Source organism: Amblyomma americanum, chromosome 10 (assembly GCF_052857255.1).
Source record: "Amblyomma americanum isolate KBUSLIRL-KWMA chromosome 10, ASM5285725v1, whole genome shotgun sequence".
Lineage (NCBI taxonomy): Eukaryota > Metazoa > Arthropoda > Arachnida > Ixodida > Ixodidae > Amblyomma > Amblyomma americanum.
This window is the reverse complement of record NC_135506.1, coordinates 94,546,312-94,618,400: the sequence shown is the minus strand read 5'-3', so window position 1 is coordinate 94,618,400 and position 72,089 is coordinate 94,546,312. Positions and strand designations below refer to the sequence as shown.

General features: G+C 47.6%; 2 protein-coding genes across 2 annotated transcripts; both read left to right on the top strand.

The window, feature by feature from the left end:
- Positions 1–18,734: 18,734 nt before the first annotated feature.
- LOC144108561 (uncharacterized) lies at positions 18,735–54,079 on the top strand. The gene is made up of 12 exons (XM_077641767.1): positions 18,735–18,876; positions 29,283–29,354; positions 32,928–32,949; positions 33,619–33,716; positions 37,775–38,107; positions 42,514–42,736; positions 45,245–45,401; positions 46,820–46,923; positions 47,358–47,490; positions 48,975–49,169; positions 51,664–51,786; positions 53,834–54,079. The coding sequence occupies exons 1-12, from the start codon at positions 18,735–18,737 to the stop codon at positions 54,077–54,079; spliced, it is 1,848 nt and encodes a 615-aa protein (XP_077497893.1).
- A 2,569-nt stretch (positions 54,080–56,648) lies between these two features.
- On the top strand, positions 56,649–71,195 carry LOC144108559 (uncharacterized). Its single transcript, XM_077641766.1, has 6 exons — positions 56,649–56,660; positions 58,033–58,102; positions 59,098–59,493; positions 63,125–63,509; positions 68,191–68,320; positions 71,034–71,195. Exons 1-6 carry the CDS (start codon positions 56,649–56,651, stop codon positions 71,193–71,195), a joined length of 1,155 nt encoding a protein of 384 aa, XP_077497892.1.
- The last annotated feature ends 894 nt before the right edge of the window (positions 71,196–72,089 follow it).

The window sequence follows — 72,089 nt, the reverse complement described above, 5'->3', positions numbered from 1 at the left end:
GGCCCACACCGAGCAAGTTTCTGCAAAAGGAGTTCGGGTCGTTGGCATGCTGCGAAGGATATATGTGGCGCTACGTATAAGGCATGAGAGGGCACCCACTTTTGCTGATTTCTAACATGCACGTCCACCAAATGTTAGATTTCGGCTGTGTTTTATTTTCTGGGGCACCTGCCTATAAACTTCGCCAACTTGTGCTCTTGGAGCGTGAGGCGTAGCACCTCTGTCCGGGGCATATAGAAATAAGTCACAATTGTTGTTCTGCACCTTGAGACGGGAACTGCATCTTTATCAGCTAGGTTTCGCCTCCTAAGAGTTCGAACATTTTTAAAATTGTGCCACTCAACTCTTCACACCTCGAGTATATTATTTCTTTGTCAACTTGCTGCCAGTTTAGTGCCGTATGGGCCCGTCTTCGTGCATCCTCTCCTTGATCCCTTTAAAGGAGCAGATCATCGATGTCTGGTGCAAGGGGATGGCGACGAGTGGTCAAAAAAGGAGGAAGCCATAACAGACAAAAAGAGGCTCGCGTGAAGCAAAGGACGCGTCTGAGCACACTCCCCTCTCCATTTCGCGGCTACTCTACGCATCTGCTTGACTGAACTAAGCGCTCCCAAATTGGCTGCAGTGATCGAAGAACAGGAGGCCAGAACAGGTGAAAAGATGTTCGTAGAGTGCAATGGATATCAGCATGATGCTACACAAGCAACTGCTGCTGTCGTCAAACGCGTTAACAAGAAATCATAATTGTAGATACTTTCAGCGCGAAAGCAGTATTTAGCAGGGTCATATCGAACCAAGAATCTTCTGTGAAGCCTCGAAGTGACTCGGGTTAGTATAAAGGAGCGCCGCGCAAACTTCAGCCAATGGGAGGAAGCTCGGCTAAGTTTGGAGCAGCGTCACGCCAGCTGTAGCCAATAGGAGATCAGCTTAACCTCTATCAGACCTTAACCTGTGTCTAATATCGTCTCCAGACTTGTCCGACGACCCAGCAAAGCAAAACCATGATTCAATAAGGCTAAACGCATGCTTTTGCACGTCTACTCAGTTAAAACACGTTAAAGCTCTGCCAGTTTTTTTGTGAGTGTGCGGATGGCCTTCACGGGTGCCATAGTTGGCGCCATATTGGTGGACTACTGTGAAAGGCCGCACGCTAATCTGATTTGCTTATCGTCGCTGGCTCCGATATAATGCAAAGTAGAGTATGATCTTCTGCACATGCGGTAATAAACCAGTTACGCAGTCACGCTATCGTGTCATAAGCTTAAGCGTCCCCTACAACTATTTTCAGCAGCGATCGCTTGACAAGCGAGGTACCACCGGTTTTAAGGAGAAGCCGTGCTACGACTTCTCGGTGCTACAGATGCTACTGGGCGCTTTTATCGACTGCGGATGCATCTCCACGTCGCTTTATTTCAGTACTGACAACGAATTTATTGCGCATCCGGCTACTACTGATTGCAAGCGTTGAAAGCACTGAATCATGCAGGAAACATGTTTTATTTATTTCTTAAATGTTGCCCTCAAGGGCGGTTCACAATTTACGCTAGCCAAGATCACCTCTCACCACTCACCAGTGGTACTGTAGAAGAAGCCCGGCCGACATGCCTACTGAAAACTGTCACAGCCTTGGTCACAGGTTCTGCGGTGCCAGCCTTAAACTAATACTGAAGCTGGTTTCGAATCTCCTAACCTGAAGAGTGAAACTTTTATTTCTCAGTTCTTGTCCGAGCGCGCGCGCGCGCGCGCACGCACGCACGCACGCACACACACACGCGCACGCGCACGCACACACACACACACACACACACACACACACACACACACACACACACACACACACACACACACACACACACACACACACACACACACACACACACACACACACACACACACACACACACACACACACACACACACACACACACACACACACACACACACACACACACACACACACACACACACACACACACACACACACACACACACACACACACACACACACACACACACACACACACACACACACACACACACACACACACACACACACACACAAAAAAAAAAAAAGACGAGACACAAAAGGACAGAACAGGACGCGACTTCCAGTCCGCTCAATGCGAACTCGAATCATCACATGCAATCCATATATCCCATTGCACATAAAGCGATTGTCCCATTGCTCAATCTGCGAGTTAACAGGTCCCTATAGATCCGCCGTCCCATCCGTGAGGCAATAACCTAAAGTTATTTCTCCCCCCGCCCCCCAAAAAACGTTTCTGTCTTCTGCAATTCATGGCCTGTGTCTTGGCCACTCCCTCGTAGTGAGTATGTGCCATCTTTAATTTGAAGCCAACAACAACAACGAAACAAAAGCGCATTTTGTCCTGTTGTATTCTTTTGTGTTTTTTGTGCCCGCTGTTTCACGATGAAATAATACTAGCTGGTCCAACGCTCGACGGTATACTGAGCTGCGGAAATGTCCGTCGGCTCTTCAGAATCGACATCTTGTTCGTGTTGGCCACTCTCAGCTCTGATGTTTCCTTCGGCTGCAAGTGTTGAGGGTAGTCAAAAAGCAAGGTACAGCATACTTTCACAGCCGTCGTCTTTCTTTGTTCTTCATAAAATCTTCTTCTTTAGAGTATCAACTTACCACTATATAGTGTACATCGGCAACGGAAAAATATTAATCACCATTCGTGACGCGACGGTTAACGAAAACGTCGATAATGGGCATGCTTGCCCAATCCTCAGCGGAAGGTTGAGCAGTAAGTCACCACTTGCAACGAAGTGTATTTTTTCCGCACTCAGCTGTTCAGCGGTCACTTCAGCCATATGTGAACATGAATCACACACTCACCAGCCCAAAAACAAGCACTTAAATCTACAACGGCTGCAATGATTGGATTGAAAACATTTATTTCGTTAGAAAAGGCAAATGCAGATGATCCGTGCTAGGTGGCTATCAGCCCACGGCTGACAGCGACCTGAGTAGCCCATTCAATGGCCCGGATTTGAACGCCCAGGTCTGTGCGTACCAACACGGCCTCCCGTTGCTCGTGAGCAAGAACTTGTATTAGAGATTCCGGTGGCGGCTCCTCATTACGGCTGCAATGAATGAATGAATGAATGAATGAACTTTATACCCGTCATCATGGGGCCTCACGGTCGGGGCGCAGCATTTAGGATGGGGTGCCTCCCAGCCGGCTCTCAGCGCCGGAGACTGCGGAGAGAGCTAGTCTTGTAGTAAGCTGAGGGTATTGTAGTAAGGTGAGAGATTCATTGCAGCCGTTTCAATTTGGGAGCAGAAGGGCTCCAATGATTTATTGTTTTGATTGTAAAGCATTTATTGCGTCGAGAGCAGGTTGCAAGGGAGACACATACTAAATGGCAGCTAGCCCATGGCTGGCGGCGACCTCATTGGCCCGCTCGATCGCCCGTACTTTAATCTTAGGGTCCGAGCTGACCAGCACGGCCTCCCACCGCTCGAGAGAAGGGAGCTGTATCAACTCTACCGGAGGCGAATCATTTGCGCAGTTCCACAGAATGTCGTCGTATGTGGCCCTTTCACCACATTCATGGCAGTTTGGGTCGTACTGGCCAGGGTACATGAGGGAAAGCACCGCCGGATTCAGAAGGGAGCGTGTTTGCAGTCGGCGCCAGGTAACTTTCTGCGCTTTTGTTAACGATTTGTGGGAAGGGGGATATGCGCGCCTCTCCATCTTAAAGTGATGGGTGATGTCATGAAATGAGATCGACCTGTCCCACGTGAAATTCGGGTCGGAACGCGCGCTCACTGCCCTGCGCGTGAGGCGCCTCGTTCCCTGGATTAGACTAGTGCGCTGGGACCAAGATCAAATAAACTTCTCTAATCGGAAGGAGTGTGTTTTAAAGGATGCGGAGTGTGGTAGATGTAATACGGCCCCTCGCGAAATTGCGAATGTCTGTTTTGGAGTCGCTGAATATGATATCAGCTCGCGTGTTCGCTATAGCTAAGGATATTGCCGATTCCTCCACCGTCTTGGAGGAGGTGGTTTCTGTCGACTCGGCCGTCAACGGGGCGCCGTTCCCGTTCACCGCGACCAGTGAAAACGCTTTTTTCGTTAGTGCCGTGATATGGCTGCAATGAATCTCTCACCAATCGAGAGATTTGAAAAAAAAAAGCGCGCCTTCAAACGCGAATAAAAAAATCTTGACCTCTGGTTTACGTGGCGCCCCCATGCAGCCGCTGAGCGCTGAGACGCGACAGCGCTTTGAAGGCAAATTTCTGGCCACTGGAAAAATATAGGAGGTACTTCTATCTCACAAGTTCCTTGCAGCACTATGGAAGTACAATTATATCAGGTTATATTATTTTTTATGTCTTTAATGTTCAGTTTCGTTTTTAGGGCCACTTGTGCCGGATTGATGTAATTCAACCTAAGCCGTGGGCGCGAACTACGTCTACGGGCTTTCGCGCCCAACTCATGCCGACATCCGAACTCGTCGCTTGATTGTTCATGCTCAATGCGATGATTAGCTTGGCAAGGCAGGTAAATAGTTCCAGTGACCTTAGAGGCAGGTAGCTAGTGCTAACTAACGTTTGTCACTCCAGAACTGCACCGTGTAATCTGTTCCTTTGCGAAACCACGGGAGCCCACCAACATAAAGAGCCTGCTGTGTGTTTGGCCGTGTTTTACAGTTGTAGTTCAGCAGTGCTTCAGTGGTTATGGCGTTGTGTGTGCCTGTCCCACACGCCTGTATACGTTCCACCGCGTTCGAAGCTCAGGCTGTTGGTCGACACAGGCTTGCGGACGCATTCCTGAGCGAGGTGACACTTGTGGATGGAGCTGGTGCCGTTTCGGAAATCGCACGCTGGAAACTGCTTAAATGCCGAAGGACATGTTCGGTTGGCTGACTGCTGACAGGGTGCTATCTGTGCACACCGCCATTTAGAACATAGCCTGGCAACTTGTAACACTACAACTTCATTGAACCAACGCAAGCGAGATAGACTGTCTAGTGAGGAATGAAGTGGTTTCTTGGACAAGGAGGTTCACAGCACATCCATAGTGGCAGCTTTTTACTGCATTGATGATGAGAGCAATGTTTGTAAGCGTGTTGATATGCAAACATGTAGTAAGGCTTTGCATATTAGAAATGAAGTCCACTAAGATGGACATGTAAATCAGTTTGTTTGACATGACTGCAGTCTCTCGGACAACAAGACCCAGTAACTTATCTTGTCCCTAGCCCTAGCATTACGCGCTGAACCATCTAGTTTGTAGTTGTGCTATGGTGAATTTTTTATTGTTGTTGCTTCATCATTATCATCAGCCTGACTATGCCCACTGCAGGGCAAATGCCTCTCCCATGTCTCTCCAATTAACCCTGCAATTAGCCAGCTGTGCCCAACATTTGCCCGCAAACTTCTTAATCTCATCCGCCCATCTAATGTTTTGCCTCCCCCTGCTACGCTTGCCTCCTCTTGGAATCCACTCCGTTACTCTTAAGGACCAGCGGTTATTTTGCCTTCGCATTACATGCCCTCCCCAAGTCCATTTTTTCCTCTTGATTTCGACCATTTTAATTATCCAGACTTGGCAGCCGGGCATTTTTGGAACAAAGTTTCTGTGTTTCCTAACTGTATGGGCATGAGCATGGGGTATTGAAAAGAAGGATTTTTCGGGCAGCATATTGTAGCTTGCTTCAGAACTCATCGTAGTGCTTAGATTGTGGTTGCATGAAAGTGCTGGTATTCTGCAATAGCGGTTTAATGCTTATATTTTGCTTTGGGTTAAAGGTTTAATTTCATTGTGGTATCTAACCAAACCTGAAACTAAATTGAGCTTGCAACATACTGGAACTTCAGCTGAACTGGAGTTAAGAAAAGGGATCGTCCTGAATGGGTTTAGGAAATAACGACTTGTACAGAAACTTTCAGCAACACTGATGATGTCCATCCTCTCTTATTCAGCAAATCATTCTTTTGATTTGTGTGAAGTGTAGGTATGGGATTGTCACTGCTTCATTTGACTGTCTTTTTTAATGCTTTGTGTTTTTTGTTCTTGTTTGTAAGTCTTATTGCAGGCACTCTTATGCCTGATTTGTTTCACTTGATCTTGATTTCGTTCCTGTAGTCTTCCATTTGATGGATATGATTACATATTTCTTCTTATTGGTCAGAAAAGCATGATGGTGGTATTTTTCTATATCCTTCAAAACTTTCTGAATGGAGTGATTCTCATGTTTGAGGTATAATGAGAGTTGTTAACTCACTGTGGCAGTGTACTTGGATAGTTTGATTTGTGTTGTTTAGCAGCAGCATTTTGGATCACCCAACAACTGCTACACTGCTTGGAGTCTGTTTAGCTGAATCTGGAAAATCATTTTTGTCTTATTATTTTAGTATTTATGCACGTTTTAGTATTTATGCAACTGTTGCATTTTTATATCGCAGCTGCCGATGTTAAGCTAACATAATGCATTTCAATTAAATGCATGTTTGTTGGGCTCATTTGTTAGCATTAGTTCTGGAACTTCTGAACTGCCATAAATTTGATGAAATTTTTCTCAGTCTGCGCAAAGTCCTTTGGCTCCTTTAGCAGCGCCCTCTTGTTCTTCAGTTTAACAACATTTAATGAACTGCAGAAATGTAGAATTTTGGGCCGTTTAGTGATGGATTATGAAAATGGCTTAGCAGTGACACACAAGACAGTGGTGTGTTTCCCATCCTGTGTCCTGTGTGTCTGCACTAAGCTGTCTTAGAGATTGAGTGCTTTTGTGGAAAACAGTCACGCACTGATGATCAGATACTTATCTTTAACCCAAAAGGAAATGGCTTTTTAATTTGTCTCTTTATCATTTTTTCTGATGTGCACATGGTAAACATCTGCAGGACCACCACTTCGTTTTGTATGACTTACATATGTGTAGCTCAAAATGAAGTGTCTGGTTCATCCGTAGACTGATAAAGTGCAACCTTTTCTGTTTTTCTTGAGAATAGTTGTAAGATTCGGGACGTTAATGTTTGGGCGATCTCATGTGCCTGGTTGAATCTGATGTAGATATTTCATGTGTGAGACTGGACACGGGCTTTAGGATCTTCAGAGGCTGGCGCTGAACGAAGAAGATGACGAGAAGCGCCGAACACTGCGAAGCTCGAGCGCCGAACACTCCGAAGCTCGAGCGCCGAACGCTCGGTCGCTCGTGCGTGCTCTGGACTGAACGCGGTCTCTTATCTGTGCCTGGACGGCTTCGCGGGTTGTTCGTGACGCTGTGCTTATTACTGTGCTGTGCTATTATTTATGTGGTGCGCTGTGGTGGGCTGTGTGTGCTGTATTAGTAGTGTGCTGTGTTCTTATTACAAGTGGTGGAGGTGCCAACGATCCCTCGCCCTAGAGCTTCGCACCCGCGCATTGACTATCACCTCTGCCATGCCCGAGACCGTCACCCAAATCGCTTCACCGCTTTTGCCGGTTGTCTTCTGTTCCGGCGCCGCGCGGCAGCGTGACCCGACCATCTTCAGCGGCACAGATGACACGGATGTGGAGGATTGGTTGGCCTCCTATGAACGCGTAACCGCATACAAGTGGGACGATAGCGCCAAGCTCACCACGTTATCTTTTATCTGAGCGACGTAGCCAATCTCTGGTTTCGATACCACGAGGTTGACATCTCAAGCTGGGCAGCTCTAAAAACCAGTCTGACAGAAGTCCTTGGCCGTCCCGCAGTGCGAAAGCTTCGCGCCGAGCAACGCTTGCGAAGTCGGGCCCAGCAAACCGGTGAAAACTTCACCAGTTATATAGAAAATGTCGTCGACCTCTGCAAGCGTGTCAACCCTTCTATGAGCGAGGCTGACAATATCAGACACATTATGAAAGGCATTGAGGATGATGCCTTCCAGATGCTCGTCGCCAAAGATCCCCAGACTGTCTCCGGTGTCATCGGCTACTGCCAAAGCTCCGATGAGCTGCGCAAACAGCGCCTTTCTACCCGGTGTGCAGGCTTTCAGGAGGCCGCACTTTGCAGCTTAGCTCTCCCAGGGGACGGTGCTCTGGACCAACAGTCGCTCCTCCAGAGCATCCAGCAGTTTGTACGTGAGGAAGTCGCACGCCAGGTTTGTCTACCTGCCCGCCTACGCCTGCGCCGTCGCTCACTCCCAACCTACAGCGTGTTATCGAGGAGCAGGTCGCTGAAGTCCTGCCACCTCCTTCTCAGCCACCCCTGATCGCTGCTCCTCTGACGTACGCCGATGCCGTGGTGCGGTCGCGGCCCTCACCTGCTGCCCCTGTCTACAGGCCGCCTACCCGGCAGTTAGAACCCCAGCGACCTGCAACCCCACCTTACCGTCCGGTTGTTCGCCCCCGATCACAGCCGCAGCCACTCAACCCCTGGCACACACAAGACAACCGCCCTATTTGCTACGCCTGTGGCGTCGCTGGTCACGTGGCTCCTTTGTGTCGCAGTAGGGACCACCGTCCCTACGGTTATAGGCGTGGGCCGACGTACGACCTTCCACCGTCGTCCTCGCCTGCGTCACACTTGCCGCCTCCGGATTCTTCTTCTCCTAGTTACCATCCCCGCTCCCACCGCTCGCCGTCTCCTGGCCGTCGTTCCTGTTCTCCAATGCTCCGTCGCCAACCCGCCGTCCACGCGGAAAACTAACCACCGCAGTTCCGGAGGCAAGAATTGCGTCACCAGCGGCTCACTCAAGACCTGTTTCTGCGCCTTCCAATATTATTACCGTTTTCGTTGAAGGAGTCGCCGTCGAAGCACTTGTTGACACTGGCGCAGCCGTTTCGGTTCTCAGTCACACCCTCTGTCGCAGACTCAAAAAAGTGACGACGCCCCTTCCTCCCGTTTCTTTCCGGACGGCCAGCGCTCAGGACATTCGACCGTTAGCCGCCTATACCGCCCGCCTGCTCATCAGGAACGTTCCCTACACAATCGAGTTCATCGTTCTCGCCCGCTCCTCTCACGACGTTATCATTGGCTGGGACTTCCTCTCCTCACATACGCCGTTATTGACTGCGCCCGTGCTCAGCTTGACTTGTCGCCCTACAGTGTCGTCCTTGGACGTAACCGGTGCTGCTGCCGCTACTGTGGTCGTCTCAGAGGACACAGACGTTCCACCTTTCTCTTCAGTGCTGGTGCCTCTTTCTAGTGCTGTGCTCTCAGATGCAACAGTGACTTATACCCCTTCTTTACGATGCGCTGACCAGAAGTCTGTTTTGCTGCCTCATGCTGTGCTGACAAATGTTCGCGGCTCCAGCGCTATTTATGTGCCCAACCCGTTCTCCTGCCCTACAACTTTACTCCGTGGCCAATCGCTTGGTAGCGTTGCCGTTCTCGATCCCGCCTCCGCATACCCCCTCGTCGATAGCGCGGCCGGCCTTCACGTCAGCGCCATTACGCCTGTTCCCATTACGAATCAGTCGTCTGTAGATATTTTTCACCGTTCCGTCGACGCCGCCCTGACGTCTACCCAACGAGACCAGCTTGTAGCCGTTCTGCAGCGTTTTCAAGCTTCGTTTGACTACCAGCAACCTTCTTTGGGCCGCACCACCACCGTTACCCACTGTATTGACACTGGAACCCGTGCCCCTTTGCGCCAACGTCCGTACCGCGTGTCAGCCGCTGAGCGTAGCATCATTGATGGCCACGTAACCGACATCCTCCAGCGTCACCTGATACAACCGTCGCACAGCCCGTGGGCATGGCCAGTGGTTCTGGTCAAGAAAAAAGACGGTTCCATCCGTTTCTGCGTGGATTACCGTCGTCTGAATAAGATTACACGCAAGGACGTTTACCCTCTCCCCCGTATCGCGATGCCATTGACTGCCTGCAGGGCTCTGAGTTCTTTTCTTCATTGGACTTGCGGTCCGGTTACTGGCAGGTGCCGATGGCGGAGGCTGATCGGCCAAAAACTGTATTCGTCACGCCCGACGGGCTCTATGAATTTAATGCCATGCCCTTTGGCCTCTGCAATGCACCCGCCACATTCGAGTGCATGATGGACAACATACTCCGAGGGCTCAAATGGAACACATGCCTTTGTTATCTAAACGACGTTGTAATTTTTTCCCCGGACTTTCCGTCTCACCTCCAGCACCTCGAGACTGTTCTTCTCTGCCTGGCCGACGCTGGCCTCCAACTTAATTTGAAAAAGTGCCGCTTCGGAGCTCGGCAGCTCACCATTCTCGGTCATGTCGTATCGAAGGATGGCGTTCTCCCGGACCCGGCCAAGTTGCGAGCTGTGGCCGAATTTCCAAAGCCCACTTCTGTAAAAGACCTCCGCAGCTTCGTCGGCCTCTGCTCCTACTTCCGCCGCTTTGTCCGCAATTTTGCCACTATCGCCGACCTCCTGAACAAGCTCCTTTCCACCCACGACCATTCGGCCTGGTAGCCAGCCTGTGATGAAGCGTTTACGACACTCCGTCGCCTCCTCACCACTCCACCAATTCTGCGTCACTTCGACCCTCGTTCTCCACACCGATGCCAGCGGCGTCGGCCTCGGTGCAGTACTCGCTCAACGCAAGCAAGGCTTTGACGAATACGTTGTTGCTTACGCTAGCCGGACACTCACAAATGCTGAAGCCAACTATGCTGTCACTGAGAAGGAGTGTTTAGCCATCCTTTGGGCGATCGTCAAATTTCGCCCCTACCTGTACGGGCGCCCTTTTGACGTTGTCACCGATCACCACGCCCTCTGCTGGCTGTCCTCTTTGAAAGATCCCTCTGGCCGACTGGCACGATGGGCTCTGCGACTCCAAGTGTACGACATTAGCGTTATCTATCGTTCCGGCCGCAAACATGCCGATGCTGATGCCCTCTCACGTTCCCCTGTACCATCTGAGGCAGCGCCATGTATATCCGCCCTGCCTTTTTTGAAGTTTGAGTTCGCTGATATGGCTTCCGAGCAACGCAAAGACCCGTGGATCACTTGCGTTTTTGATCTCCTATCTGGCCAATCGTCTCGACCTGCTTCTCGTGCTCTCCGTCGTCAGTCCCACCATTTCGCCATCCGAGACGATCTCCTTTACCGCCGCAACTATCTCCCGGATGATCGCAAGTGGCTTCTCGTCATTCCGACACATCTGCGCTCCTTCATTTGCTCTTCCTACCACTATGATCCTCAGTGTGCCCATGCCGAATTCTTGAACACTTTCACCCGTCTACGACACCGGTACTACTGGCGTCGGATGGCCCTTTACGTTCGCCAGTTCGTTCAGTCCTGCACCGCATGCCAGCGACGAAAACAACCACCTCGCTGACCCGCCGCTCCTATGCAGCCGCTGCCTTGCCCAGTACAGCCCTTCGAGCGTGTTTGCATCGATCTCTACGGCCCTCTTCCCAGTACATCAACCGGGAACCGCTGGATCATCGTTGCCATCGACCACCTTACACGTTACGCTGAAACATCGCCTTTACCATCCGCTACAGCCCACCTTCATTCTTCATCGCATCACTCTTCGCCATGGTGCGACCAAAGAGCTGCTCAGTGATAGAGGTCCGGCCTTCCTCTCAGAACTTGTAGGAGCTCTCCTTCAGGAATGCAACGTTATTCACCGCACCAGCTCTGCCTACCATCCCCAGACGAATGGCATGGCTGACCGTTTTAATCGCACCCTCGGCGACATGCTGGTCATGTATGTTGCTTCCGACCGTTGTAACTGGGACCGCGTTTTCTCTTTTGTCACATACGCTTATAACTCCGTTGCTCAAGCCACCACCGGATTCTCTTCGTACTTTCTCCTGTACGGCCGTGAGCCTTCTTGCACAATAGACACCATTCTACCTTACCGCCCTGATGCTTCCGAATTTACAACTCTTTCTCAAGCCGCAACTTATGCCGAAGAATGCCGACAGCTTGCCCGCTCCTTCACTTCTCATGCCCAGCAGCAGCAGAAATGCACCCGTGATCCCCCTGCTCTTCCTCCCGCTTACCTTCCTGACTCTTAGGTCTGGCTCTGGGCACCCTCCTCAGGTCCCGGCCTTTCCTCCAAACTTGTTAGCAAGTACCAGGGACCCTGCCGTATTCTTCAGCAGACATCCCCCGTCAGTTATTTCATCGAACCCCTTACGCCATCCCCTGATCATCGCCGTCGAGGCCGCGAAATATTCCACACGATCCGCCTCAAACGTTACTACGACCCCGCCGTCGTCACATCGCCCTAGGCCGCCAGGATGGCGCCCTTTCGCCCGGGGGGAATTGTAAGACTGGGCACGGGCTTTAGAATCTTCAGAGGCTGGCGCTCAACGAAGAAGACGACGAGAAGCGCCGAACACTGCGAAGCTCGAGCGCCGAACACTCCGAAGCTCGAGCGCCGAACGCTCGGTCGCTCGTGCGTCTCTGGACTGAACGCGGTCTCTGATCTGTGCCTGGACGGTTCCGCTGGTTTTTCGTGACGCTGTGCTTATTACTGTGCTGTGCTCTTATTTCTGTGCTGTTCTGTGGTCTGCTGTGTGTGCTGTATTAGTAGTGTGCTGTGTTCTTATTAGACATGTACTTGTTTTCAGTGATTGCAGTGACTACTTATGTTTCCTTCTCTTCTTGTATCTGTCTTGCATTGAATTTTGGCTTATGTCCTCTATACAGTGTTCTTTGTTAAATCTGTATTTGTTCTGCTTTTGTGTTTGCCTTTAGTGATGATGTTATGGCTGCACTGCTTGTCATTATTGCCATGTTGCTGTGTGAAATTGGACAAAAAGCTTGTGGCTTTAAGCCATTTCTGATATGATGCATTTTCAAGTAACAACTAGTGATTAGAGTTGTTAATGCATAAATGGTGGTTGTTGTCCTGTTCAGGTTACATCCTAGTACAGTTATACATAATCATTAGCATTGTATTCTTTGCTATGGTTTACAGTACTAACCAGCCCTAAATTATCGTTTATTCTTTGTGGAGGATTCTGCTTGTGGGGTCTTGTTTTCCTGATGTGTTGTCCTCTAACATGCGTTTATATGAAGCTGTGATACGTGTCTCACTTAAGCAAAGGTGCGGTAAACTGCACAGGTCAAGAAAAGTGTGTCTGCCAGCAATGGCGGAGCCTTTTTTTATTTTTTACACGAGTGAGTGAATCGCTTGCATAGCTGCACTTTTGTTCATTATACATCGTCTAACAGTAGACACATGGTTGGCATCGCCATGAGCATATGATGGGTTCTTATAACTGCTCTAATAGCGAGACCTTTTCAAGTATTTCAGTATATCAGGAGAAACAGAATTTATTTATGTTATGTAAATTATAAAGTTGTTAACCTTGGGCAAAGCAAACACTAGTGAAAAAGGTTGCACACATCATTTTTGCATTCATTTGATTGCGTACTCTTCATTGAAATTGTCTCCTTTTACATAAATTTACAATATTTTTACTTTTGGTGCTGCTTAAGAGAGACAATTCGAAATGTCGCACCACATGGAAGACTGAAAAGGAAATTGCATTGGCCTTCCCACTGCCTCTAGCTGAGGCAAAATCACTGCCACGCGCAGACACAGCAGAATTGAAAAAGATGTGAGAGGAAAGAGATTGAAAGAGGAGATGTGTGTCGCAACAACCATGTCCGCCTAAGCAACAGTGACGGCTACAGCAACAGATATCCCCCATGGCAAGGAGCCTTCGCCACAATCAGTGAGAGCCTCTACATCCCAGCTCCGAAGGTCTCGGAAGCCACCTTGAAATGAACCGTGGGATGGTCTTTATATAATAATAATAATAACAAAAGCAGTGGCAGTTGTTATAATGATGTGAAAGGAATGAGGTGTAGAATAAAACAACAGATATTATAAAAGGCAGTGATAATGAAGGAGGGGAATGTTATTGAAGGATTGATCGTGACGGGTTAAATCTGAGTGTTTACTCTTGCTTTAATGTTTTTTCTTCTTTCTATTTGTTTGCTTTTTTGTGCAGTGGTGGTGTCATCTCCTGAGCCACCTGTACAGGTGGATTCAGAATGCAGTATAAAAATTAAGCAAGAAAAATGTGACAGCCCATCTTCGGAGATGGACGTCGACGACGAAGCTGAGTCAGCTGCAGTGGCCATGCCGCCAGAGGAGCGAGCTGCAATGAGAAACGAGAGTAATGGCAGCCAGCCTGCGTCCGCCAGCAAGCCTGGTCTCTTTTCTTGCCACTTGTGCCCCTACACCAACGCCTCTACTTCGCTCTTGGCCAGGCACATGCGCACGCACCCCGGTGAGAAGCCCTTGCAGTGTGGTATTTTCTGAAGCAGGATTATAAGGTTATACAAGTCATGTTTCGTCAAAATCTTCAATTTTCCTAGTATATTGATATATCGCTGCTTGATGATCGAGAATAATTGATGTGCAGTAGTTTTTCTTGGCAAAAACAGCTGTGTGCATAAGCGCAAAAAACTATCCTTTTGTGATTAGAAATTTTTTTACTGGTTTGAAATTTTTCTCGACAAAATAATTGTGCATCTTGATTCTGACTCATCATGTAATCGACTTGCAAATATATTAGGTAAATCGGATATGTTCATAACCCATTCATTGGATGATCCTATCTGATGTCGGCGAGAAATTGCAGATTTCTGCATATGAGAGCTTTGTGACATGCGGCTCTTATGCCAGCAAAGTCTGAACCTATCATAAATCTAGACACGCAAGGCGCTTGCATTTAGAGAACTATGTCATGGCCTCATGTGCTTTCAGAACGAAGCATGTTGTTGTCAACCATCATAACTGGGTGTACATTATAAGTAAGGTCTTCTGGAGTAATATGGTCACCAGCATTGCAGGTAGAAAAGGAATAGTGGCCAGAGTTTTCATTGAGGCACGAGATTCACTTTTAGGGAAAACGCCACTTGAGGTGGTGCTAAAGTAGCATCTATGCAAAACTCACTCAAGGAGGCCTTGCTGGGGAGATGAAAAATTGAACTTTATCACCATATTTATGTCTAACAAAACCTGTCAAATAGTAAAAGCATCCCCTGTATTATCCAATAAAGTTTGAGGAGGTTTACTTTCCCAAAGTGTTAATTCTACCCCACTTCGTGAATGCTGCAAAATTATGCCACTAATGTTTTTTTAAACAACTGCATTTTTTATGTTTGCAAATATGGTAGTTTGGTATAAAATTGTAATATATGGTATAAAGTGTAATTTTTTGCATTCCAGTGTCATGGCCAATTTGTTTGGCTGAGATGCAATGCTAAATGTAGCACGTTTTTCTGCTACTCCTGCTTGGATATTAAAGTCTGCATCCAGCTCAAAATCTGTGCAGTTCTTTGACAATGCTAGTGATCATGAAAAATGTTTTAACGGCTGCCCTCTTGGTTGTTTCTGTAAGCTATGATGAATGCCTTCCTGGCATGTCTCCTTTATGTACTTTGCTTAAAGCCATATTGAACTGTAGTGTGGCGAACTGTAGTGTAGTGAACTGTGTTGAACTGTAGTGATAATAATAATAATAATAATAATAATAATAATAATAATAATAATAATAATAATAATAATAATAATAATAATAATAATAATAATAATAATAATAATAATAATAATAATAATAATAATAATAATAATAATAAAAATAATAATAATAATTGGTTTTTGGGGCAAGGAAATGGTGCAGTATCGGTCTCATATATCGTTGGACACCTGAAGGGTGCCGTAAGGGAAGCGATAAATGAGGGAGTGAAAGATGAAAAGAAGGAGGTGCCGCAGTGGAGGGCTCCGGAATAATTTGGACCACCTGGGGATCTTTAACGTGCACTGACATCGCGCAGCACACGGGCACCTTTGCGTTTTGCCTCCATAAAAACGCAGCCGCCGTGGTCGGATTCGAACTCCGGATCAGTAGTTCGGGATCATTGGTCCGGGAACTCTGGAACTGTTGATGGACAGTTTGCTGTAGACGTGGATGCAAACTTAATTGGTTGCCACGTGCTGGGCGAAAGTGCTGAACGTTTTGTGTGGTTCGGAGAAGTATGAAAAATTGGAGGACGTTTAAGCTTCGCCTTTAGGAGTGGAATGCGACAGCGTGTTGCAGCACTGCCAGGGAGTCCACGGAACGCTATCGCCCATTGGCGCGATGCCTTGCTCGTTAGACAAATCGCTCTGCTACGTACGGTGGAACGGACGCATGGAGTGGCAAACCACGTAGAAGCGCTGCCAGGCGCCTTGCCGAAACGCGCGGGACTCAAGTTGCAGACTTAGTGCTTCGGCGCATTGTTCTCGACAAACCTGATTCCACAAACGCCAGCATAGCTTCCGCGCCGAACGAAAGGGCAGCAAGCCGCAAGCTTCATAGTGAACGCGCTTTGAAGGTGCGCTGCGTTCTTCGCCGCTCACCGCGTGATTGCTGTGGGCCCGCACGGCCCCATTCCGCCCGAACGAGACGAGCGGGAGGCGCTGCCGTCACGCGCTATCTGTTGGGGCAGTGCTGTACATTGCGAGGAGGAGGAGGAGGACGATTTTTCGCTCATGGCCAACACCGACGACACCGGCTTTTATGCGGCACGGGGCCCTTAACGCTGTCGCCTTAAAACTGCCTTGCTCTGTGCCATGTATGTGGAGGAACAGAACAAAGCGTTAGATTCATGAGGTTTGATGCACTAGGTTCATCTTTGAACAGCTTAGGGATTTGTCCCTCTTGTCATTTATGTCAAGGAAATGTGTGACTGATTATTGTATCACTAGGATTGCACACCTTATTGTCAAAGGTGCGTAAAAGTAACGGCAACGTTTAGGCACATGTGGCTTGCAACACTTTATTACTGATCACGTTTTATAACCTTCTACCTCAGTTGCCTTGTGTACTTTTATTTAAATGACTTCTTTGAATGCAATCAACTGAGCACACTGATGAATTGGCCATACGTTTTTAGAGGGACTATGTTGTGTGTAACTAGCCGGCAGTCTCCAGTGCGTGGTTAATTTACGCTGTTGTCGGTGATATTTGGCACCTAGTATTTGTCCTACAGTCAGGCTGTTTGCTAGCAGAGCATGATGCTGCTGAGGCAGGTCAGAACTCAATGGCTGAAATTTAGTTGTCAAATTGGTGGGAAGCTACCACTTTAGACACAGATTGATTCAAGCAGCCTAACACCAGTGGCTACAGGAACTTGGCAACAGTGCCACTTGGAACCAGCAGGTTTTAGGATATTTTGTGCTGTCAATTCTGGGTCATTGTGCATTACGGCCGCGACCAGCCTCGACTTTAAAAATTCTGCAAACTGTGCGAAGACACGCGCTGCTCAAATGAAATACTATATTGAAAGCAGCGCTTGTGTCTGTGTCTTCCTGCTATCTGTCTCCTATCTGCTTTTGTTCTGTCCTCTGAAGTGTTATTAATTCCCTCAATTTGCATAATTTTTGAGAACATATTGGAATCTCATTTTGGTGAATCCTCACCAAATACATCTGATAGCACAAGAGTGTGGTGGTTTTTCTTTAATTCAAGGAGTTACTTAATGAAATGCCTTTGTAATGATTATTCTACATGCTGGCCTACTGGTGCTGCAGAAAGTGTGGCAATTCTTAGTGCACAGTGAATTGAATGGACCCTAACTAGGGTAGTGGAGTGCAGTAAAATAGAAAACGCAGCCATGAGCAGTAACTTATCGACTTAACTAACTACCGTACTTACACTCTTGTAAGTCGACCCCCCCACATCACATTTTGAAAAAAAAAAAAACTTGGAGGTAATTTGCATTTGCCCTTTAATAACAGGACGTGATAGCACTATCCTGTGGCCTCCGCTTATCACCAGCTGCTATCGGCTGCCGTGCGCGGGCGTGCCCATGGGCACATTCAAAACAAAAATGTATTAGTCACTGGACTACTCGTCCACACTTTCGCCATCGCCCACTTGCGTCATCACTAGCGCTGCTGTCGTGATTGCTCCTGTGGTTCCACAGCTCGTCGTTCTAATATCGTCGTGCAGTGAAATCCCGCAGTTTGCAAACAGTCACACCACAACATCGCGTGGCACACCTGAAAATTCGGACTCGCTGCAGTTGCCACACCTCTATCACCTGTTGCGAACGTCGAACTTTGCGGTCCGGCACGCAGTTGTTCGTTTCTCCATGCTTTTAGTGTGATGCTGCAATCTTGCATGCAGCCGTAAACGAGCGTTGGTCGCTTATTGGACCCGGAGCACAAATGACGAAGCACTACATTAATACTTGTGAAACGCGGCTGGCAATAGTCAAATGCGTCAGAGCCAAAGAGAAACTACACTTGAGTGGCGTCGGCTCTTCCGTCGGCTGCCGTCACTCACCGGCGCCGCTGCGGTTCCTAGTGGGGGTGCCACCGCGATTGGAACAGCGGCCCTTCCATTCATTATCGACGCTCCCTTCAGCGCCGAGTGCGCGGTTTAAAGTAAACAACAAAACAAACTTGGACGGCACCTATTAAGAGTAGAACGCCAATGCTTTATCGGGCCGCCGCCGCTTATCAGAAGACGCAATCTTCAGCCACGTGTGGGGAGTTGGCTGGTGCTGGTTTGCTGCTTATCGGCAGCCACCATCTGGCGCCTCGCGGGGAGTGACGGACGCAGGTTGTGCGCGTTGACATAGCAGCTACTCAAGGCCAGCACCAAGAGCGATGCAACGGAGCCGCACAGCAAAAATGCAAACATGCTGTATCATGCCTGATATCTTGTTTGTATCACCTTTTTTTATTTTGCGATGCTTTGGTGTCGATTTTAAGTCGACCCCCCACTTCGGATTTTCAAATTTTGAAAAATGGGTCGACTACAAGTGTGTAAATACGGTACGCTATGACGACATGTTGCCCAGCAAGAACAAGGAGCTGTCGAGCGGTTCCTCCAGCAGCCCATCCTCAGCTTCAGCCGAACACGAAGAGTGCGAAGTCAGCGCTTTTTTCAACTCGATCGTTCTGGCCGAGAAAGAATTGCTCCAGCCCCCAGGTGAGACAGGCTACCAGGCATCTGCTTCGTTTGCTAGCCTACTTATTCCTATACAAATTCAAAGCCAGTTTTTTCAATATCTCGAACAAGGTGTGTTGTTAGAAGTCTTGGGAGAAGCCTCAAAGAAGCTCTGTGAGGACTGGACTCCGTTTACGTGGCAGGATAGGATAGGATAGGAAAACGTTTATTGAATCATAAGTATTTAGGCGATCAGAAGTCTTCTTGCTTGCTTCGCGTGTCGCTGTCTTCACGCTGCGCTGCAGGGAAGGCTTCTTCAGCAAAGGGTGGTCCCTCAGTCCAGGGCTCCACTGAGTTTGGCTGCATCCCTTGCGTGCTCTACCATCCTCTTTTGGACGGCGAGCTCGCAGCTGACGAGCCGGCTCTCCCAGTGCTCCGCACTCTGGGGTTTGTGTTCTCGGAATGCGTTGTTTCGTTCACATTCCCATGTTATGTGAAATAGTGTGGGTGTGGCCCCGCACCACGGGCATGTGCCCCTATATTGCGTTGGGAACATCTTGTTGTATATAAAGAGGTTGGCGAAGGAACCTGTTTGTAATCTACGCCAATCTGTTGCCTCCTCCTTTGTTAGTGCTTTATGCGGGGGCGGATATTTATATCTCACCCCTCTGTGATGTTGGAGTAGTTCTGAATAGCTGTCCCCGAGGATCATGGCGCTCAGACCACGGCTCTCCTGCTGCTGTCCGACTCGGAAACAAAAAGCTCGAGCTAGACCATCCGCCGCCTCATTGCCCCTTATGCCCTCGTGCGCAGGTATCCAGATTAAATTATGTTGGACTGTTATGCTCTTTGAGAGGTTGCACTCTCTGAGCACCTTAAGAGCAGCTTTGCTAATTCTGCCCTTCGTACAATTTCGACAGGTCTCTTTTGAGTCCGTGAGAATATTCAATGATTTGTTCTCCCTATATCCTTTTGCTGCCGCCAGCGCTACGGCTAACTCCTCGGCGTCCGTTATACTCCAGATTTCCGTGGATGCCCCGGAGGTTAGTTCCCCATCTTTGTTTACTACCACTGCCGTACCTATGTATTTGCTTCTGCCGCTTGCTACTTCCATAGCGCTTGCGTCCGTGTAGAAGGTGTTATCCTTCCCCGCTAGTGTTATTTCAATGTGTTCTGCCCTGGCCTTCCTTCTGCCTTCGTGGAGCCTGGGGTTCATGTTCTTTGGAATGGGTCTGACATAAAATATTTTCCTTATTTCGGTAGGCATGTCTTCGTACCGCTTTGTGTCGATGTATTCGCAGCCTATTCTGTCGAGCAGTGCTCTTCCAGTGTAGGTCCCTCCTAGTCTTTTAATTTGCGATTTTCGTTGCGCTTCCACCATTTCTAGGAAGGTGTTGATGACGCCAAGCTGCATGAGCTCTTCGCTGGGTGTGTTTCTTGACAGGTGTAATGCTTTCTTGTATGCTTTCCTTAGAATGGTTTCGATTTCTTCATTAGACGTTTTGGTCCTTACGTGGAAGGGAAGCGAGTACGTAACTCTGCTTACTATGAGGCTGTTGACCAATCATAGGGTGTCTTCTTCTTTCATCCCATGTCTTCTTTGAGAGACTCTGCTTATCATTCTGCTGACACTTTCTGTTGATTTCTTGAGTAGGGAAATCGTGTGGTCGCATTTCCTACTACCCTGCAGCCACATGCCGAGGATGCGGATCATTTTGCATTCCGGTATGAGTTGTCCTTCGAGAGTGACTTCCAGTTTCGCCTTAGTCTGGTGTCGGCCCACTCTCAGGAGTTCAGACTTTTCGGTAGAACAGTTGAGGCCTCTAGCTGTCACGTAGTCTTCTACGCATCTCGCCGCTTCTTGCAGTGCGGCTTGCTTTTCTTCTAAGGTCCCTCCGGTAGCCCAGACCGTGATGTCGTCCGCGTACATCGCGTGTCGGACTCCCTGGATTTGCTCGAGTTTTCTTGCTAGGCCAATCATCGCCACGTTGAATAATACGGGCGAGATTACGGAGCCTTGGGGCGTACCTCTGCTAGGCGTTGCAAAGATATCGCTCCTTAGTTCTCCTAGGCCTACTGTTGCCGTTCTGTTTGAAAGGAAGTCCTTCACGTAATCGTGTGTTCTCTTCCCGCAGTTCGCGTTGATGAGACCTTCCATGATGGCCTCGTGGCTTACGTTGTCGAAGGCTCCTTTGACATCGAGCGCCATGACCACGTTTTCGCCCTTTCTTGGCATAGTTTCTAAGACCTCCTTCTCGAGCTGTAGCAGGACATCTTGCGTCGAGAGGTTGGCTCTGAACCCGAACATTGAGTTTGGGTAGTACTTTTCGCTCTCCAGGTGTTGTTGGATGCGTTTGGTGACTATCTTCTCGTAGAGTTTGCCCAGGCACGATGTGAGAGAGATCGGCCTCAGATTATCGATTCGGATTTTCTTGCCGGGTTTGGGGATCATCACTACGACGGCGTATTTCCATGCCGCCGGGACTCTCCCTTCTTGCCATAATTTGTTTAAGTAGCGGACTAGCTGGTCCATCGCTTCGTCGCTGAGGTTTCTAATGAGGGAGGTCCGTACTCGATCTGCTCCTGCTGCTGTGTTCTCGGTGGCTGATCTAATTGCCTCAATGACCTCTTCCCTAGAGATCGGCCGATCCATGTTCCGGTTTTCTTCGCCTCGGTATTCACCGTGGTATCCCTCCGGTTCTCCCGTTCCGTAGTAGTGTAGAGTATGCATGTAAGTAAAATATATATGCCACTATATTTTTGCCACTATATAAAATTCCAATAAGGAAGGGCGTCAGGCAAGGAGACACGATCTCGCCAATGCTGTTCACCGCATGTTTACAGGAGGTATTTCGAGGCCTGAATTGGGAACAGTTGGGAATAAGAATAAATGGAGAATACCTAAATAATCTGCGATTTGCGGATGACATTGCCTTGCTGAGTCACTCAGGAGGTGAAATGCAAATTATGATCAATGAGTTAGACAGGCAGAGCAGATCGATGGGTCTAAAAATTAACATGCAGAAAACCAAGGTAATGTTCAACAGCCTAGCAAGGGAACAACAGTTCACAATTGGCAGCGAGAGCCTAGAAATTGTGACGGAATACGTCTACTTAGGGCAGGTAGTGACAGCTGATCCGGATCATGAGAGGGAGATAACTAGAAGGATAAGAATGGGGTGGAGCGCATATGGCAAATTTTCGCAGATCATGAGCGGCAGTTTACCAATTTCCCTCAAGAGGAAAGTGTACAACAGCATAATCTTACTGTTACTCACCTACGGGGCAGAAACGTGGAGGCTAACAAAAAGAGTTCAGCTTAAGTTAAGGACAATGCAGCGAGCCATGGAAAGAAAAATGATAAGTGTAACGTTAAGAGATCGGAAGCGGACAGAGTGGGTGAGGGAACAAACACGGGTTAATGACATCCTAGTCGAAATAAAGAGAAAGAAATGGGCTTGGGCAGGGCATGTAATGCGAAGGCAAGATAACCGCTGGTCCCTAAGGGTAACGGAGTGGATTCCAAGAGAAAGTAAGCGTAGCAGGGTGCGGCAGAAGGTTAGGTGGGCGGATGAGATTAAGAAGTTTGCAGGCAAAGGGTGGATGCAGCTGGCAAAGGATAGGGTTAATTGGAGAGACATGGGAGAGGCCTTTGCCCAGCAGTGGGTGTAGTAAGGCTGATGATGATGATGATGATGATGATGATGATGATGATGATGATGATGATTTTTGTCTACTGAGAGCTCGCGCTTGATTTTCTTGTGCCTCGAGCACGGAGCAAGAAACCTTCGTGACCTCGACGAAATGTTGTTTCATACATGGCGGGGAAACCCGGGAGATGACGATGAAACCTAGTCACGAAAAGTAAGTCGGTCCCCCGTTATCACATCACATGATAGCGTGTGGTATCACTACTGTGCGAGTATGCGGAGGCCACCCAAGGGAAAAAGCTTGCGTGGCCAGTCGATGGTCCTTCTTCGGCTGCCGAGCAGGCCTTCCATGGCCATAGCTTGGCAAACCATCTCAGATAATGGTCGGGGATCGGTATTGGCCTTGCACGAGCCGATCCCCGCTTGCCGACGCCGGGCCATGCTCAGCACTACAACAGCCGTAGAATAATTACGTTTTGTACTACTAGTGAATACAATAGAATTGCAGCTGGACAATACTCCTGAAAATAATCGCAAAGCCTTATTTGCATTTTCTGTAATTTACACGAGAAAAATATTTCACTATCACTCGCATTTGTGAGTGGTTTGTGAGCGGGTGCAGGCTCCCTTGAGTCTGTTCGATGCATAGCGTGCATATTTTAGTCCTTTTTGCTCTTGTTCTAGTTGCGCAATCTCTTGTTGCAGTGGTTACATTGCTAGCTGCATAGCTTGCGGCATTATAAATGTCTGGAGCCGATTACAACGGAGTTGTTTATTGGCCCTATGCCGGCATATTTAGAGGTGAAATCAGAATAGTAATAGTATCACGCTCACGAAGACTGTCTAACAATCGAGCAAATGAGAGATCAAGCTCTAAATGTGCTATACAAACCAGAAGGTGTCATGCAACACCAACATGCTGAGCATGCATCCACAGAACGAACAGTTTGCGCGAGCTTATATATTCCAAATGTAAAAACCTCCTGTTGGCGCCTGTGGCTATTGCGCGTTAAATAATATTTCTTTCAATTGTGATCCTGTGACGACACAAACAAGAAGTGAAAGAGAGGGGATTACGTACGTTTCAGATATGTTCTATTAAAAAACAATAGTCCAATGTGTCATCTTAGCCGCGAACATTATATAAACGTAATGAGACGTGATTTTCTAAGGCACAAGACTCTGTGGAATGCGCGTGTTAGGAGGGTGATACTCCCCTATATTTGAAGAAAAATCTTGCCGGCTGTTATATACATATTTATTTACAGATACCGTACAAGCTTCGTTTTTTGCGTAGAGCCAGTTATGCGGGGCAAATTTCAGGTTTGCGTTTACATAGACCGTTGACGCACGTCAATTCGCTGGAGGTCGTAAGAGGCACACGTGGCTCAAGCTTATATATTCTTTGTATTTTGTCGTGAGACAGCACGTATGGAAGAGTGGTGCGCAACTTTTTATTTGCCGGCTAAATGACTAAAGGGCAATCTTTTCACCAAGTCGGCCTTGTTTTCGCAACGCGTAGCTCAGACATCTGCTCTTATAACAATACAAACATTATAGCTTTGACAGCCTGGCGCGTTACCTGTCTTTTGCTGTTATCCTCTTTCGGGGCTGTTTTTGTTGTGCTCTGCTCAGAGATGCACCAAACTGTTTGAGCAAGGATCGCCGTGGAATGTTGAACATTAGTTATACATTTCTCGCTTGAAAATACCAAGAGGTTTGACGTTTTGACTGCATTATTTTTTTTCATCATATGCTGATAACATACAAAAAATGCCGATAATGATACAGAAAGGCAAACACCAGCTACGGGGAGCCAATAGCGGGATTTAGAACATATAGTATTAGCATTATTAGCACTATTTTCACGGTTGGCTTGCGTGCAGAAGCGAAGAGGATAAAGAAGCGGCATCAGCTCTCATTGCACGCATTGACGCCTGCAGATATTCTGTCGCAGTTCCAGCTCGCTGTTGCTTCACCTGTTTATAACTGTCCTCCTGCGTACTCTATCCTTTCGAAGACCTCCCCAGGAATAATGGGTAAGTGGCTGCCACTGGGAATGTCGTCTGCTTTTCAAGCATCTTCGGATGTTCGCGATTCAGGAACCTCTACACCTCGACTCCTTTAAAATGGCGGCATTTTGGCACACCTTTAATCTGTTTATTTTGACACGACCCTATAAGCACTTAATTAAAGAGAATGAATGAGCGCATTTTTCAAAACAGGGATTTTGTACATTATACTGTGTCGCTTCTAAATTTACCCCCTGAAATGTTGACATTAGTTCTGCCACTAATCTGCCAGTGCCTAGTTCTGCCACTAATCTGCCAGTGCCGTTCCAGTGGAAATAGCTCTAACACTCGTTTAGATTCCCCTACGTGTTTATCACGCCCCACTTTTCTCCAACGAGTTTTCAGGGTGCCAACAAACAATATTCGCAATGCAGTTGTAAGCGAAAACCTGCTTTTTCTATACTTCATGGCTGCCTTTTATCCTGAACGAATCAGCGGCGTGTTTCACTTTCCAAACACATCAGTGCGTTCAGAACACTGCCGCAGTTATGATTGTTTCTGCAAGGAACCGCAGTGAAGCACAAGCTTCTAAATGTGCAATTTTCTCGAGCACATTGCTTATGGTTGAACGCATCGCCACTGGCACTTCGAATTCATTTCTTTCGACAAACTGAACAGTATATATTCGGAGTTGAGTGCAAATGGAACGGTACATGGAAGAGAGAGCATGAGTAATGGGGAGATATACAGAAGAGATGCCGGTCATGAGGAAAGCATATCTCTGCTAAGAGCCAAGAGTGGCGAGCCACCTATCGATCACTGTGGAGTAGAAGGACATTAACCGGGGTGGGCAGTCTGTGAGTGTGCAAAAGGAAATGCAGAGAAATGAATGGTCAGGAGCAGTTAAGGCCCGCATTGTGGAGAGCAGTTAGTCGACGGTGCCTTAAGTTTCCAAAGGAACGCAGCCGTAGACGCGGGGTGTCAGATAGCCACATGGCCGCATAAAGTTACAAGTTTTGCAGGGGGCGGCACCTGGCGAATGACAGTGTCGACCGGAGAGATAAGGGAGTGGTTCGTGTCCAGCAGGCTATGCACGACCGGGCTGGTGGCAACAAGATTATGAGGATGATAACAGAGGAAGTGACAGCCTTTACGCTGTTTGTCGCTCGCTAGAGGTGCACTGAATCTCCGTACTTTTGTACTGTATTCGATGCACATGAGTGAAATCGTCGGTACCATGTGCCGATGGAGCGATGTGTAAAGGCGAAACCCTAACTAAGCGAAAAAAAGTGCTTTGAAGGACAGTGATCTGAAGCTAGACGGCAAAATATCGTTGGCAATATTCCAGTTAGTTGTACTTTCACTGCAGTTTTATTTGTCTATGTTGCCCATGGTAATGCCTTGTGGAAATTGCATGTTTTCTTGATGGAGCCAAGCTTTTTGGCGGATTTAATTATCTTTGTGACTAGAATAATTTCTGTTTGTTGAGGATGACTGTAAACACTGCAAGAAGGTGTCTTGAAATTTGAATGCTTGTGGTTTGTACTTCTGTACTTTTTAAGGCGCAGTATTAAAATTTTATATGATCCGCTTCCTTTTCTTGTATTCACCAATATTCAATGAGCGCGATTTCTATATCCTCGTCAGACCCCACTTACCTTGCAAAGCGCATTTCTCTTCTATGGAACTCTTAAAAAACGCATCACTTCCGCAGCCTAAGTGCAAATGAAAGCTAGAGAGCACTCGCTGTGCTATCACGAAGTCATCTTTTGAAACACTGTGATACGATAGGGGCGATCTGAGCAGCCTCCCAAGTTTGTGGATTTCTTTAAACCGGATTTCTGCCACAAGTGCCTAAACAGCCACCAACTCACTCGCGCTTTTCCAAGAAAATTCTTTGTAATGCTGATTTAAATATGCATTCTCGCATGCGTGCATTTAACTAAATATACGCTATAAAACGTTGTTACATGTTTATATAGGCCCAGAGGCCCGTGTGTACATTAGAGGGACCGCGGAGACTTGGAGTTAAAATTTCAACTAACACTGACAGGCCCAACTTTAGCTCGCGTCTGACGAGGATATGGGCATTTGGAATGCTCTGTCCTGACTGCTACGTGAATATGCCACTGCGTGTGCCTGCGGCTGTCTATAAAGTGTCGATGTGGCAGCTTTCCTGCAGGCCTCTAGCATCAAGTGTTTTTGATGCAAATAAGCTCATTACTAATATTATTATTATGTTTACCGCAAGCGCGCTGGGTGCAGAAATTCAGGCGGGTGTCGCAGTTAGACTTCGACAGATGGCGCTTTCGGCGCTGATATTCAGAGCAGATTCCTTGAGGACACATGCGTTGAAGCCAAAGTGAACATTCCAGGAGCAGTTTTGCATTAATTCTTTCTTCTCGCAGCTCTCCAAGAGACTCAGACCGACCACAGCTATTCAGGCAAGTGTTCTGGCATTTTCACCAAATGAAAGATTGTGCCCCTCGGATCTCTCTTGACCTTGCATAATAGGCGCATGGCTTGGAGAATTATCCTATGGGCATACAGAAATTGCTATGAACGGCAGTACAGATGAATATTATGATATGTGCCAAGTGCGCATAGAATATTTAGGATGTTTGAACTTTTATTATCTGAAACTGCCTTGTATGCTTAGATCGAAAGCGTTTGCCTCGTGCTGCATATAGCTAGAGGCAAGAGCGTCCTCGTTCTGTCGAGGCCAACGAATCATTCGTTTAATTTTCCTAAATAGCGGCGGTTTCTCTTCCTGGTGTAGGTAGGCAGGCGCAAAGAAAGGCGTGGTAGTAGTCACCCAGGAGATTGACGGGTCAAAAAGCAAAGGCGGCTTCCAGGAAGGAGTGAAAGGGGCAGAGCTTTTCCAACAATTGATTACTTTTGAGCTAGCTCTCATTCAGTCTTGCGTTTTACGCAATAAGCATTAAACGTGTGAACTTTTAAATTCTTAGATGTGCAGGGACAATTCTGCGACTATTTTCTTGCAGTACGTTTTGCGGGCAGGGTGCCTTGTGCATGCTAGCTGTGTAAACCCCCCCGCATGTTTGTGAGCTCGCACTTCCTGGCTATACACACAGCATCCGAGAGATGAGAGATGTTTTCATGTCTTTGACGTCACCTACTGCCGCACGTCCCACCCGGTGACAAAACTTGCACTAAGCACGGAGCTTTAGCAGCGTATTGAGGGAGTGGGGGGTGGGAAGGGGGGGGAATTCCATCAAGGTTACTTAGACTAGCCCGTCGGCATCGGAAAAAGTCGCAAACACTGTTATGGGTGTCAAACAGGAGACCCGTAATCACTTGAGCTGGGTATCATGTGAACCTTTGCCACAACGAAAATATGTCTTATAGCTTTAAATCTTACACGAATTGTCTTAACTGAATGCGCTCTGCGCTAGCTTTGCAGGTTTTTGACAAAACAATCTCTCTGGTACTGTAGTAGTTTTCTCGCTTTGGCGAGAAACAAGCCATTGGGTTTATGTTCTTTTATAGTGGCGGTTTAATTTGTTGTTATATAGAGCATGAACCTGTCTTCCAAAGGTAATCTCCGTGCCAGCTTTTAGAGTGTGTATATGATTAGCGACGTTTCACCCCTTAAGATTCGGTCGACTGCCTAAAAGTGTCCGGGAAACTCAAGCATATGTCCAACATTCTTGGACAAAAATTTTGAATATTGAAAAACTGTAAGGTGCTGTGATGAAAATATTGAAGGCATTATAATCCATTTTTCCGATGTAGAGGAAATGTTTTCTTTTAAATTATTTCCATAGTTGGCATCGAACAGCTAAGAGTGCCATAGAAAAGCAACGGCGAACACTTTTGTCAATAGTAAAAACGGTAATAGTAAAAAATTGCAAGCCTGCTGACAGGAGACCTGCGGTTATAGTCATTATTATAGTTAAATCTTGCATTATATGAAAAAAACTGCGTTCATAAACTGGTTACCGTTAAAAAGTGCTTTTGTCCAGAATATTTGGACATGAGATGGGAATCTCTCAGTGTGTGCATTTTCAGTGTAACTGAGGGTGTGTTACGGCGCACGAGATTGCTGTGGGCTGCCATTGCCCGTAGAAGTGGAAAACTACCCGCAAAACCTGAAATTTACTGCCACAATTTTGGAGCGAAAGTTGTTCTAGCTTTGCTTTACAAGGGAATCTAAGCGTCCGCCGTAATGCTTTTAAATATTTATTGAATAAATTTGATTGAAGCTAAATGATTCAAATAACTTAATTTTTTGTCTGTCACCTGCAAAGCATGGCAGGCGGCCAAATGTAGAGTGGGAAATCTCTTTCCCATTTGAGAAGAGAGATCAGGGAAATATGATATTGAATAGAGAGGGATGGGCGCTGACGCGTTGCCTAATGGCTTTGGAGGTTAATGCTAGAGCGGAGGAATGCGCAATCTGAGGGTGGTTCCGCGGCAGAACGGAGGGCTATTTCGCTAGATCAAAGTTTTAAAAATTTTCGCCCATTCATGCGCAAAAGCGGTAAGCCAGCTGCACAAGAATTTTTCTCCTCGCGCCCATGAGTGCAACGCGAAGTTCAGAGATGGCCAAAATAGCAATTCCAAAGAGAAGAGTCCACGTCTCTGACTGCGTCCTGTCTCCCGCGTTGTATCTCGGACATCAGCTCGCGTTTCATCCACCAAAATATGAAGAGCTGGCAGCGAACACACATCATGCAATGATCTTAGGCATGCAAAATGCACGACATGCAATGCTTATGCCATATTGCATGCCTTAATGCCTTTTTCTTTCTCCCCATGACAGAGCGCACAAAGTCGTCGCATGACAGCTCAGGCTCTAGCCGAGAGATTACAGGCAGCAGCTCTTCCCGCACAGGTACGTTCACTCTGAGCTGATGTTTCTGACAGAAGAGATGCAGGAAGCCCAGCCTTAGTGAACCTTTTTCAAATCAACAATGAGGACTGCATTGCTATAACACACACACACACACACACACACACACACACACACACACACACACACACACACACACACACACACACACACACACACACACACACACACACACACACACACACACACACACACACACACACACACACACACACACACACACACACACACACACACACACACACACACACACACACACACACACACACACACACACACACACACACACACACACACACACACACACACACACACACACACACACACACACACACACACACACACACACACACACACACACACACACACACACACACACACACACACACACACACACACACACACACACACACACACACACACACACACACACACACACACACACACACACACACACACACACACACACACACACACACACACACACACACACACACACACACACACACACACACACACACACACACACACACACACACACACACACACACACACACACACACACACACACACACACACACACACACACACACACACACACACACACACACACACACACACACACACACACACACACACACACACACACACACACACACACACACACACACACACACACACACACACACACACACACACACACACACACACACACACACACACACACACACACACACACACACACACACACACACACACACACACACACACACACACACACACACACACACACACACACACACACACACACACACACACACACACACACACACACACACACACACACACACACACACACACACACACACACACACACACACACACACACACACACACACACACACACACACACACACACACACACACACACACACACACACACACACACACACACACACACACACACACACACACACACACACACACACACACACACACACACACACACACACACACACACACACACACACACACACACACACACACACACCTTTGGTTTGGAATAAACGCTTAAAGCCCAAAGCGACTGCGGCACTGGCATATGTATGCATGTTCATGAGCAGATGAGGATGCCTAAGGCTAGAATGGCCCGCCATTCACTTCGAAAATGGTAATCTTTCTGTACTTTTAGCTCGTAAGCATTAGAACCCCATGTCGGAAAACTATGTCCACGTGCGTCCATCTCAGGTATAATCTTATGCCTCGTTTGGCAGATGGCAAAGTGGAGGGAAGGAAAACCGCTGTCCACTTTTAGGTTTAAGGTAGAGGAGGGTGAGGGAAGTGTAAGAGGGAGTACGAGAAGACGACCCGCGAGTGGGGTAGAGGGGCGAGGAGGTAAGGAGTGCCCCACGGTGGTCACTTGATTGGATCGGGAGAGTGGAGCGGGGTTGCGACGAGTCTCACGGTGATTGACGGACTAGATCATGGACCCGCTCGCACGGCCTGAATCCTTCAGCGGTGGCGGGTGCTCCGTTCGGGGGGAACACAAATGCTATCCTCGCGTACTCTGCCGTATCAAATGATATTGAGCGCCAACAAATTTACGTTCCTGGCGTCATAACTTTGAATCGAGAGGTTGTGAATAAAATTATCTGGGAATAAAGTTTTCTCGGCAACAAATGCGTCGTTCGCTGCCGAATAAACATGGATACAGCCAGAACGAGCCACAAAGTCCACTTTTGCTCTAAACAAAAGCTCTGCGGAGCTGTCCAGACCATCCTTTTCATACTGTGTCACCTTGTGAAAGGAAATAAAAGGACTAAACATAGTTTGGAAAGACTGGACACTTCTGTGTTGGTTTCACGGCTATAACGAAATCTCGTGTTAGAATACAAGCCTTGAAGAGCTTCAGCGCTTTTCCGTTTTACAGTGCGGAAAATCAAGCGCAGTTATTGAGTGCGGGAGCGCTCTCATATGACTGACACTGCTCGAGCACCTGGCGATTGTATGACAGCTCCCTTGTGGTGCCAATACACTATTTTCAATTTTATTTTCGATGGAGTGCAGGAAAAAAACGTCGGCCTGCTTTCAAGTATGAAGACAAAGCGATTCGAGGAGCGATGCTCCAGCCTTAAAAAGAAATAGCGCTCAAAAGAAGTCAGGATGAATGAGAAGACGCGGACAAGTGTTAGCTTTCAACTGAGGATCCAGGAGCACATTTATATATGTCCGATAAATGCAAAAAAAAGAAATTGATGACAAAGTAATCGCTGCTTTAAGGACCCTGTTTTCCGCGGCTCACCTCTCGCGGTGTTCGATGGTTCAGGTCGTGGCTCCAGGTTGCTGCGTCTTGTAACAGCGGCTTCATTGGAATCGACATGGGAAAGTGCTTGGGCGCAGTTCGTAACGGGGCCACTGAGCACGAGCGAAAACCTGTGGTGCTAACAATACCCGGTTGTATTTCAAATCACCGTTTTGGAGCTTAAAATCAGTTACAACATAGGCAAGGCACATATGCTCTAATAAGGACCTTTATTGAAGCGCGTCATTTAAACCGGGTAAGCCTCCGCAACTTCAGATCTGTCTTCCACTACATCTTTTAGACGTGCAGTGTCCTTGCTGCGCATGTTAAGAAGTACTTTAATTTTGAATTGACTTCTTATTGATATTGCTTACATCCGTAGACATCCATAACAAGCGCAGGAATAAAAAATGTCTTAGATTTGTAGGAATGGACGCATTTTTTCACGTTTTATCTTCAATTCGTAGCTGACCTTTCTCACATAATGACTACTGTTTTGGAGCGTACCCTCTTTTCAGTCATAGCATTCCGTGGCCAGTTTGACCGGGCAGCTTTAAAGGGCAGCTGCATCATTTTTGTAGAATTTTGCACTATTCAAGGATTCTTACCTATAAAGGCTGTAGGTGAAGCATGCCAAATGTTTCTGCACAAGCATTTACAATAGTGACGTCATCGACGATTGCATTCTGCGCTTCTCATCAGAACACCGGGGAAGTTTAATATGACGTCAGAGAAGGTATGATTTCATATAATCCCTACCGTCAGCCACACCTTGCCGCATCGTTGGATGCTGCCAAGGGACGCTCTGCCGGCTTTTGCGTCGGTGGTGCTGTTTTTTTTCTCAAAAGCTGGCGTTTATGCGTTGGAAATGTACCGATACCATTGATGGCGTCACCAACCCCCCCCCCCCCCCCTCAATCACTTGGCGTTGGGCGCTGCGCAGAAGCCTGAAGACCATCGCGATTTTAATCGGTGATTAAGTCATCATTTAAAACGTTAGCCGAAGAGGACTTCACATGCTTTACCTGTGAGTTTCACGCATTCGACCATTTTAAGCTCGTCGATTTCAAAAGGCTGTGCAGTTGCCCTTTAAGACATTGTGGCCTCTGGAGTATATCTCGTAAACGGAATAAAAGTCGCCGACTGCGGCATTCTTTTAACATTTGACCTTTAGAAAAATCACCCATGTCGCGCTATTGTCACACCAGCGTAAAATTTTGCTTATATAAAGCGATTTTGTTAATTCTTTGTAGATCGCAAAGAGATGTGGGATCAGTAAGTATAACTCATAGTCAATTCAAATCGTGTTGTGAAGCACACCCTTTGACGCACGCTTGGCGGAAATATTCTTGCAACAAAAGAAGAGTACTTAGTGTTGACCACATTTGAGGCATATTTGTATATATGTCCGATAAATGCAAAAAAGGACAATGATGAGAACGGCTGTCCAACGTATGAAACCCATTTTTGAAACAACAGAATTACAGCGATGATTATTTTTTATGTAAAGTACCTCACAGCTGCTTGTTTTTTGCACACTTGTGGCAGAAATGACCTTCGCATTCAAAAAAGAAGCAGCACATTATGTTGTGTTTGTATGCTGCTAGCTACTTCCAATTCACAGTAGCTGAGTAGCTCCAAGAAAAACTAACCTCATGTTACAAAAAAAACAATTAAAAAGCAGAGGTAACAAGGTCTTTTCGCTAAGGAAAATTTCGGTGTTTATTTTCTGCCGACTTGTGGCGGCTAAACAGGTGCGGCTGGTTTTGGCATTTAAAATAAGGAGGCTTTCGAAAAGAAAATTGCTGCTTCCGCCAGCTTGCTGACACCCACGCCTGAAACATTTCTCCCGCCAAGTTTAATGCCGTGCAGAAAAGCTTGTTGTACTGCAGTTTTTTCCTCTTTTTTCCTTTCTTTTACTTTTCCCTTTCTTTTTCTCTGCAGTGAGGATGCACGGAAGTTCAAGCTGTTCTTCGCCGTGGCGCTGTCGCTCATGGTCCTCGGAGTGCTCATGGTGGCTGGCCAGTTCCTCGCGTACAGCGGTAAGCGAGAGCACCCTCTGCATGCAAGGGTGACGCTTAGTCGCAAAGGAAATGCCGCACCTAACTTTCGCTTACTCATGTATTTGAAATCAGGTTTTTTTTCGTTATAAATGTTAACGTTAAACACGTTTTAAAACGAGTAAATCACATCAACGGATCCCGCAGGGCTCTTTGAAAGCCCTATGTAAGCTTGTTCAGCGTTCATATTATTTCATGCTGGGCAATTACCTACCGAACCAAACCCAGCTTCGCTGTAAAGAACCCCCAGCGTTGTAAAACATGGCGCCTTTTGTGGTCGCTCGAATTACGTGCCCTCATATGGTCGCCAGCTAAGCGACAAGCGGCTATTGGGCGCCTTCGTTTAGGAGTCGAAGACTGGTTCGCGAGATCCAGGGGCAAGGGCAAACGGAGCGCCTTTGAAGGTCAACTAGGTTTCGCGGCACTGTTCTCTTCCGTTGAGAAGTGACTGCAGCTGCATCCCCCACTCCTCCATCGACGGAAGGGCCCATTGTAAGCCCCACATGGGCCTAAAGTACCAAAGCATGCCGCACGTGGAGACTGATACTAAGTGCGCACGGATCACAGATCGCTGGTTGTTGGGATTGATGATCCGAGGTCGACTTGATTAGACGTCACATTTCCCGCTGATCTACAATCAGCCCCGTTTTCGGCGCCACGTGTGTGGACATACGGGCACATTCATTCTGTATAGTTTCTGTTCGGTGAACCTTCTAAGATATTTCTTTTCTGGAGTATTAAAAAAGATAAGAGCCCATCTTGAAGCAAACCCGTGTGAACGTATTGCAATCTTAGATATTAGCATATGCAATGTCACAAAAACCCAAAACCTGAGACTGGCATATGACAAGTTACGTACACAAGATGTTTCACACACAATATTTTAGATATTTTTTTTAGTTAAAAGATCGATTTGTTCGGCATAGTATTGTCAACAGTGTAGTACACCAGAATACCGCTGAGAGATGTTAATTAGATAGCTGGTAACTAATATTGAATAGTGAACGTTTTTAAATAGTAGTGTTAGTCTCCTTAATTGCTTAGCGGCATGTAGCCCATCGGAAGTAATATCCATATCAATTTTTAAAATTTCTCAAACACGGTTACCCTCGGAGCTGTGTTCAGCAAATTCTGCCTACATCGCCCCAAAATACACGCGCTTTCGAGATGCTTGCATGCAAAGCAACCTCTCCAGTGCACGTAACTCGTCGAAATAGCCACTCTTTGTGGGACCACAGCGCCAATGGTAACCAGCTTGTCGAAATTCTAGACTGACATGAATATTACTTACGGTGTGCTACACGCCTCTCAGTAATTAAGGAGCCCAACGGTACTAGTTAGAAAGTTAACTATTCATTATATTTAACGAGCTTGCTAGTTAACGTGTTTTAGCTGTATTCTGATGTACTACACTGTCGAAAATGCTATGCCGAAAAAAGCGCTCTTCTAAGTCGAAAAACCATACTAATAAAAATTGTACGAATTCTTAGGTGAAACACCCTGTATGAAATGACGTCAAAGGCAGATGTTGAAGCTAATCGCACAAGACAAGTCAAGGAAGAACGGAGCACCTACAACTGTTTGTTGCACAAAGCTCGCTTGAATAAACAGTCTCGGTTTCACAGCGTTTGCTACGAGCACTGCGCGTGCGCCTCTTGGACCTCCTTCGCGTCGTGCGCGGGCTTCGCCCACTACGAGACTCCGCAGACGCTGTTGTTGACGCATGCGCCGCTCTGGTGGCGTCGCGGCTGCAAGGACTCTTAGTCGAATCGTTTCGATACCAGGCTAAACACATGCCTTCGCACGTCTGCTCAGTGTAGCTACGTTAAAACCTTTTCACGCTTTTATGTATGTCGGTTAATAGATGGCTATACGTTAATTCTTTCGTACGACACATAGCCACCATGGGTGCAACCAATCAGCAGCGTCGCTCCGGCGGATCAGGAAGCTCCGCCCTCCGGTGAATTATCGGATGCGTCGGCAGCCGGCGGCGGGGCCTAGCGGATGAGGCCGGCGGAGGAGCGCCGACTTTTTAGCGAGCAAAAAGCGACAAGAGAAGAGGGAAAGGGGCGATTCTAATTTTGACTGCATGTAACTCAGTTTCTAAGAAGTGCATCCAAAAAATTCTTTCAATAAATATTGGTGAAGAGGCATCCTTTGACATCCCAAGCAAAGCGCAACTTTAATAAGGGACCAGTCCCTTTCAAAGCTGACACGGAGCTTTCGAGATAAGGCACCAAAAAGAACTACAGCAATGTCGAAGAATGTAGCAGCAGGTATGCGGGGCTGCAATCAGTCGAGACAAACATAGTCGCACCTTGCATTATACAGAATGTGATAGAGCCACGGGCTGGTGGCATTGAGCATTAACAAAACGAACAGTAAAAGCTGTACGGCAATGTTCAGGCCGACCGGCTGACGCATCCTGATGATCCCGCTCGTCTTAGTTCCCTAGGGGTTCACGGTCTTGCTTTCAGTAAAGCCATTCTCGTAGTTGTGAACAATTTTTTACGACCAATCTCATTCGCTCAATCAAGTTTGAAGTTGCCGATACACAAATTCCTTCATTAAGCAACGTATTGAAATCTGCAGTGCTGAGCGTGTGCTCGAGCGACAATTTTCATGAAGACTGCCAGCACACTGCTGAATGTTCCTGCTAAATAACATGGGTGACTTCATTGCATTTAGCGAAGACCGGCCACTGAGATCTCCAGCATAGCTGCCGAACGACGCCTCTTACGCCAAGCTCAGGCAGCTATACACAAAAGGAAAAAGACATCGCAAGGAACGCACTTCATCTCCACGAAGAATATCGCACTATGCGAACAGGGAACTAGAGAAAACTCAATAGTGGAGGAGCAAATTAATCAGCTGTCATAAAATGAGCCGCTCTAAATGTGCAAGTTTTTATGTGAGTGTAGGATTTGTACTTTGCAGTCGTTATAGCGTCCAGAGCGGTAACCCAGTCGTTGCTCGAATATTTATCTCGCTGCTTTTGTTTGAGGTTACCCTGAAACGAACCGAACTGATGTATTGGATTGTGTGTAATTATGCCCTTATTGATAAGCCTCAAAACAAAACAAAAACTTTGTAGATTCAAAGCAAGCCCAGGAAAAAAATGTATCACTTGCTTTCGGTACACACAATTTTTCTGTCATAGCGGGTGAAGCAGGGTTGAGTCCCCAGACACGCTGGGGCTTGTGCGAAATGCTCAGAGATGCATCATTACCAATCTTCACCACTATCTTCATCACACATCTTACGTGAGTGCACCGTAAAAGGGGTGTCCCGTTCTCCGTTAACGACGCCGCTCAGACAGTGCAGTTACCAGGGGCCGTATTTCATAAGCTGTCCATTTTTCGTTGCGCATTTCGGGTTTGTTTGGTCCTCTACCAATGGTCACTTAGATATACCCGAGGCTTTCAAGCGTCCGTAGGAAGCCACCCCACCACTTACGGTTGGCGACCGGACCTCACCATTGGCTGCCATTGACTGCGATATGCAGCCAATGGTGAGGTTCGTTCGCCAATCACGCAATGGCCGAGTCGTCTTCCACAGACACTTGAAAGCCGCGGGCATATCTGAGTAACCAGTGAAAGAGGACCAAATGGACGCAAAATGGGCAAATAAAACTGGACATCTTATAGAACACGACCCCTGCACTCTGAGGGGGTAACACTTTCCTTGTCTTACTCCCTCTTTTACATATCTAGCCCATATGTAACTTCGCAGCCGAAGTGGCTCGAACTATGCAGCCAATGACTTTATGTACATGAACAACGTTGGTTTTCTGTCTTGCATCGTGTCCGAAACCTAATGTGGCTGGCGACATAGTTGCTGCGAAATGGTTGATGTAACTGAGTCGAACAGCCGTCCTAGAACAGCATTGGGGCCTCCTACAAGAATGCTGCGGTTGCAATGGCAGCAAGAGGCCAGACATTAGCACGATGTAGCATACCACACTGCCGCATTAATTCGCCATAAAAGACACAAGAAAACATCAACTATGCAACATGCGGTATCACGTTGGATGGTTGCAGCTTTTCGACATCGAGGCGCATCGACCGAGGGCGTGACGGCGGCACCTACAGCTGGCGCACCATCCCTAAACGCGCGAGGTGTGGTTCCTGCCGCTCACACGCTCCGGACCAGGGGAATTTCACGAGCTACGTCGCGAGCTACGCAGCGAGCTACTTCGCGAGCTACGTCACGAGCTACGTCACGAACTACATCACAAACCGAGGACACCTCCGAAGCTATTTCGATGACCGCGTCCGAATCCACTTCGCAGGAAACCCCGAGCAGTGATGAGCCCTCCGTTAACGGCACCACTAAGTCCTCGACCATGTCTGATGGAGCAGACAATTCCACTGGTAAGTTTGCACAGCCCACCGGTTCTAGAGCAGAAGGCGAGCTAATAAACCTATACGTGTGCCAGTTCGTAGCCATTTGTGCGTGCGTTTGGTGTCAAGCTAGATTAAACTGCTTGCTGGTTACTCAGAAATGACTGCAAAGTTAGTGAGCGCATATAAAGTAGGGCGCCAGTTTTTTTTTTTTTGCCAGAGTGCGCAGTAAAGACCGCGCGACAATTTTTGAAAATTGTATGCCTGTCTGCTTTAATAGAGCGCAGTTAGATCTATTGCGTACTGTCACGCAGCGGTGGCGACATGCAGGTCAGTCAGAATGGAGTCAGGGCTTGCAGAACAAATTGTTTTTTGGGTACGCCTGTGAGTTTAGGACCGAAAACTAGTCTGGCGTGGTAGGAACAAGTGCACTGCGTTCTTATCCGTATTGGTAAAACCGTGGCTGGCAATGCGGCTCTCGAATGCTTTTCGTTAAAAGGCTGACACGAAGCTTTCTAGATATGAACCATACATGCGACGGCGAGAGGAATCTTAAGCGTTGTGAAAATGCACGTGCGTGGCTATTATTTTCTGAGCACTATCTTGTCACACAACGTGAGTAAAAGTCATAACTCGTTCAGTGAAGCGAGTAAGTAGAAGAAAATACCACCAACCCGCTCTTATAAGAGAAGAAAACTAATTGAGAAGTTAATGAGGGATGTTTAAAATTATGCTTTACAGGTTTATTAATATTAGCTGCTGAGAGGTACGTGAAATCTATTACTGCACATATGTTATGCTGCCTGAGGGACACCACAGAAGCTAATAATTACAACCCTAAATCACATTACTAACTAAAATAAATTTAGGTACTCTTCACTGTCTGCAGTAATCGGGCATGTTTGCATTGAACACTAAGAGGCAATTGTATTCCTACACAATTTTATGTGGTAGAATTCTCCGAGCAAGCGAGTGCTCCCAGATATTCGCCTCAAAATTTTCACCTCCATGCGTGTTATTGCGCATGTAAGGCGGTGACTATGGGTTCTATATTTCTAATATAAACGTTCACTCTAGCCGCTGCAGCTAAAAATTCGTTCATATTTTTAAGTTAATTAGGTGCCTTACGGTGGGAATTGTCATTTCACTTTGTGTCCTCTTGGCCACATAACCTATAGCGCAGTGGTAGATTTGACATAGCACTATGTCCTTAATTTTAAGAAATCTGCAAAGCTTTATATTGAACATCCTGTATAACGAAATCTAGTGTCATTTATACTTTTTACGGAAGGATCCATCCGGGACTTAGAGTGAAACAGAAAGCAGGATAAGAAGCATTCACAGAAAGGGAGGAGACATTCGTGGCCAGTGGAAGTAATACTTTCTTGGCGTTACTTGCGAAACTGTGTGGTGTACTCGACATTTATCCGCCATTATGGTCTCACTCCGTCGGTAGCGACGTCGTAGAGAAGTTCACTGCGTTAATATTTTTTGGTCCGCAGTACTTCCTTTACAGCTTTTCACTAATCTTGTACGGTGGACAGGCCTGCCCATACTGCCAGCGAAATTGCATGCCTTGTCCAGTTGCCACAAGTTGTAGCTCCGGGCATCGGTCTTGTGTTGGTGTTTGGTCTGAAATCGGGCGAACCGCAGAGCCTGTTTCCAACGCTGTAAGCGAACCTCAGTTATCACGATCGCTTCGTCAGCGAGGCTCACTGACGAAGCATCTAGCATTGTGAGCGCTTGTGCCTCGGGTTAGACTGGATGGCTTCATCTATCTTGCCTCCTGCACAGATGTATCGGATACGTCGACATTGCATAAAAGCATGGGCTCAACATCTGAATACAAGGCTAGCACTCCGGCTGTTTTCCCGCTTAAAATCTTGGCCAGCCAACTACATTTACGTTGACGGAAAGTGGCTTCCCGTTGGCCGTAGTTTCTACAGTGAAAGCCTCCTCTTAAACGATCGGCCATAAATATTATTTCTTCGTCAGGACTTACAACTTTCGAGGCTACAAAACGTAGAGTTTTGTGATATCAGGCGTTCTACCTTTCCGTAGAGCTTTCGCTTCATCAATTAGACAAGGGAGCGCATCGCCAAGATAATGCAGTGACATCAATATGTTGGCGTTTTAAAGGAGCCCAGAAGGCCCGTCCTAATCTTTTTAGTAGGAGTAATCGATAGCTAAGTCGGCTTTCAAAGACTTGCTGGGTTGTTGACGTAGCGTGCTTCATTAGCGTCGATGCAGCGTGATTCACGTAGCGTGCTTCATTGGCGGACAACAGGGGATAGCAATACTTCCCCTGAATTCTTTGCAGCGCGCGCGCTAATCCCATGGGATATGTGGGCTTCCCCTTGCTGCAAGATAATTTGTGTCGAAAGCTCGTATGAGCTATAAGTAGCTAAGTGGCCTTGTTACTTGCCAACATTTTAACCAGCGCGCCACTGTATAGGCGAAATATTGGTTCGCTGAACTTGAATGCTGATGGCGGTGAAGAAAACTCGCTTTGGTGGTATTCGATCGTGCTCTTGGCGCAAAGTCCTTCTCTTGTGCATGGGCGAAAGTGCAGTTTCTGGCAGGCTCACGGAATGTGTATTTTGCCAAAATCGTCACAGATCTAGTGGAGGAGCTTCGAGAGCGACCTTGCAATATGCATATGTGGATGCTTTTGTCTGGAATTACAGACGTTTTTTAACGGAGCTATGGATTGCGTTTAGCCACCTGGGGCTCGTCGTAGCCTTGATGATTTGCTGGAGAACTTTCACTTGCGATAAAATAGCAAGCATAGCAAAATATCGGGGTATAAAAATCGCATGCTCCAAGTTGAAGTCTAGCCATACTGGAAAACGTAGGTTTTCCAGCATGCTTAGACTGTAACTTTGGCCGCAATGGGGTTTGCCGAGTATTCTGAAAATTTAAACTATGCATTGTAGGGTTTCAAAATATTTGGACTATATTCGTCGAAATTCGAGCACACGAGGGTTACAGCATTCTGTCCCCATCGCCAGGCACCGAGCTTCGACAGAATATGCAACTAGTAGGCTGGTTAACTAATATCGAATAATTAGGTTCTAACCGTTACTGTCAGTCTTCCTATTTATTGAGAGGCGTATAACCCACCGGATGTAATACCCATATGAATTTGTAGAATTTCGAAAATACAGTTGCCTCCGCCTCTGTGTCCCAACAAATTCTGGCTACATGGCGCCAAAATATATGCGCTTTCGAGAAGCTTGCTGGCGAAGCAACCTCTCCATTGCACGTAGCTTGTCGAAAGAGCCAAAATTTGTTGTGCCACAGCACCGAGGGTAACTGCATTTTCGACTTTTCAGAAGCAGTTATGGATATTACCCGGTGAGCTACACGCCTCTCAGTTAATAAGGAGACTAACAGTAATAGTTTAAAATTTAACCATTCAGTATAAATGACCAGCCTGCTAGTTATCACGTCTTGGCTGCATTCTGACGCGCTACACCGCTTACAGTGCTAAGTCAGAACAAGCGGTCTTCTAACTCCAAACGTCTATTGATAAAAACTGCGGAACATCTTAGGTGAAACACCAATATGGGCAGGTGTTAGGAAGCAAGTGAATTTTAATGAACTTGCCCACGAGAATGATTCTTCTTGGTAACTTGCAAGGTTATGCATTGTTTCTGTGTCGTGTCCTTTCGTTATACTGATGACACCGACAAGGCCACTCAAGGAAAGTCATGGATGTTGGACGCTGTTCTTAACACGTTCATTGCGTCGTGGGTTAGCGGTGAATCACGCCGTGTACTCTTGCTGTGCGACAAAAATGCTGAATTACGCGTTGGAACCGGCGCGCGATCAGATCTTTCAAGAACCCTGTGGGAAGCACTCATGCTATATCGTTGCTGCCATCTGTTTGCAGTTCCAAGAAGTTGGCTTCGCCGGAGGCTCACTGCTGGGTCACGCTTCACCTAGGAAGATTTAAGGGGGACCCATCGGTGGGTCACGACGCACAGGAATTAGGGCCCCGAAAATCGCTGCCTCAGTGAACGTGGTAACAACTTCGGAAAACGCACCCCATTTTTGAAGCGGTAGCTTCACTACACGCAACGGGCTGAAATCGCCGTGTACTTTCTATGGCCTTGAAGGCTCAGTCATTGGTCAAGCTATTGCAACGTTCGAGGTCGAGGCCAACGGTCAAGGTCATTTCAAGCTCAAGTCAAGTTCAAGTCAATGTCAGCACGGCCATCAAGGTCAGCCAAAATCGGGTCACGTGGTCGACTTCGCTCGCCGAGGAGCCGAAACGCGGCTTTTGCGCGCAGAGGTTAGACTTTGTCAGGCGAAACCATCGTGAAGTTACCACTTCTCCCTCGGTTTGACCAAAGCTAAACCACCGTTTATGTTTTTCTCAATGAAAGACTTTTTAAACCCGTGATTCCTGGCGCTTCTTTTTTTCCACACAGACCGCGGCGTGCCTCCCAAATCTCTGCTCTGCACCTACGGCGTGAAGCTCGACTCCACGATGGTCTTTCCGCCGGACGGTCTCTGCGATTTTGTCTTCTTCGATTCGCTGTACAAGAACGATACGAATAAGCTGGACGGCCCGTATTCCCCGAATTTCGATTACTTTTTAATTCAAGCGAAGAAAAGCAGCGTGACGACCTACGGCGCAGGGCTCGACTATGGGTATGTGCATTCCCTTTATTCCAGTTGTACAGTCGAGGCTTGTCCGATATATGAGAGAAACTCCACTTGTAGTGCGTGAACTGTAGTGTGTGTTGCAGTGTGCCAGAAAAACCAGCGCGTTGAACGGGATTAAGTATAACAAGCGACACTTTTTTGACACGGCGTTTCGTGCGCTGGTTTTTCTTTAATATGCGTCCATACGGACCAGCCCAGCTCACCATTCTTCTACCATATATGCGAAATTGGACATTTTGTACTTAACAGCCCTAATACAATTACTGGCGCAGTGGTGCAGTGGTTAAAGAATGTGGCACTGCCCCGGCAGGTGGCTGTTTTCAAAGACAGCCACCGGCGTGGCTGTTCTTAATTTAATCGTTAATTTAACTCCTACCTGCCATGGCGTACAGTTTGCATACAATTCAATAGGCGGGTTACCACCTACCACGGCGGGCAGGTTCCGATGACGTCACAAGGTTACGTGTGGGGACTTTGGCGGAGATTTCCCGCTCACGCCGCCGCCGACGACGACGCCGGACTTTTCGCTGAGCGGTACCCTTAACGCTATCGCCTCAAAATTAGCTTACGTTCTCAGTATCCGAGCGGGGACACTATGATTGAATTTTGATGTATCGGATTGATGTATCAGATTTATTGGGGCCGGTGAAACACCTTATGTAACCTCGGTCCGTATTCCGAGTTTGTGCACAAAAAAAAGCGTCATAATCTGCTGCAGCGGCCACACCTGGCTAGTCGAAAGGCCGGAACCGCATGTCGGTTCGGTTACGACTGTGAGCGGCGACAGGATGTCACCCCGTTGCTGTTGCCGCAGCGCATGGTCCGCTATGTGTTTGATGTCACCGGTCCGGTTTCTTCGGCTCTTTTCGCTGCATCCGAAACACCACATCCGCTTCCAGCGTTTCGACCAATCAGAGGTGGACGCTGCGACAGATTATTACGATTTTTGTTATGACAAACTCGGAATACGGACCGCTGCTGGGAAAATACGGATTGGTGCAGCCCTAATTTTTGATATCCATGGAAACGTGTCAGCGCTAGGAAGGGAGGCTTAACGCAGCGAGTTTCTAGCGTCATTGTTGCGAGTAACTTAGTGAAAGAACAATTTCTAATTTAATTTTTCTACGACAACTCAAAATTCTGTATGATAGGATCACTAGGATACTATTGCCTATTAATTTTATACGTTTATTCCGAACAGTTACGGGCTCTCAGAAGACGTATAGTGTGTAGAGCGGTTTATTGGCGGTTTCGTGTCGAGCGGTGTCTAGAGTCCATCAGCTGTAAAATGCAGCTTTCACCGAAGTCTGATTTTCAGGTGCTATGGTTGTCGAATCGAGTTCACGGAATATTTAAGGGCGTTTATTGTGTTGTAGCACGTAATGCAGACTATTTTCTCGACGAATAAAAGCTGGAAGAGATTTTCGCACCTGGTAGTCTCTGCACGGCAGACCTTGTTCACATAAACCCCATGCAGACCTTGCACGTAGGATAGTAGGTGAGACGGGCTAGCGGAAGAAAAAAATCATTATAGGGTAGTGGGGCCCTGGCTCGAATACTTCAACCATAGAAATTCCACCCAACGATCTTTCATGGATCGCAGTCATTTAACCCTGGCGCTTGTTTTCCGCCCTTACGTGAGAGCCGCCATGTAGCGATTTCCAGGGGCACTAAATGAGACCTTAAATATAGCGTAGTCCATGCGCAAGGGCGAGAGAAAATAGGTAACAGAAATCTATTTTCTTTTAGTGACAGTGGAACAGCAGTTTTTCTATATTTATGCTCGAGAATTTGCCGCCACATTTTGTCCTCGTGCGCTGATGACATGAGTGGTGGCATCAAATTTTTTTAGAGGCTCCTACTTTCCAAAGACAAAGAGGCGGGAGGTCAGACATAGTGAGAGAATTTAGGCAGCGAGAGCTGCGTACAGAGTTATTCTTATGGGCAGCATGCAAGGAACATCCTCCGCGAAAACCCGCTGACTAACGAGAACAAAGTTGATGGGCGGAGGAAGGGGATTACGACTTGGCATTCTCAGGAGCATGCACCGAGTGGTTGTATCATGGAGGTGGACTGTGTCAATGCGGCCTTGAAGAGGGTTCACTCACGTATTGGGGACTAGGGGTGTAAGAGGAGTTGAAGAGCTATTACTTCCCCTCCGTCCCCTGTGTTTCTGGCCGAACAGAATTCGTCTCAACAATTCTTGGGTGATTGAACGTTCGCAGTTTATTTTAAGAGTCCTTGGATACTAATTAGTGCGAGCATTTGCAACTTTTGCGTAAGGTCATTGAGTAAGTGTCTTAAATTTTTTTCTTTGCTAGGTTACCTGTATCAATTATTAACATACCTAAGTTTTTTAAACACTGCCTGTGGAAGAGTTGAATATTTGAGATTGCATGCTTGTGCATTAAACCTATATTTGTACTCTAAGCGCTTGCCACACGTGCTCGGTGAGCGTCTTCACGCGGCTCTTCAATGTTTCTCCGCAATCAGGAACATCGAGGATGTTCAAGAGTTCCTGGACTCCAGCATTGCGGAAACAACCATTGAGGGTCTTTTGGGAGACGGCATTCGGCACTACGGCTTCCTCAACACACCAGCGACGTTGCTGAGGCTAGAAGACGTGAAAAGAGCGTTCCAGGCTCTCAAGGTAAACTCAGCGCACTGCTTTTTTAAGACGATTACAAATTTACTAGGAAAACTCAGTAGAGCTCTCAGGAGACTTCTGAAACTACGGGCGCCGTAGGTATTGAGACCCTGCTGGAACGGCACTGGGATAAACTGATTACAGAGCGTTATGCATACGCATCCAGATGCAGAAGCTTTCAGCGTGATTTGATAGGCCGTCAATACGGCATTTCATTTATTCATATTCAGCGGAGAATGAAGCAACCAAAAAGGATCATGCGAATGTTTGTTCTAAAAAAATTGGAGGGCACACTTAAGCGACGCCTTAAGGGCACTACGCGATAGCTTAAAGGGTTAATTCCCATATAAACAAAATATCATTCTCTACTTTACATTCATAGAACCCTATGAATCCTCATACCTGTGGTGCAGCGGTTAAGCGCTGCGTGATGGCAGGTGCTTCCAGCAGTTGGCCATGTGCGGCCCAAGTTGATCTTCCCGAGCGACCAATCATTATTTACCTGCCACCCGCTGGGGTGGGCAGTTTTCTCACCATCCAGAAGGTATGACGTAGGCGGCCCACCTGCCTCCTAGTTTGCTCTCCGGGCACCACCTGCCAGAGTCGTGTTCGTGATTTTTCGCTCACAACTCCGTCGTAGGGCTTTCTGGACAATTGGGTCTTAAATAATGAATTAGAACAGAAACGTCTTGCGGAAAGTGATTGCCTGCCTTGTAATAACCAGACAAGCAAGTCATCAATCACTAACTTGCTTGAGTGCTCAAGTAGCAGCCGCGCGCGCCCAGGTTTAAAAAGAAGCACGGTCTCAAATAATTCAACCAACGCCGCGTGATGATCGATCAGTCCGCTGAGTCAGCCCTGAGGCGAAGATGTGCGTTCAAATGCTCACTTCAAATACTTAGAGCGTTCGTGAAAGCCTCCGGAAACTTGAAAGTTTTAACGCAAAAATCAGCTGTAGGAAAGGGAAGTAGATTGATTGCATGCACAGTTATACAACCTACATAAAAACGGACTTTGTGAAAGGAATATCTATTGTCTAAATCTCGCGCGTTATAAAATCATTGGACGGCGCAGGTGTGAAGTAGAGGGAGTATGTTGTTTCCATCTTTTTGCCAGTCTTTCCTCACTAATCACCAGCTGGCCAACACTTGGCGTGGAACATAACGGGCGATTCTAGCAAGCATTGAATATGCTCCGCTCATTAATCAACTAAGCTTCGAAGACTGCAGATATTCAGCGGAGAAAAAAAAAATCGATGCAATCTACAGGCACCGGTCCTCATTTATGTTGAATACAGGGTATATTCTGCAGCTGATTTTAATTTTTTTTCGGCGGTCGCTGGTGCGTACTGGCCAACTCTGACTCTGTGTTCTGGCAAGGCTTCCACCATTCTTTGTCAGTTTTTAATTCTTTTCTTTCAGGCAATTGAGGATATCTTAACAGACAAAGCTGGGCCACTCTACACAGTATTCGCAGCATCGCTGTACTCGGACACCTTGCTTAAAGGCTTCGCTTCCATGCTCGAGTGAGTCTTCGTGAATTTGTCGGTTAGCTAACACACTCGGACGTGGTCAGTGTCACCCCCAATGAAGGCTTAATTTAAAAGGTCGTCGTGAGAATAATAAAGCTACAGGATCTTGGTTACCTTAAAAGGTTTCATTTCACAAAGGGCGAGCAGATGACATTTTGTTTTTGCGCCCAAGCGAGAGCGAATAAGTAAAAATAGCACTATGAAAAGGAGGAAATAGCCGATGTTATAATGTCATCACGGTTATCACCGATGCCATGTCTCCACCCGGTACGCCATTCATGTCGAGACGCTAGCTGGAAGATCGCTGAAGACAAATCATTACGAGCGAGCAATAACGGACCATGCCGCAGTTATGTGCCGGTGAGCGTAAGGGCGCTGGCCTCATCCGAGCATCTACGCATTGAGTGCAAATATGGTCGCCCTTCCAGAAACGAATTTACGCCAGACGTGCTGATCATGTACGGGCACTTCTTCGCCGAGGACCAGGTGTGGCCTGACTGCCAGATCGTGCCGCCCACATTCGTCGGGTCTCCCGGCTCTGGCGCGTACATATACTCGCTGGTAAGCGGTGCATGTTGGAAGGAAGCACCGTAAAGTTAGACTGCTTTAGCCGACATATTCAGCAACTGCAAGGTTTCGACGTGTTTTTAAGCATAAAATTCTTCTAGCTCCCATTGTCGGCGCCCCGTGGGTGACCGGGGAGGAAGGGGAACACATAAACGAACTTTGGCGAAACTTTAAATTCACCCTTTGGTGCCTTCGTGCTGCTGTGCCGCCAGAGCAGCGGGGGCACTTGGGGGCACTTGATAAGAGGAATTTTTTTTCATTAATTAAAAACTTCATTGAACCAAAAAGGTTGCGTTGTCACCGCCGTGGGTGCGTTGTTGGGTCCAGGCTTCAGGCGATGGCCGCGGCTTTGTGCCTGCAGGCGACCTCACGTACCCAATCCATTACCAGCCTCTGAACTTCATGTTCCGAGCTGGTTACCGCAGTCTCCCACTGTTCTTTGCTGCTAATATGCCATTATGGCCTAGGCTTAAGCCTGGGGCATCCGTACATCATATGTGCTAGGTTCCCTTTTAGATCCTTACACATGGGGCACTGCCGTTAAAAGTTACCGGGGAACATTAGCGCTCTTCTGTGTGGGCTAGGGAATGCGCCTGTTTGAAGTTGCCTCCAAACAACCTGTTGCTGTTTATTTAGTGATTTATGCGGGGCCGGGTATATTAATCTCTGTTCCTTAAGAGGCGACAGCGCCGTCTGAGTTGCCGTCATTACTCAATGCGCGCGAAACCTAGAACAAAACTACTGTGGCGTCATCTATCAGCACGGCCAGTAACCAGCTCCAATGTGTTGTTCTTCGCTTCGACGTGGTGGTCGGTGGAGGCTGCGATGCTGCGTCCGGCCAAGGACGAAGTCCCAGCGTTCTGTCTAGCACGTGTTGGCATCATTCCCTCTTCAACGCCCCGTGGCGAGCGCCATCCGTAAAAAAAATATGGCAACGAAAACAGGGCGCTGCTGTCGCTCATGACGAGAAGCTCAGGAAAGAAATATGGCGGATCAGGGACGGTCCCTAAGGGTCGTGCGTGGATGTTTCTTTATTTATTTTTATTTATTCATTACTACCTTAAAGGCCCCATTGAAGGGGCGTGTGAGTATAAATGAGCCGTCCTAGAATACGCTACGCCTTTCCTGTAGTGTATTTCATGCTTACATCTATTCACGGCGACGAGATAGTCTGAATTTTCTTCCTGCGAGTCTAGACACAGCAACGAGCTAAGTAGCACCGTTTGAGAGACGGGTACTGTCATGCACTGTCTTGCTCACTTTCAAGAGCATCGCCCTCCGACTCTCCAGGCCACATCCAGAGTGACGAAGGGAATAATGGAAAACATTTGTTATTCCTTAGAACTCATTGTGTTGCTTCCTTCCTGAATGTGCCGTGCGGGGTTTTTGCTCAAGAAACAGTATGAAACCGAATACGCTTACGTCTTCCTGCGTCATTAATACGACTCTTGAGGCACAAATTTCGCCCTCCTTTTCAGTCAACAGCACATAACAGCGTGATGTACCTGCAAACCGAAGACATCCCGGCCACTTTAGCAGTGTCCGTGGCAATGTTCGGCCGCTGGTACATGCCGCGGTACTCTGACGATGGTGGCGCTTCGGAGCATGCCAACTACAGCCTCTTCAGCCAGTGCAAGGAGACGGCGGACGAGCAACTCGGCAGCGTGACCCAGGTTTGCGATCGCTGTGCAGCTGCTTCCCTTATTTGCCACGCACGGAAAAGTTCACTACAACTGCGCTGGATCGTATGCACATGTGGTGATACCAAGCATCGTGTACATAGCTCGGTAAACCGCGTGCAGTTGAAGAAAATTTTGGCGATGGTTTTGGTAACAAGAAGCGTCGATGGCTTCGTTCTGGTGGTAATAATACAGGATGTATTTATTTCGAATGGTTATCTAAAACGAGGCGGTAATAGAGAAATAAAGCGGCGTACTTACTTCTTGCTTTGCTCTTGTACCCTTCTCCATTTGCAGCCGCCCCGCGCTTCTTGCAGCAACCGCTTAGGGAGCGCTACAGTTTTGAGGCTTGCCGAAGCCACAATAATAAGAGTTCCTTCTTTTATCGTTCACCTATGGGGCAGACACGTGGAGGCTAATGAATAGGGTTCAACACAGCGAGATATGGGAAGAGGAATGATATGTGTACTGCCAAGAGACACTTCTGAACACCCTAATCTAAATGTTTTCGACAACACGTGATCAGTGCCTAAGCATTGCATCTTTTTGCTTTTCGCAACCGATAGAGTAGAATAGTATACAACAGCTGTATGTTACCGGTACTCACCTACAGGGCAGAAACGCGGAGGCTTACGAAAACGGTTCAGATTAAGTTAACGACAACGCAGCGAGCTACGGAAAGAAAAAAAAATGATAGGCGTAACATTAAGAAACCGGAGGCGGCCAGAGTGGTTAAGAGAATAAACACCTGTTAATGACATCCTAGTCGAAATCAAGAGGAAGAAATGGGCTTGGGCAACACATGTACTGCGAAGGCAAGATAACCGCTGGTGCTTAAGGGTAACGGAGTGGATTCTAAGAGAAGGCAACCGTAGCAGAGGGCGGCAGAAGGTTAGGTGGACGGATGATGTTAGGAAGATTGCAGGCATAGGGTGTGTGCAGTTGGCAAAGGACAGGGTTATTTGGAGAGGCATGGGAGAGGCCTTTGCCCTGCAGTGGGCGTAGTCAGGCTGATGATGATGATGATGATGGTGATTGCGGTGCGCCTCTGTGTGCCTTGGTATTTTACCTGGGTTTCTCTGCTTTCAGCAGAAGTGAGGAGTATATAGCGTGACGAACGGACGGTGCTCTTTTTGTGTTTCCTTCTGCGTCTTTGTTCACTTTAGCACTGATATCACTTAAAATGAAAACATAAGGAATATCATAACTGGAAAAATCGGGCTTCAAATGCCTTATTATGTAACGGATCTTAATGCACGAAAAACAAGACATAGACACAACTTTTCCCTTACGCCATTATTTGCTAAAACAAAATCTCACATGAATAGTTTTTATCCACATTCTATAAACGAATGGAATTCTCTCCCTGTTGATGTACTTCAATCAGGGAACTTCACAAAAACGTTGGAGAACTATTTGTCACATAAAATAACACAACCATAAGCAGTATTTTCACTACTTGTCTCGTTTTTTATGTGAAATTTTCTGTATTTTGTTATGTTTAGTGCCCGATTATTGTTTGGCACAGCGTCTTTATCCACATATAAATTCAAATGTGCGATTCTTTTTGTTGTAATTACTGTGCTAAGGCAACCATTTAGATTCTTGTAACGTGGCTATGGGCTGCATCATTTTCATGCTCTGTTTATATATGCATTTTTTTTGTCACCCTTGTTGCATTGTCGTTACCTTCTCAACTGTATTGCTCCTCCTGCATGGGCCAGTATGTTGGCCTGCAGTATTAATAAATAAATAAATAAAAATAGGTTTCTCTCAGTGATTTCAAACTTTGCCTTTAACGGTGCGAGTTCCTGAAGATAAAGACGTCTTTTAAATGACTATATTTCCGCAAACATTCGTGACTATTTTTTTTTCATGTTCGTTCCTCAGGGCCGCCAGTTCGCTCCTCGTTATTTTATGCGAAGCCAGAGGCAATCAAATTCCTCCGGGGGAATTGTAACAGGGCAACACCGTCTCTGCGACTCTTGAGGTTTTTATCGGTGTTTTCTGCTTTTTAACGTGAAAGCTAGTTGTTCCCTTCAAATTGAACGCGGTAGAAAGCAACCATGATTCTGTTCTACGACAACCGTCGAGCACATTTGTTGCTATCGCCGCCGTCTAGTTCAGTTCAGTTGAAAGCACAGGTTCAGCCAATATTCATTGAAAGCCTTCCGCTGTCTTCTTGGTGCCAGAGAGCCGTCACAACTATATGGCAATTAAATGAGTGATATTGGGTCGTAGAAACACATGTTCGATGCACAGCCCTTAGGCCTCACTTGACCTAAGCAGGATTTCTGCGTTTGCGGTTATGTTCAAAGCTTCCCTTTTACAAATATTTATAGGCATAGTGCTCTCAGTTGCGACCATTATTCGCCTAGTGTGAGTGACAATACGTGAACTAAGTATTCTGTTTGGTTGTCATTTGGGAATCGTTTTGTCACGAAGGGACCGCCTACATCTTTTTTAAAAATTCTTTCCTCACTAATAGGTCTGCAAGCATCCAATGTGGGCAACGAAGGTTTATTCCAGCGAACATCAAGCGGAATACTGCTATGATAAAAAGATGGAAAGGACCTTCGCCTTCGACTCTTCCAAGACCTTGATATCCAAGGTAGGAAGATAAAACAGCCATTTGGCTAAAGACTGTCTGTATTTGAAGCGATTTAGTTCTCATTAATTGGAGAGGAATTTCGCTTACTTCATTAATTTTAATGTTTTTTTTTAAGTACAAGAAGTCGCATCACTCGACAATTCCTGGTAAATATCGTGAACATTGAGCATGTGCGGAAAGTGTCGCTGCCTCTGTGTAATGATACCTGAAGGCAAGCCTTCTAGTCGAACGGGTTCGTAGGGGTGGGGTAACTGAAGAGGGGCACAGCGCACGCAAAATTCCGACCTGATACCATTCCGGGCAAAACAAAGCACTGGGCATACAGTGAGTGTGGCGGCACCGACTGCGTACCGGAAACGCGTTCTCCCAATATCGCTTCCGTTAGAGCCGTCGTTTAGCACGCACCGTAGGCGTTGTGGCGGCAGTGCACGCTGCCATCATTGACACGTGGGCTTCATCTTGGTGGTCATCACCTAAACCTCGTCCAGGGAGCCGGACGTTTGTCTCTTGTAGTCCCCGTGGCTGCAGTCGACGTCGCGCGTTTCTTGAACGGACGACAGCCTCTCCGACACCCTGGCACCCTAAAAGAAAGACATTGTAATTCTTGCGCTTACCGCTTATCACGCGCTCTGCTCTATTCTACGCCGCATTACCTGCATGGTCTTTTTCCAAGAAAGTCCGATATGCTACACTCGCACAATACGCTCGTCAGACAGGTGCCGAACATTCAGGAGCATCGGCCCCGGGCCTTTTAAAATCTGAGAAACATATTCAACTTCGCAATAAAAAGACACGCTAGATTTCCTCCTCTAAGCATAAAACAGCGGCTTTTTTTTTACCGTGACTGCAACATGCCCATTAATGAAACATAAAAAAGAAAATACGTCATGAGCAAGGGCAATCAAACTATGTGGTGATGTACCTCACCATTTCATATTGAAGGGAACCAGCGCACAAAACGGGACGAAGAAAATCAGTGACACACAGGGCTCTGCGTCTGTCAGTCTTTTTGCTGCGTCCTGTTTAGTTGGCTGGTGTTTGTTCAATACGGATTCCTGCCGAGTATCCCTGCTCACCATTCTTCTGCCTCACCGTTTACTGCTCTGGCTCTGGCATAGTTTGGGCTCCATTAAGGCAGATAACTGAGCAAGTTGGTAAACATTTATCGTGAATAACACAAGCGCTGCAAACACACACAAAAAGAACACAGCGCTGTGTTCGCCCTTTGTGTCTGTGTTTGTAGGGGTTGTTTTATTCACAATGACAGTTTAGGTGCATTTCCGTGTGTTGTTGCTGAGAATATATCTTATCGACAGTTATGGTCGCGAACCTTCTACGGGTTGGACAGCGCAGACATTGCTAGGTGAATCGAAAAAGTACCTGAGAATGCCATCTTGCTGCCAACGCCTCTAAATGTAGCCAAGTCTATTCCACAAAAAAATGCTTCCGCCATGTAACGGTTGGCGCGAAAACAATATAATAATGTTTTCCAGATAGCTTGCAATTCAAAAACGGGCCTTAGTTAGCATGTAATCTGCTAGTGCTGGCTGAATATCGTTTTCAATTGTTTTCAATCGTCGCAATAGCAATGACGAGTGAACAGTTCTATGTCGTTAAGCTGTGGTCTAACACTCAGCGTAATCCAGTCCGGTGTTTTTATTTTTTCTACCATGAAATGCGAGGTCCCAATATTATCATACTTTAGCTGTTGGACGGAATTACAAGCACTTTCATTTTAGAATCAGCGAACCTAACGGGTTTCACCTTTGCCGTTGAGAGGAGATTTGTGCTGGTTTCGACAGAACACTGTTATTCCTGGAAACATACCTACAACGCGAGAATGTACGAATCACTGGCTATAGCACTCGCCGTGCAACGAAGGCCAGCTTCAGTGAACCTTGAATGCCCCAGTCGCAAACACAGGACCACATACGCACGCATCGTTGTGCGAGGCACATGCACGCGAGCCTCCGCTTCAGTGTGTTTGTGCTTGAAGGCCGTTGACTGTACTCTATCAATTATTCTATTTTCCGTATTTACCCGGCAGTTGTGCTCTGAGAAGCGGCGCGTCCCTTCGGCGAAGTACGCTCTGGCCGCCTTCAACCTGGAGTACGCCGACGTCAGGAACGAGTGCGGAGAGGGCGACTTCGCCCAACTGCGAGTTCTCAGGCAGCTCGTGGACTACCTGCACGAGACGTTCGCCGACGCTTCGGCCTACGACGGCTGCGTCTCCATTAGTGTGTCCTCTGACGCGATGACCGGAGCAGGAAATGACTCAAATATTGTTTACTAGTTCTGGTCGCTCCGCTGCGGGATAGCGGAATAAACGCTGCGATATCAATGAAGGCGCCTCTCTTGAAAGTGTTGGAAGGAGTCTGGGTTCCTCAATCAGGGAAAACACACTAAGCCAACAACAAGCCTCATGGGCTGCGCTACTGGAATAATTTGTTCAGAAATTCATAGCTTGTTCTTGTTGCCATGCTAGAAAGTCCTAGGGGAGCGATTATACTGGGTTCATGAGGGCCGCGACTATGACTCTCCGAAGGGGCGTTGATATGTGCGTGGATCAGAACTGAAAGCGACGTTTTAACGCGATAGTGTAAAGGGTACCGTTAGGTGGCCACCCGCCACCTAGATAACGTCACCTTGTGACGTGATCAAAACCTGCCTACAGGATCGTGTGCTAACTGCCCACTGTGGAAGGTGGGAGGTAAACCGATGATTCCTCGCGAGAGGTTGCTCTAGAAAAGCAACGTGGGTCTCAAAAGACCCGCCTGTGGCCTTGTTTGAAACCGCATTATGGGAACATTGAATAATTGCGCAAAAAGGACGGGACAAGAGAGAAGAACCACACGAGACTAGGGCAGACTAACAACTGGCGTATTGCACCAACCAGTTGTCAGGCTGCGCTTGTCTCGTGTGGTTCTTCTCTCTTGTCCCGTCCTTTTTGAGCAGTTATTCATTGTTCTCATAATGTTCTCATTGTTCTCACAAGCCCCTCAGAGCACTCTTCTAGCTTTGGATCAACCCCTGCCGGGGCAGTGGCGCCTCGTTTAACCATTGGACCACTGCACCAGGAGTGGTACGAGGACTTTTCGTGACCTATGAGTGTGAATGAGAGAAAGCAATTCCGCATATATAACGTTATCGTGTCATGCGTTGAAGGCGGAGCTTAAGTGTCTCCTCCAGGGTTGCCTTCTCTTTTCGGCGTCGTCAAGCGGTGACAGAGTCGAACAGCCCCAAATAGCTGCGCTGCTACGCCTTTTGTCTTAGTACAATAGAGTCTGAGAAGGCCATGGCACGAACTCAGCCCCAAACGGGGCTGTTGCCGCCATAAATAGTCCAAGGCGCAGCTGGCGAATCTTTTCATTAGTGTATGGCATTGAACGAGAAACTGCGTATCTGTGTGTGGTTATGAGCGGAGGAAACGCGGAGAAACTGTTCACCCAGCACTGGAACTGGAACCTGAATTGCGCTGTGATTAGAACGATGCAGGAGGAAGTTAAACGATGGAAAGAGGAAGAATAGCTGTATTCGATGGCAGCGCGGTAATTCTGAGCTCCTGGGCGTTCCTTAACCTGCATTCACGCCACACGCCATACGGAAATTTTGAATATCTCCTACGAAAGGTGGCCAGATGAGAAGAGATTCGATATCCGAAACTCGTGGTAGCCATCCTAATTAACCACTAGCCACTATCACTAGCCACTCGCTAGCCATTAGCCAGGTCACTAGCCACTGAATCGCAAAGACAGTTTCCGGACGCCTGCGGCTTTCACGCCTTTCCACTCAAACGTTTTTTTAGAGCGATACTGTGTAATGCGCTGAGCAGGAAAGCAGCTCTGCCTCTAGAACAATGCTGTGCAAAGATTACCCGGGTCATTTATATGCCTGGGCACTTTAAGACTCTACCTCATCGTAAGATGCTTCAAACCTGCTGCCGTAAAAGTTAGCAGGGCGGATGCCAGTTGCGAAGCCTCGTTTCTCTGCGGGATGGAACAGAGTCTCGATTACTGAGATTTCAGCACACGATGAGGAACCTGACGAAGCCGAAATTAGCCTGGAGATTTCTACTTTGGCGCGTCTCATAGGCAGAATGCTCTTTTGGCACGCGATCAAAAAAAAGATCAATTTGTTATGACACCTTGCTTGTAGATAAGGCGCGCAGAGAGTTTATATATATCAGCTCCCACGACAGGGTTGTAACGACAGTCACTACACCTGAATTCTTGGCGACTATTTGAGCAACACTGGCCTTCACTCTTACTCTTAAATTTCTCCTACATTTCCTTTGCCATTTCTCAGTCTATGGCTTGTGGCACACTTCTTGATTAAAAAAATTCAAGCTCGCCAGATGTCTCTGAAAAACTGGAAGCTCCCTCAAGCTCCCACTCTTAGATGGTCTGTTCCGGGCCGTGAAGTAAATGAAACAAAAACATCACTATCTGATGGAGTAATCGAGGAAATGAGCAGCATACACGTCTAAACTAGTTCGTAGGCCATGAGAAAACTAGGGACATCGACAAGCTAATCAGAAATGATGCAATGAGGGCAAAAACTTCGGCCTCCAGAGTGCTGCCTGCGCGTGCTTTCGAATGGAATCGCTCTGAAGCGATAGCCTTTACTAAGCACACTAGTGAAACTAAGCAACAGAAACGATATGAAACAGGAAAATTTTGCCCATTGAAACAGAGCACAGGGAGATACAGTAGGAATCTGCAATAAGGCGCAAGAAAGCCACGCTCCTCGGCTGGTATAACACGGATCATGTGACCCAGGGGCGGTTATACATACTGTTTATTTCGCCATCGGTTCACATTCTCGTAGATACAAGAAGCTACCTTTACCTTTTGGTGCTCACCATGTCCATTAAGGTGAGGCGGTCAACCTAAAAGTCACGACGAAAATACTGCGCGCAGACGACACCATTGGGACATACAGACAAAAAAAGAGCGAAGTACATACTTTTTGTCGCGTTCCCTTTTCATGTTCTCTGTTGAGTGCCGGCGGCAAGCGGTTTGCCACCCGAGGAGTGACTAGATTTCTCTGTAAAAATTGTAACCGACGTTCGCTACATTTGCTGAGATGCAGGATACGGCTGTCGTCTTAGGCGCTTTATCGAAAATACGTTGTCACCTTTAAGCTGAGCATGGCAGAGGGAGGAAAACATTACGTTTCGGTGGCGTGCTGAGTTTACTTACTGCTATTTCTCCCGCCGGCTTGTTTTCAATTGGCGGGCACAAGTTCTTCTGATCAGCAGTTTACAGTTGTAGCCTTCGTTCGCCCTTTTGCAAGGTGTCACCGGTATTGGCGATACTCGTTCCAATTTTAGAAGTGCATTTAGAGCGAAAGATACAACTTCCAAGGTCAGACTTTGCTGGCGTTTCACCTTTAGCCGGCGGAATGGAGGTCTGTCTTGTGACGTCACGCCAAATGATCCTCTGAGGCGAGTAGTCACAGTTGCGCTCCCTTGGAGCCACGCCGCTGTGCTACCACGTGACTAGCGGTGATTTAACAGTTGCTTCGCCGGCGCTGGTCGCTCAGTCTAGCCATGGATGAAGCGCGTGCCGGTCCGAACGCGTCAACGCTTTGCCGCAGGCGCCAGGCTAATCATGCTGAACAAAGGCTTCGCTGCTATAACTAGGTTCAAGCCATGCTTAAACAAGCCTAATTTTTCGACGAGTGTATGGCTAGGCATATGTTTAGAAAAGAGGATGAGGATGCAGGAGAACGCAGTGCGGACTCTTTCTCTAAGAAACCCTCGAAGTTGGGAGACGTAACGGTCGTATATTGTTAAATTAGAGGAAGTGTGAGAACCAATTGAAGTGTAACCACGTTGTAATGACAAACGAGCTGCTTTCAGTGCAGAGTAGAGTTTTAACAGACAGAAAAGGTAAAGGAAATGAAACAGCGGTGCTAACATCGCCAAGGACTTTTTGGCAAGCAAACTGTGATCTGCCAAGGAATGTTTCGTGTGTATTCCCCGGGGTAGGCTACACCGGCACTCACATCGATAAGGAGATCACGGAAACTTGTCTAGTCTTGACGTCACAACTTTATTTCGATGGCAGAAAAAAATCTTAAATTCAGTTATCCCGGCCATAAACTCGTCTTTAGATGCCGGACAACATCGGCAAAAAGAGGCCCAGAATATATTTTTACAAAGAACAATACTTGGATGCTGTTGTCCTTTTAGGGATGCTCACATTCTGCCGTAACTCCACTTTTGTGACTGGTGCTTTCCAGCGCTTTGAGCACTGTTTCGCCGTTGTGTTCGTTACGGTAGAGTTCCATGGCAAGGGTAGGCCACGCAAGGGTAGGCCAGCTGAAGAAAGTCTTCCAAAACTACAACGCGCCGAGCGGGACATAGAAGTAAGGAACACGTGTTCATTTGTTCCTTTTTTCTATGTACCGTTCGTCGCGCTGTAGTTATACAATACCATGACCAACTTGCCTAAGAATTTACCTTGTCGAAGAAAATCGACTTTGGAGCATACCAAAATTGCTTTATATGCAATATTTACATGGAAGCACAATAGTTCGTCACGCAGCCGATTTCGATGCCAACTTAGGCACAGTGGGCTGGCTTTGAGTAACGACTGGGAGACGACTCACCACCACCAGTGACAGACGAGTGCCTTTACTTGCACGCTAGGACGATCGCATACATGATACACACAGAGGGCGTTGCCCTACATACTCTAGACAGGAGGTCCCATAGCTGACAGCCTAACGGCTTCTCGATACAGGCTCGCTCGAACTACGATTCTCCTACAAGCAGGCCGGATGCGCAGACCGCCTCGTGGGGCTGCCATGACGAAACGGGACTCGTTCCGCGCCTCCCGGGCAGCCCACACTCTATATAGACACTATATCAGACATAGCTATTTGGTCCAACCAACTCCAGCGTGACGGCCACGCCATGACTTGCCCGTTTCCAGAGGACTGCCATGCAGACGTTATCGGTTCTCTTTTCCTGTCACTATGGAAAGCCAAGGAGGGGTCACGAGCGGATGTGGCGGCGTCAGCGCTGGAATAGAGCACTGAGGAGCTGGCTGGCCTGGCTCAAGAAGACTGAAACGCATGCTGCAACTCCATCTCAGCAAAATTTGGAATCCCTTTGTAACAGGCTGGGCGGTAGTATGAGCCTGCCGCAGACCTGAAACTTATTCCGCCATCTCATTGATTCGACTTAGTCATAGACAAACCAGAAACACAACCTCATAAAACTCATACACACATCCAAGGCCTACCCGCGGGAACTCCTCGAACAGCTTCGTGTCCTGTACTTTCCGGCATATCCATCCGCAGACCACCCAGACTACACAGGCTCCCCCAACGATCTCTTCGACCCAATCATCACCCAAGCGGAAGTCATTGCAGAACTTCAGCGCCTCAACACGTCCTCAGCTCCCGGCCCCGAAAGAGTTCACAAGGCACTCCGCAACCTCGATTCTCCCTGCGTCAAAACCCTAACCGACTACTTCAAGGAATGCTTGTTGGGCGGCACCCTCCCACCTCAGTGGAAGGACGTCAAGGTGGTTTTCATTCCCAAATCCGGCAAACCACTGCTCCCCGCTAACCTCTGCCCCATCTCAGTTAAGTTGTGTGTGGGCAAGCTCATGGAGCGCGTTCTCCAGACCCGGCTCAGCCGATATCTGGAGAACCTGCACAATATGGCTTCGTGCTATTTAGGCTTCCGCCAGGGTTTGTCCACCCCGTACGTTTTTCTACAACTCAAACACCACATCATTGATTCCCCAACGGGCGACACCAAGGTGTCGACCTAACAAAGGCTTTCAACAACGTTACCCACGCAGCCGTCTAAGAAGGCCTTCATGCCCTAGGTGTAGGCCCGCGGATGTACAATTGCGTCCGCGACTTCCTCTCTGAACGCATAGCCACACTCACCCTGGGCGACCACCGGCTCCCCGGTGCCTAACTGAGAGCGCGGTGAACGCTTCAATGGGCTGTGCTGTCTCCTATTTTCTTTAACACAGCCCTCCTCCAACTCCCCCAACTACTCGCCCAAGTCCCCGACATATATCGAAGCTTCTATGCTGACATCACTGTCTGGCCCATTGAGTCAGTGGGGCGGACTTGGAACGCAGCCTTAACATCATCGACTCGTACTTTCGCACGAGCGGCGGCTTGCTCCCCTGCCAAATCAGAACTATTCCTCTACCACCTCAGGCCACAAGACCCCGTCAACACTCATCTCACTTATGCTAGGAAAACACCCTATTCCCCTAGTCTCCCAAGGTACGCATCATCGGCCTCGTCCTTCACTTTCACGGCGCGCACGGAGACACCATCCAAGCTCTCCAGACCAAACCCAGCAAGCCACCCGTCTCATCCGACGCGTGGCGAACTGGCGCGCTGGTCTGCGATAGCTCAATATTCCCCGTCTGACCCAAGCCTACATCACGAGCCGCATGGCGTATTCATCCCCTACCTCCCCCTAAAGTAAAAGGAGCGGGACCGCATCAACACGCTCCTCAGGAGCTGCACGAAGGTCATCCTCCACCTGCCACCCGCACGGCTGCTTCCCGGATCCTCAACCTTGATACCCAAAACACGTTTGAGGAGCTGGCAGATTCCACCCTAACAGCACTGCTGACTCGCCTGTCGTGTACCGCGGCAGGCCGCTCTGCTTTCTCAGCTAGGCAACGCCCCGATCACCCATCATCTTACCGAGGATGTCCTCCTACCATCAGAACTACACTTCTACCTCGTCATACTTCCCATCCCCAAGTATATGCACCCCGAGCAAGGCGGTGAACGCAGAGCAGACCGCTCCGAAGCCCTGCACACGCTGCCTACGAGGACGTAGTAGCGTACTCGTTGAGTTCCCGCATGGTCCTCGCCGTTTCTAACAATCAGACCCGACTGCTCGCATTAGGCTCCATCACATAGACTCATCGGAAACATCATAGGAAGCGGCCATTGCGCTCGCTCTCACCTCCGCCTGCACCACCAATATTCTCTCCAACTCAATGTCCGATTTTATCCAGTTTCCCCAAAAAGCCTCGTATCCCGCACCATGGCTCAGGTTCTACGCTTATGGTGTACCAGAAGCGTAGTACGAGGCGGCTATACCCCACCCGCCTCGTAACCCTTATCTGAACCTGCGCACACGCAGGCCTCCCGGGTAAACGAGGAGGTCCTCTCCCTAACGCAAGGTCTCACTTTTCGGGCCGGAGTTTGACCCCCTTGTTCTTCCCAGAAGTGTCTGCTTACGTTCAGAGAAAGCCTTACTAACTATCCAGGTATCCGGCATGTTTACGCACTTACGGCTCGCTCCCTAACCCTAACTCAGGCCTCTCACTGGCGCCGACTCCAGACTCCAACTACTCCCTAGCCTATTGTCCTTCAATCTATCCATTCCTATCAGTTCCACTCCTCTTGTAAGCTCTGCAGGTTAACCGGGAGACTTGCTTCACGCCCTCTGCACATGCCCTACCTTCCCGCACCCTCCATCGCGAACCACGGCGGAGTCATACTGGGGACTCTTCTGGCCAGCTCCGTTGCTAGAAACCAGCGCCGGATAATTACCGACGTCCTGAAGCGGATAGCCATCCAAAGGCTGTGCTTTGCTCTTTAAGGGCAGCCCCCTAAGGGTTGCGTCGTGCCATGTAAGGGGGAGGGGGTTGCTGCCCTCTCCATTGCTTGACAATAAATGTTTTCACCACCACCCCTGCTCGAAAAACGGAGACTCGGACGCTTTGTCTCGCTCTTGACAGTCGTTTGGATATCTGGCTTCTATTTTACACTTTCGGCGGTTGAGGACGATTGCATCACCCGCTCTTCCAGAGAGGTGACGCATCAGCGGTGGCGCGCGCCGGCCTGGGCATGCCCCAGCATATTGGGACGCGTTGTCGCGGGGCTCTGGGCCGCGAGACGAACTTGAGCTGGGCCGATGACCTCGGCTCCTGGTTTCAACTTGGCGCAAGTGGAATGAAGTTGTATGAAAAGCTGTGCCACAACACTATCTCCCATATGGAGGGTTCGCGCACTGAAACAATCGCTGGGCATATGAAGTACGACATTAGGTGAATTTGCCGGTTGTTGACCACACTTAGTTGGTGTCGCCGCTTTTCAGACCGCCAAATGTTATAGCAAATTCTCCAAGGAAAAGCAAGTTTGTGCTTGTCTTCACAGTAATTTGGCGTCCCGCACGACTTGACCACGCCGACCGTGCAGCCCATGGCTCGCGCCGACTTCAGAATCGGTCACTACGCTGCCATCAGGTTTAGCGTGGGACCAAAAAAAAAAGGCGGCGACAGTTGCTTCGAACCGCCTCTCATGTAAATATCCTTAAATAACTGGATGGGGTAGCATCCTGCGCTCATATGCAGTATCAGCCGCCGCAGTTGTGATAAAACCAGCGGCGGAGACGTGGAACGCGAATCGAATTGTGGGAGGGTCATAGACGCAGCTCAGGTGAAGCAAGTTGCTCAAGCCCGCAAGCCTGACAGGCTGCACCATCATCGCCTTCACCCATGCTCTCTAGGAAGGAACGCCAAGAAGAATGCGCTCATCGCAAACAGCGAGACCTCGAGATATGACAGCGAAAGGCAGAAGCTCGCTTGCAGAGATTTCCAAACCCAGCATTTAGATAAAAGTGTGCTTAAGCCGGCCGCCAGTGATTGAAATGTGGCCAGCACCTTGCAATCGCAGTTTCATTTCATTGCAGTAGCACCTTTGTGTGTGACAGAGAGAGATAAAGGGTAAGAGGAAAGGCAAGGATGTCAACCAGAAGGGTGTTCTCCCAGGCTACCCTGCACTGACAAAGAGCTCTGAGAGGACTGAAAAGGGAAATAGAGAAGGGGCGAGGCGCACAGTCACAACTGGTCCCTCGAACCAGTGGCTGTCAGGAAACAAAGCAGTGAATTGTAGGCCTTGAGGGCAGTCGATTGTTGTGGCCAGTCTCAGGATCCTATCCTTTATTAAAGGGCGCGGATCGAGGCAGTGCAGGGCGCAACGCAGCCTACGTCTTTCGGTCGCGAAAGCAGGAAGCTGGCACAATCTTTCTGTGTATAACTATTTCCGCCTGTTCGCCAGCTCTTAATCAGAGCATCACCACTTTGTATCATCATCACTACATCATCAGCATGACTACGCTCAATGCGGCACAAAGGCCCCTCCCATGTATCAGCCGCGACCACCTTACCTCCGCAAACTTCCTAGTCTCAGCCGTCTAAGTAGCTTTCTGTCGCACTCTGCTACGCTTGTCTTATTTTGGAAGCGTAGCAGGGGTCAGCAGATTGCAAGGAAGGCACATTAACTGGGTGACCACTTTGTGTAACGACTGTTAATTTTCCTCCTTTTGAAACAGACTCGAAAGGAAAGAAGACGAAGCCGCCAGTAATGACCTCAGTTGGGCCTGCAGAGGCAGATAGGGCGATGGCAGCACCGGAAGCCAGGCGAGAGTCTTATGTCCCGGTGGACCAGTACGGCGGGCACCCTTATTATGCACCGTCGAACACGCGCCAGTTTCCTCCTCCCCTGGCCGCCGAAAAGAAGCAGCTGTACCAAGAGGACTTCCTCGACTCCAAGCCGCTGCTGCTCCTGCGCATGTTCACCATCCTCGCGGTGGTCGTCGTGAGCTTCTTCTTGGCTTTCGTCATGGTCACCGAGAGCGGGTTTGAGCGGAGAAAGGACAGCGCCCCCTCCTCCTCTGCGGCACCTGCGACAACCAAGGCTCATCCTCCAATCACGGCGTGAGTCTTTAGATTGTCTCCTGCGGCAAAGCGGAGGTACACGGCAGTAGAAGAGCGGCAGGCTGGGCGAGTTGAAAAAACTGGGCGAGTTGGACTGGGCGATTTGAAATAGCGCTAGAAAGCAGGTCATAGAAAAAGACGAAAAACTGAAGCGGGCACTTAAGCTCCGCCTTAAGGTTAGGATGCGATAGCGTAATGAATTATTTCCCACATATGCAGAAGGTTATTTTTCACTTTAGATTCAGATATTCCTCGGAGTACTCATACCCCCCCCCCCCCCCCTGGCACAATGGTGCAGCGGTTAAGTGATGCGTCGCTCCCCTGCAATGGCAGGTGACCCCAGCGGTGGGCCTTGTGCGCCCAGGGTGCTGTTCCCGACCTATCAATAATGTAATTGCCAAGGTAGGCAGTGTGACCACTATCTGATGGGCAGGTTGTTATGATGCCTTAATGTCACGTGACCTACGTGGCCCACCTACTTCGCAGGTTTCTTTCTGAGGACCACCCGCCAAAGCTATGCTCTTAATTTCTCGCTCACAACGCTGACAACCACAACGCCGGCACCAGATTTTCCGGCAAACGAGGCGTTTAACGTTAGTGCATAAACAAACTCCGCAATGAAACAGATTGGGCATGTTAATTCATTATAAGCTTGTTTGAAGAGCGCTAGAAACCAGGACATATAACAAGAAAAGACAAACACTAAACTGCGAGTGCCGTGTTTATATTGTCTTGTTCTATGTCCTGCTGTCTAGCGCTGTTGAAAAATGTTCGGTATGGCAAAAGTGGCGATAGAGGGTAACCACAATTCTCATAAACTGTGGTTTTTGGGTTTGTGAGCTTTCAACATAATAAGAAAAAGCAGCTTCTATTTGTGCACAGATAATCGTTGTTGTTCCGGAATATTGGTGAAACTGCCAGCATGTCGCCATTTTTCTCGAAGTTTTTAACGCGACAGTGTTAAAAGCCCTGTTCTCCAGAAAATCTGGTGCCCGCGTTGTCGCCGTAGGAGTTATGAGCGAGAAATGGCGAGCATGGCTCTGGGAGGTGGTCCTCGGAGAGCGACCTAGGAGGCACGTGAGCACTAGAGAGGCAGCTCACGTGACCTTGCGGCGTCATCACTGACTGCCCACCTGATAGTGAGTAAAGGGCCCACCATGGCAGGTGGCATTTAAATTAATGATTGGTCGTTCGGGAAGAGAACCTAAGAGGCAGAAAGCCTATCGCTGGGAGCAAGTGTCATCGCTGGACAGTGCAACATCGCTTATCCACTGCACCACTGCGCCAGCAGTAGTGTGAGTGCTCCAAGCGATCTATGAATGTAAAGTATAGAATGACCTGCAGATAAGGGAATCAACTCGATGAGCTGACTCGTCATAACCTTAAGGCGAAGCTCAATTGTCCCTTGCAAATTTTCACTTGCGTTCATGTTTCTCGTGCTCAGAAGGTGGCGCCGTTCTTCTTATGATGATAGGAGATTGAAACTGGATATTGTAGGTTTTTGGAGGGCCTTTTAGTAATGGCAAACAGACCCAAGCTACAACCTTTCTCCGTTAAGTTCCGAGATTGATTTATTTTCTTCTCTAAAAATGATTCCCCCTAACAAATGTTTGTGTAGCACCATCTTTTCGGGCTAACGTGGGTTATTTACGTTAATTGCTGTGGCAGCCGCTAGATGACACTACTTGTAAAAAATGTGTCGACACAAGTCGGCTGCGCATTCTACTGTGAGTGAATGTGGAGAGATGGATGTCCAGCTCGAACAGCGTGGAAACATAAAATTCTCTGTGAAGCTTGGTAAGACAGCCACACAGACGTATGCGCTAATTCGTGACGCTTACGGCAACGAGACATTATCGAGGGCTCGAGTTTTAAAGTGGCACAAGAGAACGTCGGTGGAAGACGACACAAGGCAGGGGCGCCCTTCAACCTCACGGAATGAAAACAAGGTGGTTCGGATAAGGGAGATTGTACAGCAAGATTGCACCATTACAGTCTGGATGCTATTAGATGCTCCCGAAATTAGTAAGACAACATGCCACCAAATTTGGCGTGAAAACTTGGGGAAACGAAAGCTGAATGCCAAACTTGTGCCGCACTTCGTCACGTAGGGCCAAAAGGACACGCGGGCATGAGTGAGCGCTGATTAGCTTTCCGAAACACAGAAAGATGCTGCATTCGTCGATAGCATCATTGCCGAAGACGAAACATAGTGTTTTAAGTACGATCCTCCAACAAAGGGGTAGGGCGCCGAATGGCGGTCCGCAAACTCCCTGGCTTCGAGAAAGGTGCGGCGACAGAGGACCAAAACGGAGATGATGCTGATAGTTTTTTTCGATGCCAGAGGTGTCTTACACAACGAGTTTGTCCCACAAGGGCAGACGGTTAATCAGGAGTTTTATATCCGCGTGCCCCAACACATGCGTGCTGCACTGCGACGCTGTCGCCCTGACTTACGGGCATCTGGACAATGGAGCCTTCTCCACGATAACGCAAGGCCGCACACTGCTCTCAGCGTGACAAAATTTCTCGCCAAGCCCAGCATTACTTTACTTCCCCATCCGCCATACTTGCCTGAACTCTCCCCATGCGATTTTTTCCTGTTTCCCAATGTGAAGAGAGCCCTAAAAGGTCGCTGGATGGGGAGCGTGGAGGCCATTCAAGAGACCACAACAAAGGAGCTAACAGGCTTGCCAAAAGATGCGTTTTCCAACTGTTTCCAAGACCACAAGAAGACTTGGAAGTTGTGTATAGACTGTAAGGGAGACTATTTCGAATGGGTGCTGCACAAATGGTTTCTATGTTAAACGCATTTTTTTTAATAGACTCAGTCTCGGAATTTTACGGGCAAAGGTTGTATCACGATTCCGCCCATCCTTTTTGATGCCTCTGGCACAAACTTTGGGAACCGGAACAGAAAAATAACAGTTTAAATTATGTGTTGTTCGACTGACTGGAGCTCCAGGACAGCGGACCTTTTAGATGAGCAGAGACAGCGTCTTAAGGAGCTCATTTTTGGCGACTTCGAACACGCATTCTGCAGCTCTTTTTGTAGACGCCTAAGAAGACAGTTCGCAGAAATGTTGCGTGTATACAACATATGAGGCCTCCAAAGTAAGCGACCGGCGCGGTGGTAGCGCAGTGCAGCTTCGGTGTTATCTTCATACCGGATAATCTATTCTTCGACTCTCTTGAAAAAGAACGAGAACTTGAAACCGCTGCGAAGTTAAAATGTTAGCAACAGCCTTAGACTACAAGACACCCAAAACGCTGGTCTTTCTCTAGTCGAGCATCGTTAGACACATTATCATCCGTCTCTTTAGTGCGTGTTTATCCCATTCTGCGTCATGGTCTGGCCGCGATACGGGCATTGGTTTACTCTTGAGTTTCGTGACCATGATCTAAACAAAATGCAAGTCGACATATGTGCGTCGACTTACGCGACATCATAAAACGCCAGTATAGTTACGATCACATGAAGTAGTTACACCGCAGCCTATTTATGAGAAGTGTTTATTTTCAGTCGAAACATCAGTAGTTGCGCAAAATATTTTCCGTGTGAACGACCGCTGTTGCGAAGCGTAGGTGCGAATATGTGAGTAAACCTCTCCAGTGATTGGAATTCTTCACCTTGCTATAACACTTTAATTGTTTCACTCATAGTCTGTGTTCGAACTTGAACACTCAGGACAAGTTAAAACTGCCCTGTTTGGGTAGAGTTCCACGTTCTAAACACAGATACTCCTCTCGCCGAAAACCGAGCTCTTATAAGCTGGAAAAGACCATAAGGTTCGGAATAGCCTCGTCGCCGTCACTGCCCGAATTCGAAAGTAAAATGCTTGCATCGAGAGCGAGTTTTTGTTCGGATCTCAGAGGCTATACGTTAAACTGCCATTCGCTTCAAAACCATGGCAACCCCTCCATTTATGTAAGGTCGCCGCGACTTTGAATCGATTGGCGGGACCATTTCTAAGTTGTAAGCTTCTCGCCGCTCAATGCACCTTTTGCTGTCGTACAAACGTCCATATAGGCATAAGCAGCCAAAGTAACAATTACTGCTAACAACGACGATTGGGTAGAGTCCATTTACGTACCGAAGTGGCGTCTTTGCTCGGTCCCAGGGAGCATGCATCTCTCATTCGTGTTGCTTACGCGAAGGTCTCCTTATTAGGAGTGACAGAGGTCAGCAGTGGAAAAAAAAATGGCGAGACCTTTGCTGTGGTGTTTAAAATGATTGAAGTTACTATTTCTCTCCCGCAGAGGTCGTGATCCAGGGCTGGTTCCTAAGATTCGCACTTATCACATTGCTTGAATCCCAGTGCTCTGTGCATAGTTTTGAAGACGGGCGCACAAGCTAAGGCACCAACTACTGGTTGCAAGCTCGGCTGCTCTGTAATAGAAGGGAGCCAAGGCGGCAGTCAGGGCATGTTGTTGATTCATGATGGAAATGTACAGCGCAATGAAAGACGAGGACACTACGGATACCGGTGTCCTTGTGTGTCCTCGTCTTTCTTTGTTCTGTACATTTCCATCATTAACAAGGGAGCTTTCAACGCAATGCGTTCTACGCCGATGATTATGTTTGTCGGGTGCTTCATCAAGGTTCACACTTCCTGAAAAATTTTCATTCCAGCAAATGCAAGAAAGTGCTCCCACCCTTATAAATTCTATGCTCTTTCAGCCCAACCCCTGTCAGGAGGACAACGGCGCACGAGCCTGAAGTCACGGAAGACGTATATTATCCTCCCGAGGATAGCCGTGAGTCGAAAGCTCAAGATGGCGAATCCAAGGCGGCCCGCGCAGAAGTGCTTGTGAGTGTTCGTTTCGCATCCTTAATTCCTTTCGTAATGTGGGCCCTATGAGAGCGTCTGGGTGCTGGTACAGCAAGAACGGCAAAAGCGCTGAGAAACGCACAATGTGCTATTGTGCATATATCTGCCTATTCGTAGTTTATAGTAAGTTAAGCATGAGCAAAAGCTTTTGAAAGATCGCACTGAGGCTGCTGTTCGCCATAAGCTGCAGGGTTCAATAACCCAGGTTTTGTTTCAAGTCTCTTTGCCTGCCTAGCCTTGTTCTTTTGTTCGCTCTTAAGTGTGTCGTTCCAACAGCACACGGCTAATTATTTTACACGAAACTTGTCATAAGAACCAATTGATGATTGAAAAATTCTTTACTTGCGCAAAAAAAAAAACTCCACTTAATTTCAATTGAAAATCTGTGGTAGGATATGAAGCGCAGAAAAAAAGGGACATAATGAAGTTAGGAGCAGTACAGGACGTGTTCTGCCGTTGGTGAGAGATATTAATTCACGATATTTACTCAGCAGAATACCGGGCATTCGTAGGAAGACGCAGTAATTCTCAAAAGCAAGTTTTTTGTGATAAACTGGCAATTTCTACGTGATCGGAGAAACTGCATTGACGAACGTGAATAACGTGTAAGATGAATGATCCCCATTATCATTAAACAAAATCTGCTAAGCACTTGGGCTCTTGGCTGCGATTGAAGAATCGTATCGGGCTATTAATACATAAATTATATGGGGTGTTCCACCTAAGGCTGTTTCAAATTTTTAAAAATAGGCTTGTTGAGTTGGAAGAGCGCTTTTTTCGCCCATGCATTGCCAGTCGTGCAGTACATCAGAATATAGCTAAGGCCTGATATTTAGCAAGATGGTTAACAAATGATGAATAGTTAACTTTTTAACTATTACTGTTAGGCTCCTTAAGCTTTGAGAGGCGTGCAGCCGACCGCAAGTAATATCGATATCAGTTCTTAGAATTTCGAAAACGCCATTACCCTCGACTCTCTGGCCCAAGAAATTCTGCCTATATCAGGACAAAATACATGCGCTTTCGAGCAGTTTGCAGGCAAAGCAACCTCTCCAGTGCACATTTTTCGTAGAAATAGCCAACATTTCACGAACCACAGCGCCAAGGATAGGCGCGTTTTCGAAATTCTAAAAGCTGATGTAGATATTACTGACGGCTACGCGCCTTTCAGTAATTAACGAGCCTAACAGTAATAGTTAAAAGTTAACTATTATAAATTTGTCAACCAGCCTGCTAGTAAGAACGTATTCGCTGTATTCTGATGCACTTCACCCCTGACATTGCGGTGGTGCAAAAATCGCTCTTCAAACTAAAAAAAAAATCTATTTTTAAAAATTGTGCAAAATCTTAGGTGAAACCCCCTGTATACTAAATATCAGATTTGGAGAACTGTAATTTCTCTTATTGGCAGTATGGAACGAGGAATTTAGCCTGTCCAGTTGCATGGGAGAAGCGTGCGGAGGCCGCAAAGATAGGGTAGGCACGCCCAACTCTTCCTATCCTTTTAGTGTGGCGCATTCCGTTCACTGAGCCAGAAGGATAGAGCGAAAAGGGTGTAGGGTGTCCGCTCGGAGCTAAGTCAGCAGCCCACAGGCGTGGCTACGCCCGCTCCAGTCTCCGCGCGCCTGTTCCATTCGTCTGGACAGCAGAAGTCTCCCCCCTCCCATAACTCCAAGGGCAATTTCGTATCTGTACATCTAATAATTCATATTGGGCCCCCTGATGGCCTACTACCAAGCGCCTAACTGCTGTATACTTATAAAGGTAATCACCAGATTTTAATTGATTAGTGTGTTAATGAACTAATCGTACACGTTACCATGGTAACCAGCTTATCTCCCACGTGTATGACGTCCACCAATGTCGTTGCAATTATTTCGCTCTAATAGTTTTTCATCAAAAAATCAATTTTTGAAAACTACATAAATCATTCAACGAGAACCCGTAAGTGGAGCTCTATGGAAGAGATGAGGGTGAGAGGAGTGTGCTTTGAAGAGGGATATGTGCTTCTATCAGGTCGTTGGCAGAAGCATATATCATGCTGAAATATAACAGGCGCTGAACCTGACCTTGTTTATGGCGATCTTGAAAGCCGCGTAATGCGTTGCCATGAACTTAGGAGGTTCCGTTCGACTTGTTCGTTAATACCGCCGCAAGCGTCGTAAGCGATTGAGAAAAAGCGAGGGTTATCTCTCCGAAAGTGACTTTGTAGCGATATTGAAGGCGTAGGTGTTGCTCGGAGTTTAGAGCACTTTAACAGAGCTGCATATGAACACTTGAGATGAAAGGAATGCAGTTAGGAACACCACTACAAGACTGTGGCAGCGTAATGCAGAGGGCGATCTTGGCTATCGATATTCGTGGGGACTGCGTGATCCAGGAAGCGCGCATGCGCTTCTCAAAGCCGTGGAAAATACTGCACAAGTAGTATGAAAGAGATTATCATGAAAGAGAAACGTCGGCTTCGATGTTTCGTGTAAACTAACTCTTTTCCTCGCATTTGGTGGTATAGACCAAGCCGCCCGACTTGTCACATTCCGAGCATCCCATAGTTAGGAGTACAACCATATGCAGGCGCTTCTACATTATGCGTGCCTCCGCAAACATAACTTTTCGCTTCAGATAAGTGCCTCATTATTAGAACACATACTCACCCTGAACAAATGTTCGTTGGTGCTGTTTCTCATTTTAGATGTGGGCTCCACTGAACGGCTGGAAGTCATCGAAGGCGGCTCCCGGTGCTTCCCACAGTCATCCGAGCGGACAGCACACGGCCACCCCAAGGCGCAAAACCGCCACCCACAACAGGCGCTCTAAACAGGGATGGAGGGAAGCAGAGGGCCGTGCACATTAGTGGCGCAGTAAAATTACGTGTAATATGCCTGCTGTCTTTCTTGAATATTTTGACAACTCATCTTGTTTCTATGGATGCCCGCGTCTTCTCAGCTGAAAAAATGGCCTCTCATGCTTTTTATACATCGCCACCTGCCTGACTACACCCAATGCAGGGCAAAGGCCTCTCCCATGTCTCTCCAATTCACCATTTCCTTTTCCAGCTGCGGGCACTCTATTCCCGCAAACTTCTTAAAATGATCCGCACACCTAACTTTCTTCCGTCCCTTGCAACGCTTACCGTCTCTGGGAATCCAGACCCTTACCTATACTGTTTCGACTTTGCATATTTGGGGCCTGGCCACGTGGGTGGTTGCATGGACCCATTTGTTACGTACAAAGGTCATTTTCGCACATGCTATCTTGAGTCAAACCTTCTCTGTCGCGCTGTACTGATGCAGGTGTGGAGCTGGGATTGGGGAACGATGTATAGAATTTATAGAAACCCTTAATGTGAGGTGCACGTTGATGTACCCCACAGGCTGCGCAGGTTGCAGTGGTGGGGAGTTAGGAAACTGCAAGTGACGAACGAGAACCTGCGAATGCATCAAGCACAGCGCGTTGTTTTCGATGTCCTCTAGATGTCTGCAGAACCTGAAGAGTGGGGCACGCGTTTGTACTACAAACTAATCATTGTTAGGTCATGAAAAGGAGTCATATTATGCCCCAGGCAGCAACAATGAGAGAAAGAAGCATTAGCCATCTCGAGGTCAAAATTATCTTGCTGAGTGATGCGAGGAACTGGCTACTCCGCATACATCCGGCATACACCGATATCCTTCGTTCTTAATCCCACTCCCGCCTACTCTAGGGCCAGGATAGTGTCGATACAATTAGCGCACCAGGTGTGCTACCT

Coding starts and splice junctions, on each gene's coding strand:
- LOC144108561 (XM_077641767.1), top strand. CDS start 18,735: ATGTTGCCCAGCAAGAACAAGGAGCTGTCGAGCGGTTCCTCCAGCAGC. Junction 18,877..29,282: donor AGAATTGCTCCAGCCCCCAG/GTGAGACAGGCT, acceptor TCCCCATGACAG/AGCGCACAAAGTCGTCGCAT. Junction 46,924..47,357: donor GGCTTCGCTTCCATGCTCGA/GTGAGTCTTCGT, acceptor TCGCCCTTCCAG/AAACGAATTTACGCCAGACG.
- LOC144108559 (XM_077641766.1), top strand. Junction 58,103..59,097: donor CAAGGGTAGGCCACGCAAGG/GTAGGCCAGCTG, acceptor ATCCATCCGCAG/ACCACCCAGACTACACAGGC. Junction 68,321..71,033: donor CGGCCCGCGCAGAAGTGCTT/GTGAGTGTTCGT, acceptor TTCTCATTTTAG/ATGTGGGCTCCACTGAACGG.